Below are 72,089 nucleotides of genomic sequence, written 5' to 3'. Positions count from 1 at the left end.
CACAACATATTTTGAACTTAATAGACTGAGAATTTGTGAAAAAAGTTGATCAAAGAAGAATATGTTTCCGATAGAAAAAAAATTAGTCACTCAATGTCACTGGAAGTCACTCAGTCTGCCATGTTTATGTTCTAATTTGAAAAAAAGAAAAAAAAAAAGAAAAGGAAGAAAAATTAGCACCAATCATCAATAGGAATTGTCTATATTCACATAACAAACACTTTTGCCAACAATATTTCTGTATACACGTAAGGTAACCCCGGATCCAATGGACCCCAGTGCCCCTCTAGTGCCAAATCAGTGCCAGATACAGGAATGACCCCATCACCTCCCTAATCTACCTAAGAAGTCAGGAAAGTAGTTGAGGGTCAGGTCCCTAGAGTTTTATATATATATATATATATATATATATATATATATATATATATATATATATATATATATATATATATATATATATAAAATGTAAGAAAAATTTGACTGGGGTCCAATGGACCGGACCCCCGGGTTATCTGTCCAGGGTAAAAGATGAATAATACCTTAAGATATCTGAAGAAAATAAAGAAACCCATTCTCTCTTTTTTACCAGTAGTAATTAAAATATTCTCTATCGCATTTTACACTATCACCTTAACAATTAGTTTCACAATGGTAATAAATGGGGACTAGCAACTGGGGAAGTTAATTATACCTGATCTTTTCAGAGGGATTTGAGTCATTACATCAGAGTTACACGTGGGGACACTATAGGGTTACTACACACTTACTTACTATGAAGTCTATCACTGAGTTGATTCTACTATCTACATTACCCCACGACCAGGGACAAACACGGCAAAAGTAATATTGCTGGACTCCGAGCAGAAGTCTACTGGCACTTGATGTTACGCTTAGGGCATGTGTGTTTACCTTGCCTTACACTTTCACAGGTCTACCCTAATTTCAGCTACATTTGCTTACGCAGCTTACCAGTTCCGTGTAGCTCATGGTCGTGACTGTCTGCCTTCCTCAGCAGAATAGCTGCGTCTCTTGGACGCAGCTTGCTCATCCTCTCTGGACAAGCTACAATTTTGTCCTAACTCCGTCACCTTTATGATCATCCTTATATACCCATCAAAGAGAAAAAGCTTGTCCCGTGCTTGAGTCATTAATACTAACCACAGTGATAAACTCACATCCTCTCATGAATCACTGATATTAAACTTCATATTCTCTTCTTTGCGACTATTTTTTCTCACCCCACGTCCCACAAAGGATCCTTATTCATCCACGGAGGATAATACAGCAATCTGTTCATCTTGACATGCTAAGTACTCTCGCTTATCTTCTTAAATTATTTCTACCCATCATCTATTCGACCTCCCGCTTTCTCATGTTTTCACCTATTATTATACATCACTTTCTTATTCCTCTGCGATTCTCTTCATCCCCCGCCGTCCACCAGCTCTCTGCCATTTCCCATGGTTCCTGTGCACTTGTTCTAATCTCTGCTGGATGCATATACTGGAGGGTTTTATACACTTCTTTCAGGCGCTTGCAACACTCTCTGTCCATGGCAACTGCGTCCTCTTCTCCATTCCTTCTTTCTTCTTCATTTCTTTCTTCTTCTTCTCTTATATTTCCTCACTGCCCAGGCCTCTGTCCGAGGGGACGAGGCGGATAATAATATGGAGTGGACTGGTTTGCCTATCCTCTTAATGATGACGTAATGCACAACTTCAAAGATGTTGTTGGAGTATTCCACGTCACCTAACATGTGACTGTTGCCGTACCGATATTCCTCCCTTTGCGTTCTTGCCCTACGCCCCGCAGGCCCAGCAAAAAGGTTCTAGGTCCAATGGACAGGACCCCGGGGAGGCGAGAATATAGAGAAGTCCACCCAGGATCGTGAAAGCTCGAATGATCGCGAGGGGAGGCAAGAGCAATGTCTGTATAACCAACACTTATAATCTAAGTAGGAAGCAAGGAACATAACAACAACACGTGACAGAGCATAAACATTAAATTCTAATGCGACTGACTGGATTGATTTGTGTGGGGGTTCAAAGAGGAGTTAGACTAGAAGTGTAGTAACGCATCTAGATATAAAATTATCCATGAATCATTTGGGAAGAAAATCTCAGGGAGTGCTCGTACTGCATCTAATTCTACACGAGAGAGAGACACATTGAAATGTAATGTATAAGGGAGTACCAACACATTGATGTCCTTGATGAGCGTGGCATAAGCCGTGAGTGTGAGTAACTCAATGCGGGCATTGCAACCGTCCCCCAGGAACAAATGACCTATACCATGAACAATTTGAATTGTCGTAGCAGTATAATTTATGGCACTCTTACGATTATATTGCATAGATTTATTTGTAGAGGAATTAGTTGGAGAAGAACAGGGAGGTATAACGAAGGGAGTAGGTTGTGTAGATCAGATATTCATTCTTAGATCTTTAGTGGAAAAGTTTCTAGAGAAGAGAAAGAAGTTGTATGCGGCCTTCATGGATTTGGAGAAAAGATATGACAAAATGGATAGACAAGGATTGTGGAAAGTACTAAGAATATGTGAAGTAAATGGGAAGTTGTTGAATGCCGTGAAGATTATGTATGAGGGTGCTAAGGCTGCAGTGCATGTGGATTGTGAACTGAGTGAATTTTTCTATCTGAAAATTGGATTGAAACAGGGATGTGTCATGTTTCCATGGTTATTCAATCTGCATATGGATGGGGTTATAAAAGAGATACAAGGTAGGGCAGTCGATGTCGGAGCGGCCCTAATGAGAGAGGGCAATGTTTGGAAACTCCCTGTACTGTTGTTTGCAGATGATACTGTTGTGGGGTATATTACACAGTGGTGGGCAGTGCATACCAAGAAGGACCTTGTGCAAGCGCAATGCGCAATCCACAGTTCACTACCTTGCACATGCGCAAGTGCGCAATTTGACAAATATTTAGCTTGCGCAATGTCTCAAAGCGCAAGCGCAAACCATTTGCATATATTTGTGGGAATTACTGTAAAATATTGAGATGCTTAAATAAAATGGCATACTTCTATCTATCTATCTATCTATCTATTGCCAGACGCCTCAATCCCGTTTGGGGTGGCCACAAACAAATCGCCTCCAAGTCGCCCTGTCCCCCGCCATTTCACTGCCCTGCTCCCAACTCACACCACGTGACTCCACAGGCTCCTCTTAAATAACTCATTTCCACTGCTCTCACTCTTGACTTGTGTCCTTCCAACAATGTCCAAGCTTCACTTCCGTACGTTAGAGTTGGTATCACAATACTGTCATGTAGTAACTTTTTCACTTCCATGCTCACTTCCCTGTTTCTTATCACTGCTTTCAAAGAACCAGCAACTTTTCTTCCCTGCTGTACCCTTTCAAGCACTTCACCCTCCAAACCTCCATCCTTACTCATCACACTACTTACTCATCATACTTACTTTTATTTATTTTTATTATTTCCTATTATTTGTAATTTGCGCAACTGCTCAGTCCAGTATTTAGCTTGCGCAATGTCGCTAAGCGCTAGCGCAAATCATTTCCATATATATGTGGGAATTACTGTAAACATTGAGATATTTAAATAAATTAGCATACTTACTTTTATTTATTATTTTTCTGTCTACCTACCTATTGCCAGACGCCTTAATCCCGTAAGGGGTGGCCACTGGCCACAAACAAGCAACAAATCGCCTCCATGTTGCCCTGTCCCCCGCCATTTCACTGCTCTGCTCCCAGCTCACACCCCTCTCTCTCATATACTTCTCCACTCAATCCCTCCATGGCCTCCCCCTCCCTATTCCCCCCTCCACCTCACTCACATACACTCTGCTCGTTAGTCTCTCACTCTCCATCCTTTCCATATGACCAAACCACCTCAGTGTGTTGCTCCTAATGCTTCCTATAACATCCACATCCCCACCACACAACAATCCTTCACTTCCTCACTTGTCAGTGTCTCTCCATGTAATTCCACATGCTCCTCTCAAATAACTCATTTATTCCCACAGCTCTCACTCTTCACTTCTGTCCCTCCAACAGGGTCAAAGCTTCACTTCCATACATTAGAGCTGGTATCACAATACTGTCATGTAGTAACTTTTTCACTCGTGGAAGATCAGAGGGGTGAGCCGGCTGCGAAGTGGAGGGACAGGGAAATGTGATGTTGCCAGTTTTACTTTTATCTGCATTTTCGCAAGACGTTTTATTTAATAATTCAATATAGATATACAATAGCATGTGTAATTCCTTACAAAAATAATTAAAACATATTATTTCAATCAAATTTCCACAGCCTAATGAATTATTAGGCTGTGGATGTTTGGTTTAAATAATGTTTTAATGATTTTTGTAAGGAACTGCATAAGTTACTTTTAATAAATATTTTTGATTTATTATTATTTACTAATAATAATAATCTAAAAATTTATTGAAATACATTATCTCTGTTGAACCATTTTAAGAAGTGCTACTACCCTCCGTCCCTCCCGCCTCCCCCAGAACCCTCGCGACCCGCCCAAGCCTCCCCTAACCCTTGTCCAGACATAAGGGAAGCTCCCAAGACCAGGTGTCTCTTGGATTGCGCAGTACGCAGTCTACAGGACAGGTGCGCAAGGCAGGTGCGCAAGCGCAATATTGTGCATGGTGTTGTGCGGTGCGCAATGCGCAAACGATATTCACCAGGGCGCAGTTGTGCTTTGCGCAAGTGTTTGCACACCTGCCCAGCTCTGATATTACACCATAAAGTATCGCACCTCATATTTCACCCACACATGTGGTTCACTTTCCTCGTGGCTTCTCCTCATTTCACCACACACGTGGTTTCCTTCCCTCGTGGTTATTTTCCTCATTTCACCTACACACGTGGTTTCCTTCCCTCATGGCTTTTTCCACACCTAGTTCTCGGAATCAGCATCGCTATTGGTGCCGCTACCAATAGAATTGAATTTATCTTCCCTCCTCATCTGTAATGGTGCCTAAACCAATAAAATTTGAATACTCAGGCTACCAAGGCCTACTGGTGCTCCGCCTCCTCATTAAGGGGCTTAAAAGCGAGCAGGCGACCTGACTCACGCGCACTTGTCTCCACTCTCCACTTCACCCCGGCTACTACTGCAGGACAGTATTGTGATACCAACTCTAACATATGGAAGTAAAACTTAGACCATATTGGAGGGGCACAAGTCAAGAGTGAGAGCAGTGGAAATGAGTTATTTGAGAGGAGCATGTGGAGTCACATGGAGAGACAGTCTGACAAGTGAGGAAGTGAAAGAGCGTTGTGGTGTGGGTGTGGATGTGGTAGAAACCGTTAGGAAAAACACACTGAGGTGGTTTGGCCATGTGGAGAGGATGGAGAGCGAGAGACTGATGAGGAGAGTGTATGTGGGTGAGGTGGGGGGAAGAGGGAGGGGGAGGCCACGTATGAGATGGAGGGATGGAGTGGAGAAGTATATGAGAGGGGAGTGTGAGCTGGGGGCAGGGCAGTGAAATGGCGGGGAACAGGGCGAGATGGAGGCGACTTGTTTGTGGCCACCCTTTACGGGATTAAGGCGTCTGACAATAGACAGATAGATATTTGTAGAAAAACACCATTGATCATTACCTCTATCAGATACAGGGACAAAATTATTAATAACTCTCTACCTACAAAGCTGAGATGCAATGTCCTTGTTGAGAAACGTATCACTCATTACCGGGCCTTGTGGCTCACACACAAGTAACTTCTGATGAGTACGGCATTGAATGAAATCGTCAAATCGTCCAACAGCATATTGTGTAAACGATTTTCACTTAGTGCAATAAATTTGGCAGAGGGAACTGTCTGTACAAAGACATTTGTCTCATGGACTTATCGGGCAATGAAGTGATTCGGAAAGCATCAGAAATGTCTGCCGGATTACCCTGAACCAGAATCAGCAAGTAGAATCATACTGAGGAGGGGGTCTTGCGAGGCACTACCCTTATGATAACACAACATAAGGCAAAGTAGTCAGGACGGATAGGAAAATGAAGTTCTGGTCTCATCAATGAAATAATATTCAGAAGCTCCAGCAATATCGTATTTGGTACAATTTCTGCACTCAGGCGAGCTTGCATCATGCTCTGAAGGTCTAACTTAATCCTCACATGATCGGCAATGATATCGGACAAAGCTAACTGAAGATTAAGAACAGCTTCAAAGGTGCGAGATTCGCCTTCCAACTGTAAGGTTCTGAAAGAGAAAAGTATAATAACCGCATGTGAAATATTAGCTGCCTTTTGCAATTTAGCAAGTGCAGCGTGCATATGCGATAAATTCCTAATGGTAACATTTAAGACCTGGGAGTGAACATTCATTACTAGACGTTCCTTTGCAGACATTTCTTCAGTTTGGCCCAATCTGGCATGAATTTCATCTACCTCCTCGTGAGCATCAGTATCAAATAAAGCATTAGCAGTATTACCAAAAAGATCAATTGCACCACTGTGTCTAAGACCAATGGTTTATCTGACAACAGATAACCAACAGAATGTTTAAAATTCTGAAATCTAATATCAAATTCATGATGAAACTAGAAAGTACTCGTAGGGCGCATGCCTCCCCAATGCCATTGCCATTAAAAAGGATCCGAATCCGGATCCGTGGAGATAGGATCCAGATCAGGATCCAAATCACCCCAAAATTTAATCACTCCTTCTTTGACCCATGGCCCACCCTTCCACAAAATTTCATTGATATTCATTGAGAAGTTTTGGATATATTGTCTGGACAAGCAGACAGACAAAATAGGTGAATACATAACCTCCTCCAACTTCGTTGGCGGGGGTAATAAAGCCAAATTTTCTTTAGTGATGACACAAGGAAGGACGATTTGTCCATCTGATTTATATTCCATGAAAACAATCAACCAAACTTTGTGCATTAATAAGAGGTGTATATATCTCATCCTGTATTAACAATATACAGTAGGGACCACATAATGATTTCCTGTCTAGATAACTTTGGAGACTGGAGAATAGATGAGGCCTGTTGGAACAGGTTGCTCAAAGTATGAGTCAGTGTATCCAGTGTTTCCTGACACTACGACTGCAAATAGTCTTGTAATTTAAGTTTAGTTATTTTCACAGAATAATAATAATAATAGTAATAATAATAATAATAATAATAATAATAATAATAATAATTATAATAATAATTCTTATGCAGCGTGTTCTGGGTCCCGACTCCTCTGTTCCAGACGCGGTACGGTTCTGGGTTCTTTATTCCCGACCGGGTCAGTGTCAGCAAGGAAGGAAAATACAAACACCATGGGTCAGAAGCACACTTATATATTATCACAAGGCAAGTACACACAAGGTTCTATGATCAAAACAAAGGAACTGCAATGACTCAAAATAACAGATACAATAATTACTCTCTACCTAGTTCAGCAAGTCTTATCCATTACACGGAATTACACCTTCCTGATACACAGTGTTACAAGCAAGGCTGCATAGGGATGTCAGACAATACACAGTGTATCCTCTCTCTAATGCGTATGACAGTGTATCTCAGGTCCTTAACTCTAGGTATCCGTGTCAAAGTTACGAGATCCTAGTTAATACAATGTATCCGCGTGACAGTTACGAGGCCCTAGCTAGACTTAATCCTTACACACTGTCTTTATAGGGGAGAGGGTATATAACCCTGGCGCTAGGTACAACAGATTTGTACCGCCTGAGACGATAATATATCCTGACCCCGAAGTCCAGGTGCCCTCAAGACAGGTTCGAACTCCTAGATAATATAATACATCCGAATGGCCTGGATAGTGTCCTAGCTAACCTTATTCTACACAAGCGGTACAGGGGACGGATATACACACTGCCTTGCACTAACCGTTATGGGAGGGGGGGTGGAGGGTCTGGGGAGGGTGAGTACACTGGGGAGAGCGGGACGGGGTAGGGACGCGGACAGTGGGGAGGATCACACTGGGGACTGCGGTTCCGTGAGGGAGCGAGTAACACTGGGGTGGTGGTCACTGTAGGGAAACTGTCCCATACATGGGCGTTGGGCACTCTGCGCAAATATTAGGGTTCACTGTGGTGTACTGGGGCGAGTCACACTGGGGAGGGTTGAGAGAATATCACTAGGGCTTGGGCACAGGGGGAGGACCTTCGTGAGGGCCAAGACACTGGGGAGGGATTTGGGAGGGGCACCAACAGGAATCTACTACTCACAGTTCTGGCAGAGTGGAGGACAGGCCCATGGGACAGGAAGGCCTATGCGGGAGCTTCAGGTGTCAGCCCAGCGTGGAAGGTGGGGCTCCTGGTGAGTAGTAAAGGGGTGGGTGTTCCGCAGGGTCGCCACAAGTCCTTGGGGAGTAAGTGGGTGGTGCATGGGGCAGCTCCCTAGCTGCAGCAGCCCGGCAGGAGGGCAGGCTCTCGGGGCTAGGGCCGAAGAGGGCCAGGAGGTGCGCTGCTCGGCATCAGCCCTTCGTCATAGTCAGGGGCCTCGGGGAGGACCTCGGGACGCCCAGGGCTGGGATCGGGTGTGGAGAGGGTGGTGCCCGGAGCAAGCTGCTGGGGCATCCTGCTGGGGTGGCCATCCGAGTGGGGCTGTGGCCTTGCCATTGGGAGGAGGCTGTCAGGGGTGAGCTGCGGCCCCTCGTCCTGGAGGAGTCCGACAACACTGGGGCTGCAGGGACAGGACACCGGCTCTCAGGGACGTCACGTCTGCTCTGGCCTCTAGTGGGGTCCCTGAAAAGAGACAGGAGTCGTCCTCTGGTGGAGAGGGATGGGCAGAGGGACACCTCGCGTCGCCACCGGACGGGTGGTCGAGGCAGAAGGTGCCTGTCTCTACCGGAGCCTGGTGATGGACTGGGGGAGAGCGGTCAAGGACTGACTCTCTGGGCTCCACAGGCCCTGACGGCGGGGAGAAGGCACCCAGTGGATAAGCCCGGCTACTGCCACAGCTCCAATGGAGACTGCATCCCAGCCGTTGTTCTGATGGCGGGGAGAGGGCACCCGATGGATATGCCCGGCTTTCGCCACAGCTCCGATGGATATGCCCGGCTTTCGCCACAGCTCCGATGGAGGCTGCTCTCCAGCCAGTGTCCCGAAGGCAGGGAGAATGCACCCGATGGATATGCCCGGCTATTGCCACAGCTTTGATGGAGGCTGCTCTCTGGCCTTTGGGTCTGGGACTCCTGTCCCGGAGGCTGCTCTCCGGCCTTTGGGTCTGGGACCCCTGTCCCGGAGACAGCACTAATAGATGGCGATGGAGCATCCGCTGCTCCTTGTGGGGTAGAGCAGCCCTTGAGGCTCCTCCTGAGTCCTCTATTAAAAAGGAGACCGGTCCAGGGGACTCAGCGTCCGAAGGTCTGCTTGGGAGCTTGTCTCTACAAGTCCCACCCCGATTCTGGCGAGCGTTCCCCCTGCCGGACTGTAGTGTCCTTTTCCTGCATGCTGCCAGGTGGTCTGGCTGCAGGGAAGAGGGGCGTCAGGGCGCATGGGATATAAGACGCTCTTGCCCGGAAGCTGTGACAGGTGAGCCAGCCTCCCTGTCATCTCCTAGTGGGGTGGGTATCACTCCCCCGTACTCTCCTCCTGGGGTAGTGGTGTCCGGCTCACCCTGACGCACGGGTATTTCAATAATAATAATCTATCTATCTATTGCCAGACGCCTCAATCCCGTTCGGGGTGGCCACAAACAAATCGCCTCCACGTCGCCCTGTCCCCTGCCATTTCACTGCCCTGCTCCCAACTCACACCCCCCTCTCTCATATACCTCTCTACCCCATCCCTCCATCTCATCCTCGGCCTCCCCCTCCCTCTCCCCCCTCCACCTCACTCACATACACTCTTCGTCAGTCTTTCACCCTCCATCCCCTCCACATGGCCAAATAATAATAATAATGATAATAATAATAATAATAATAATAATAGTAATGACAATAATGTTTATTTGAATTGGCATATACAATCAAAGTGGCACATTAAACATTGAATTAGTGTTTATAAGTAATAGCCATGCTTGAAACCAACCACGGATAACCCAGTAAGGCCTCTGCGGAGTATTTTCATTGGGTTCCTTCCCTTGGGATCAGGGTTAGCTGGTGGCAAGGAAAAGTAGTTAGTCTTATTCCACGGGTAATTCTAACTTCAGTAAAATTAATTTGCAAACACGCGTATGCAATAAATGAAGACCATTTGGCCTACTTAAAACTAACATTGACTTCGATGTCAAGTAGTACAAAAAAGTCAGCATCTCTTGACAGAGACTGTCTGTTGAAGATATCTTTTCAGATTTTTCTCGAAAGAATAAAGGCTTCTTGTTGCTTTATACTGTGAGGCAAACTGTTCCAGTCTTTGTTTGCTTCATAGAAGAAGGAACACACTTCTTGACCTTTAATACTTGGTACATCAAAATTTAGCATGCTGCCTCTCGTATTATGGCAAACACAAGCCCTAGATTTTACAAAATTTTCCCGTAGATTATCAAGCGCAACATTGTAATAGATTTTATAGGTATTGTGTAGTCTCAGTTGTTTAGCCCTATCTGCTACCCATAACATTCCAAGTTCATTTACAGGAGTTCGTGGCACCCTACATATGACCTAGGTTCTAGATTCAGTATATACCTTGTCACTTTGTTTTGAAGGACCTGGAGATTCTGTTTTGATTTTTTGCTGAGAGCAAAGCACCATACTGATATTGCATATTCTGTGTGACATTGTACAAGCGCCTGACATAAGGTCTTCTTTGTTGCTGTTGGCAAGCTTCCTGCTTGTCTGTAAAGGAATTTAAATCTGTTGGTAGATTTGTTTACTATTGATTCCATTATTTCATCCCCAGACACAGTGGCATCCAGTCTGAGTCCTAAATATCAGTGTTGTAGGTCTCGAGACCAGTTTGATGTGGTCTTGGTGTTGATCTTGGTCTCACTTGACGTAGTCTTGGTCTTGATCTTGGTCTCGAAGCTTCTGGTTTTGGAGTTTTGACACGAGACCAGGTCGAGACCCGCAATACAAAGTGCATCGCGGCGTGGGGAAGGTTGGAATTTATGACCATCTATCTATTCTGTATACCTAGGCTGCTTCCCCCAAGGAAAGGGAGAAAAATACTCGGAGAAAAATCATGGCAGATTCGATTCACGGTGCACGCAGTGTTGTAGGTCTCGAGACCGGGCTTGGTCTCGAGACCAGTTTGATGTAGTCTTGGTCTTGATCTTGGTCTCGCTTGACGTGGTTTTGGTCTTGGCCTTGGTCTTGGAGGGTCTGGTTTTAGTCTTGGTCTTGGTCTCGAGGTGCCTGGTCTTGACTACAACACTGCTAAATATTTCACAACAGGTATTGCCGAAATATTAACCGAATTGAATTATATTTCGACATTCTTTGTTGCTTGTAAATTATTTTTTGAACCAAATACTATGGATTCTGTTTTCCCCAGCTGAGCGATATATTATTGTCTACAAGCCATTTTTGACAGGATTCAAGGTTTTTGGATAAAGTGCCTCATATTACTTTAGGATCCTTTCCAGATACAAGAAGTTCACTGTCATCCGCATATAACGAAACTTTACAGTTGACACTCCAAATCATGTCACTGTCATAGCACAAAAATAGCAGTGGACCAAGAATTCTTCCCTGTGGCACCCCACAAGTTGTATTCATCGATTCTGATCCTACTTCATCAACGTTTACTGTTGCTGAGGTATGATCTGAACCAATCAACAGATCCTATGCCCATGGCTTGTAGTTTGTCACAGATTATACCATGATCAACAGTGTCAAATGCTTTCTGAAGATTTAACAGAACGCTACCTGCGTATTCACCTCGTGACATGTTTGAGTTTATAAAGTCTGTAAGGTGAATGAGTCATGTTTCTGTAGAGTATGTCCCTCTGAAGCCTGACTGAAATTTATACAAAATGTCATTTTCATGTAGGCAGGTTATGATTTGTGTATATACAGCCCTTTCCAGAATTTTCGACACTATACAGAGTATACTAAGCGGTCTGTAGTTACCTACGTCTTGTTTGTCACCCTTTTTATAAAGAAGTGTTACAAGTGCTTCTTTGAACGTATCCGGTACTAAGTGCCCATCGACAGGTTGATCAGATGTGTTAAGAGTCCTTCAATTACCATGGCTCCATCTTTCAGAAACCTAGCTGGCATTTTACCTGGTCCGGTTCTCTAACTTGTTTTTAGATTACGAAGTTCCTGATACGTATAATGAATTGTAACATTGCTTCTGTAGAAATTCTGGAAGGTATTGGTGTCTGTACCGTAATTTCTGAAAGGTTGTACTATAGGAGGGGATTTTGCTAGTGTAGATGCAACTGTCGTTAAAAAAAAAGCTTGTTAAAATGGTTAGCTATTCTGACTTTGTCGTGACATGTTTCCCTTTCAGTGTTCAGTATTATGTTTGGTCATTCTGATGTTTTCTCGCTGTACCCTGTCGATTTTAAACGTTTCCAGATATTTTTTGAGTTGATACCTGTGTTCCTCAGCCTTATTGTAAAGATAGTCTGTTTTAGCTGATTTAATATCTTTGCTTAATTTGTTTCATAATACATTGAACTGACGTCTTAGTTCGTTATCATACTGGAGTTTCGAGAGTCTACGCAAAATTTTGTCTCGGTATCCTGTTTGTTGGAGTAATTCCTTATTGATCTATGGTTCTGTCCGTTTTTTATTCTTATTTCTATCAAAGGGCTACTTCATCAATTATCTTCTCAATGATGCTTTTAAAATTTGCCCAGGCTTCATTTACATTCCTACTCATATATGCTAATGACCAATCTACATTCCTTAGTTTAGCTATGAATGTCCGAGAGTCGTAGTTTCTGGGTATTCTGGTTTTATTTTTGTTTTTGTTTATCAATAAAGCTTTTCTAAGCCTTTCTTGTGCAGTGAGTGATGCTGTGATCACTAAGTCCTGACTATGACCCCAGATTGTGATATCATGTCTTCCCTGTTGCATAATATGTGATGTGTAATGGTGGCCGTGTTTTCTATTATTCTTGTTGGTGATCTGATCATATGTTTGTAACTGTAGATTGCTTGTATTTCATTGTATTTCGTACATAGTCCTATCAGTCTGGTTCTTGTAGCATCTGTTCAAGTTTTCAAGTATCACAACCTCTCTGTTGGGTTCTATGGCCGATAGAACTCTATCGAAGTTTTCAAGGAACGCTGCTTCATCTGGCGGTCAATAATATACTCCTACTAAAAATGGCCTAGTTCTTGGTAAGTGTATCTCCATTTGCTTTCTAGGTTATCATGTTCTAAATCTTCACAGACCTTATAAGACAGTTTGTTATTTTATTACATACATACGGCTCCCGTGTTATGCAGCGTATTCTGTGCTCGACTCCTCGGGTCCAGATACGGTGCGGGCCTTGGGTTCTTTATTCTTGACTGGGCTAGAGTGTGCAGACAAGGAGGTAGGGCTCAAACGCGAACTGACTAAGTTTGCACATGTATTAACAAAGGAGTAAAGTACAACAATACACACTACAGTACATGGACAATCCTAGACAGCACAATATAATATATATCACACTTACACTAAATATACACCACGATACAATACACGTATGACACTTACTGTACACTAGATATATCTCATTAAGACACACGTAGGGGTATGGGCACAATTTAAAGTTAGCACAGCATATCTCCGTATGAGCACATACGAGTGACATGAACGCAATGGTATATCACTCATAATGCACTCGGATGACATGAACACAATGGTATATCACTCATAATGTACTCGCGTGACATGAACGAGAGATAGCCATGAGTGTTGTATAATATAACACAATCACCTACAGGGTATAAACACAGTACTTATACACTAGGTGGGGGATATAGGGTCGGGTCGGTCGTGTATTGCACGAGGAGGGGAACACACATTGGATAGCTGGGAATGATTCCACTGTATCCGGATGTAATACTCTGCATATGTCGGGGGTGGGGTCAGATAGTTTTCCACCTTGAATCACAGTCTAGAACACACTGAGGTCAGGTTCTCATCCGGGGAAGGAAGAGGAGAGGAGGAACGTGACTTAGGGCAACGGGGGAAGGGGCACTTTCACGGGGGCATATACTAACACAATAGGGAGGAGGGAGGTACACAGGTAGAGGGCACACACAAGGGTGTGGCATTTCTGATATGGGGAGGGGGTTTGTAGCACTGTGACTCACGGGTACAGCTGGACGGTAAGTGGCACAAGGGGCGCGCCTGGAGCCGCTATACTGGTAGCCATAGGTGGCGGCTGGGAGTGGGTGGAAGGCTGTCAGGGGTGTGCTCCTGGTAGGATTCTCTGTCGACATCGCCTGGGGTCTGGGAGGAGCTGAAGGGTGGAGTGATGGGCAGCCCTTTCCTGGAGGGGGCCCTTGTAGAGTGGTGGCTCTCAGGGCTAGGGCCGAACAAGGCTAGGAGGCACTCAGCACGGCACCTGCCCTTTGTCATGGTGGGCGTCCTGGGGGCGGACCTGACCTGGTCCTGGCCGAGGGTCGGCCATGGGGCACTCATCACCTCCCTGTGGCTGCGGCCTCACCTGGAGGAGGCAGCTGTCAGGGGATGATTGCGGCCGCCTGCACTGAGGGAAGTCTGGCAGCTGCTGTCGGTGTCGGGGGTGGCTCACTGGCACCTGGGGCTTCAGTCTCGCCTGGAGGAGGGGGCTGTCAGGGGTGATCTACGGCCTCTCACTCTGAGGGAGTCCGTCTGCGGCTGTCGGCAGCGAGGGTGGTGCCACAGCGACAGGATACCTGGCCTTGGGGTGGACTCTCCCCAGATGCTCTCTGGCAGTGTACCTGTGGGGGAGCAGTCTCCACTCTCCGTACATGAGGGGAGGTGAGATGGGCACCTCACTCAGCCACAGGATAGGAGGGTGGGCTATATAAGAGGTGTTGCCCTCATAGGGAGCCTCCAGTGTCACAGAGGGGGAACGACAGGTGGTCTGCTCCCCTGCCTGGCGGGCCTTTCGGTCCCTGCCGCAACTCCGTGCCAGGGCGTGGGAAGGAGGTCCAGAGGACACCCAGTCAGCCAGGCAGATCCAGTGGACACTGCCTAGGCTCCCACCCGGGGTAGTGGTTGAAGGAGATCTGGTGGACACTCCTTCAGGAGACCGCTCGTCCCGGGGATGAACGGATGGGGAGTCCTATAGGGTTTCCTGGCAGATGACGCACGTCCGGTGGACACTGCCTTCCTACTGTCAGGGGATGGTGCAGCTGGGGGACGACTGGTGGTCTGCCCCCCTGTGGTAGATCCGGTGGACACAGGGCCCGCTGCCTTCCTGGGGAGCACTAGCGAAAGTCATTTGGGGGATGTTCCAACTTGCCGGCTCCCGGAGGTGGGTGGCAGAAGGAGAACCGGTAGTCATTTCTCCCACAGTAGATCTGGTGGATGCTACTGTGCCGCTGCTCCCATGGGGTGTAGTAGGTACTGGAGCTCCGGTGGAGTCTCTTCCTCTTTTGGAGGCATCTGATGGACTTTGTGTCTGAGGACCTACTTGGGAATTGGCTACTGCAAGTCCCACCCTGATTCTGGTGAGTGCTTGCTCCGTCGGAGTGTAATGCACTCACACTGAATACTGCCTGGTGGTCCGGCTGCGTGGAAGAGGGACGTCTGGTCACAGGGGATGTATGTCCCTTCCGCTCGGAACATGGAAGTACGTCCCCATTGTCTCCTAGTGGGGTGGGGGTTACCTCCCTATGCCCTCCTCCTGGGATGGTGGTGTCGGGCTCGCTCCACCAGGTGGATATTTCACCACCGTCGAGGGGTTGGAAGACGCGTCCCCCTGACTGAAATTGGTAAACATCGATGGTGGGGGTGCGATGCGAGGGAGTGAGGTGGCGAAGGAGGTTCATCCAGTGGAGTGTTGGCTGATTTGGCTGCTGATGTGGAGAGTGGACTACTGTGAGTGTGGATGGTAGGGGTGTCTGCTTTAGGAGGCGGAGGAGCAGAGTAGTGCCCTTGAGGCACCACTTGCATCCTCTGGCCAGAGTCCAAAAGATGTGTTTAATCTTCATTTTGGGTGGTAGAGATGGAGGGACATGGTGTGTGGTGTCTGGCTGCAGACTGGAGATAGCTGAGGTCGTCTTGGTTTTAAGAGGTCGTTTATGGCTAAGCGGCTTAGTAGGACAGGCCACTGGGATGTCCCACTGGGCATGGTGGATTTTGAGGGTAAGGGGAGCGGTGTTGGGAGGTGGGGTGGAGGGTGAAGAGGGTGTGTGGGTGTATCTGGGTGGAGGGCGGGACAGATGGCCCAACCTGGTACTGATGGTGGTGAGTACTGGTGTAGGGAACGAGGGGTGGGACATTGGTGTGCAGGCGGGAGGTGTGGTGGTGTGGGGAGGTAGTGATGGGGGCAGGCGTGAAGGGGCGGTGGTGGGTGGATGGGCTTCGCCATTAGTTGTTGGTGGTGTTGTTGCTGGGGGGTGGCGTATGGGCAGAATGGGCGGTTGGTGGGTGGCCCGATGAAGCTGTGGATATGGGAGGTGAGGAGGTGGGGGTGGGGGAGGGGGGTATGGGGTGGCTGGTGAGAAAGGTGGATGGGGTGGGGTGGGGAGAGGGGAATGCGGGAGGGCATGAGGGCATTGGGCAGATGCGTGGTGTGAGAGTTGGTGGTGGCAGCGTGGTGGGGGTGGAGTGCAGTGAAGTCGTTAGAGGTGAGCCAGGGGTGAGAGAGGAAGGGGAGGTGTCTGTGGAGTGGTGGAGGTGGTGGTGGTGGCAGGGATGCTAGGCAAGGATAGGGAAAGGGAGAGGTAGAAGGAGTATGAGTTGTCGGGGTCTGGTGGGGAGGTGGGGGAGCGGTAAGCAGGTGAGGGTGATGGCGTGGCGGTGTAGGGGGTGCATGAAAGCAGCACACATGGCAATTCTGGTAGGTAAATGTGGTGTTGTGGTACTGGATGATGACCTGGTATGGGTTGGGAACTTTTGCAATTGTGTAGGGGCCGGTATAGCATGGTGATAGCTTGGTTAGTGTTGGCAGCATGGCAACCATGACAGAGTCACCTGGTTTGTAGGGGTTGGTTGCAGAGGTGTCAGGTGCAGGATCTTGAGTGGCTTGGAGGTGGTGGAGTTTACGTTTGAGGTGGTGAAGGGGGTTGGAGGAGGGAGGGTTGGTGGGTGCTTGCATATGGTGGTGGAGGGGTAGGAGTACGGGTGCCTCGCTAAGCACTCACTTGTGTGGTGTAACGCCATCCTCACGGGGGCAGGAGTTAATGCCCCATTGCACAATCTTGACATGCGCTGGCCAATCATCATTTTGTGTTGCACTTGGTTAAGCAAGGTGCAGTGGCTCCGTTTGCAGACGCCATTGTCTTGGGGCCAGTATGGTGAGGAGTGGGAGATGTCATAGCCAAAAAGAGTGGAGAGTTCAGTCCAGATCTTACTTGTGGATTCTGGGGCATTGTCAGAGTGGAGGGCCTGAGGGATGCCAAAGTATGAGAACATGTGGCGAGTCAGGGCGTTTACGATGGCAAGGGCGTGATGTTCTTTTGCCGGGCAGGCAATGAGGAACTTGAGTAGACGTCCACAAACATGATTATGCATTTGTTGCCTGACTTAGGTGGGAGAGGGCCAGCGACATCTGCCGATAGTAGTTGCCAAGCTTTGCTGGCTAGGATGTGGCCGGACGGGCCCATGGTTCTTGTGGTGTCCTTCCCCAGAGCACAGGCTTGGCATGCTTGGACAACCTGTTTGGCGAGTTTGGAGGAGTTCAGGGTCCAGAAAGTGTCATTGAAAATTTGGAGGAGTTTCTTGGTGCTGAGGTGAATGCCGTTGTCGGAGTGGAGGTGTGTTAGGGTGTCTAGGGTGGTGTCTGGCTCCAGGGCGATATGTCCTGAGTGGGTGCACAGGTGATCACTGTGTCATTGTAACTTAGAAAACACATGGGTGGGCATCCAGTTGGGGCGGTCTTTTGCTTGCCATTGTTGCAGGAGTGTGGAGGCGGCCTGGACAGACTTTATGGGAAGTCAGGAGAGAATGTCGGCGTTGGTATGGAGTTTGCCTGGCTGGTGGGCAATATCAAAATTAAATTCCTCCAGAGTCTCTCTCCAGCAGATGATTTGGGCATTGTTTGTTTCTGATTGTCGTAGCCACTGGAGTGATTGGTGATCTGTGATGATGGTGACGTGGGTGCCTGCTAGATAGGCCCGGAAGTATTCTAGGGCCCAGATGATGCCCAAGCATTTCCACTTGGTGGCGGCGTAGTTTCTTTCCGTCTGATTTAGGGTGCGACTGGTGCAGGCAATGATATGTTCTTTACTGCCCTGTACTTGAGCTAGGATGGCGCCGATCGCCACTAATGAGACATCCGTGTACAAACAGAAGGGGAGGGTATAGTCAGGGAACACCACTATGGGGGGAGTGATGAGTTTGCCCTTGAGGGTACGGAAAGACTGCAGGCAGTCTTCGGTCCATGTGAAAGGTTCCCTCTTCTTAGTTAGGTCATGTAATGGTTTGGTGATGTTCGCAAATCCTTTCACAAAGTGTCTGTAATATGATGCGAGGCCTATGAATGCACAGACCTCGTGCCCATTCCTGGGTAGGGGAAGTTCTGCTACAGCCCGAAGTTTTTCTGGGTCAGGGGCTATGCCTTCATTGGATATGACGTGCCCCAGGAAAGAGACAGAGCGTTGGGCCAGGATGCATTTGGATGGACGAAGCTTGAGCCTGGCTTATCGAATCCTGAGGAAGATTTGTTATAGGCGGTGGGGGTGGTTGGCCCAGGTTTTGCTAAAGATTATCATGTCAGCCAAATAGGCAAGGCATATCTCGCAGGTGAGGCCATTTAATACTGACTCCATTAGTCTGGAGAATGTGGCTGGGGTATTGCAGAGGCCAAAAAGGAGCATGTTAAACTCGTAATGCTTCCCGTTGCTGGTGGAGAATGCAGTTTTGCCTCTGTTGTCAGGGTGGACGGGGACCTGCCAGTATCCTGATTGTAGGTCGAGGGTGGAAAACCAGGATGCCCTGTAAAGGGAGTCAAGGGAGTCGTCAATTCTGGGTAGAGGAGTGGCGTCATTTGTTGTTACATCATTCAGGTGGCGGTAATCTATGCAGAAGCATAGAGTCCTGTCTTCTTTTTCATGAGGATGACAGGGGAAGACCATGGGCTGGTGGATGGTGATATTACACTGGCATCTAGCTTGTCCTGGACCTGCTGGTCTTCTTCAGCCCATTGTGTTCGGTACTTCCTACTTAAGGGTTGGTGAATGGGTGGTCCCATCGTGTGAAATTCGTGGGACAGGTATGTGGTGTGGCCGATGTCCATGGGTCCTGACGAGATGTCTTGGAAGTCCAGGAGGCATTGAAGGCTGTCAGTTTGGTGGGGTGAGAGGTGGTCGGGGATGGGGGATAAGGATGGGGGGTTTAGGCACAGGGCTCAACCTCTTCCACTTCCCTAATGACTAGTCCCTTAGGGAGGGTGAGGGGAGTGGTGGAAAGGTTGTTGATGCACACTGATCCGACGTGGGTAGGGAGGAAGGTGGGGATAACAGCCATGAGGCAGCAGTGCCCATCGATGGGTTTGGGGAGAACACTACGGAGTTTCCGGAGGGGTGATGCAAAAGGAGCCAGGTCTTGTTGTTGGGAGGGATGGTGACAGTGGAGGCGATGGTAGTGGGGAAGGTGAGGGATGAGGGGGGAGGGATCACTGGGATGAGGGGAGGGCTGGGGGGGTAGGGGGGACAGTTGGGTTTGGGGTGGGTGGTGGTGTCATAGTGGTGCACATGCAGAGGGGCTCAAGAGGTGGATTTGGTGGTTTATTGAAGTGTAGTCACCGCTTATGGCAGTCAATGTTGGGATGAAGTTTCTGTAATAGTTCCAGCCCGAGATACCCGTTGTAGGCACGGCAGGTAGAGTCAAATATGATGAATTGGTGTTGGGTGGTCGCTTGCTGGTGAGTTTTGACACGGAGGGCCCATGTCTCCCCATGGATAGGCAGGGGGCCGTCTCCCACATCTACGAGGTGGGCAGAAGAGTGGAGAAGAGAGCTTTGGAGTGGTGAGAGTAAAAACGGTGATAGAGGCATGATCTGGCTGCTCCCGTGTCAACCAGAAGTCTAGCTTTTACCCCATTCAGCCATACTTTGTTGTAGACTGAAGGCGGTATTTGTGTGAGGTGGCCCCCGGCCACCATGAGGAGGCGCGGGGGCGGTCCTAAAAATCCAGTTGCGGTGAGGCGTCCTCCCCCTTGCCACCAAGATCTGTCTCCTCAGCCTTGGGGTAGTCAGTGGGAGGGGCTGTGTCCTCGACTTGGTCGTTCTCGATGGTTGACACTTTGCGGCACCCCTGGTTGGCCACTTTGCAACAGGCAGCCTTCAGCTGTTCCCTGATGTCATGTATGGGACAGCGATGGTTGCATGTGGAGAACTCCAACGGGTTGATAGAGATAAGTTTCGTGGTTTCTCTGGGGTTGGAGTGTCATTTGGTGGGGAGTGCTCTTTGTATAGTGGGAGGGTTTGGGGATGCTGTGTTTCTGGGGGGTGTCTGGGGCTTGGTGGGGGGGGGGGTTCTGGATGGGACCTCGGCTCACTGTCTCGATTTGCTGAGGAGTGGTACGGGCGGCGAGTTGGTGCCTCACCAACTGTATGTCTCTGTCGAGGTCCCCAGTTGGGTCATAGATTGTGAAATGCTCTCTGATGATGCTGGAGAGGATCCTCAGGAGGGTTTTGAATATATGCTGGTCCCAGGTGTTGGCAACAGCCTCCGGGTAGGTGGCGGCGACAAGCCGCTGAGTTTGTATGAGAGTATCATTCAGAGTACCGCTGTAGGTAAGGGCGTCTACCTGGGAGAAGGCAACAACCATTCCAAGTGAGGGTGTGATGGCCTGCATCACGATTTGGCGGAATTGATCCCATTTCAGTTCAGGGAAGATTTTTGTGGCGATGCTTGATACATTTTTTCCGAGATGTGGGAGTGTGACTGTTATTTTCTCCCGATCATTTTTGAAACTCATATCTAATATAGGTTTGACCATGGACATATTCATGTGTATGTCATACTGTTCAGGATTGAACTTAGGTAGTTGGATGTACGATTTGGCAGTCATGTTTGTGAATATCCCTTTTCCTTGTTGCACTCTGCCGGATAGAGAACCACCGCTAGCCACCAGTGTTATGCAGCGTATTCTACAGCCGACTCTTCGGGTCCAGATACAGTGTGGGCCTTGGGTTCTTTATTCTTGACTGGGCTAGAGTGTGCAGACAAGGAGGTAGGGCTCAAACGCGAACTGACTAAGTTTGCACATGTATTAACAAATGAGTAAAGTACAACAATACACACTACAGTACATGGACAATCCTAGACAGCACAATATAATATATATCACACTTACACTATATATACACCACGATACAATACACGTATGACACTTACTGTACACTAGATATATCTCATTAAGACACACGTAGGGGTATGGGCACAATATAACGTTAGCACAGTATATCTCCGTATGAGCACATACAAGTGACATGAACACAATGGTATATCACTCATAATGCACTCGCATGACATGAACACAATGGTATATCACTCATAATGTACGTGACATGAACGGGAGATAGCCATGAGTGTTGTATAATATAACACAATCACCTACAGGGTATAAACACAGTACTTATACACTAGGTGGGGGATATGAGGTCAGGTCGGTCGTGTATTGCACGAGGAGGGGAACACACGTTGGATAGCTGGGAATGATTCCACTGTATCCAGATGTAATACTCTGCATATGTCGGGGGTGGGGTCAGATAGTCTTTCCCCTTGAATCACAGTCTAGAACACACTGAGGTCAGGGTCTCATCTGGGGGAGGAAGAGGAGAGGGGGAACATGACTTAGGGCAATGGGGGGAGGGGCACTTTCACGGGGGCATACACTAACACAATAGGGAGGAGGGGGGGTACACAGGTAGAGGGCATACACAAGGGTGTGGCACTTCTGATATGGGGAGGGGTTGTACACACACAGTTTGTAGCACTATGACTCACGGGTACAGCTGGATGGTGAGTGGCACAAGGGCCGTGCCTGGGGCTGCTATACTGGCAGCCATAGGTGGCGGCCAGGAGTGGGTGGAAGGCTGTCAGGGGTGTGCTCCTGGTAGGATTCTCTGTCAGCGTTGCCTGGGGTCTGGGAGGAGCTGAAGGGTGGAGTGATGGGCAGCCCTTTCCTGGTGGGGGCCCTTGTAGAGTGGTGGCCCTTGGGGCTAGGGCCAAACTGGGCTAGGAGGCGCTCAGCATGGCACCTGCCCTTTTTCGTGGTGGGCGTCCTGGGGGCGGACCTGACCTGGTCCTGGCCGAGGGTCGGCCATGGGGCACTCATTGCCTCCCCGTGGCTGTGGCCTCGCCTGGAGAAGGTGGAGGAGGGGATGATTGCAGCCGCCTGCACTTGGGGGAGTCTGGCAGCTGCTGTTGGTGTCAGAGGTGGCTCACTGGCACCTGGAGCTTCAGTCTAGCCTGGAGGAGCGGGCCATCAGGGGTGATCTGTGGCTGCTCACTCTGGAGGAGTCTGTCAATGGCCGTGGGCAACGAGGGTGGTGCCACAGCGACAGGATACCTGGCCTCGGGGTGTTCTCGTCCCGGATGCTCTCTGGCAGGGTACCTGTGAGGGAACAGTCTCCACTCTCTGTACATGAGGGGAGGCGAGATGGGCACCTCACTCGGCCACAGGATGGGCGGGCTAAGCAAGAGGCAATTCCCTCATAGGGAGCCTCCAGTGTCACAGAGGGGGAACGACCAGTGGTCTGCTCCCCTGCCTGGCAGGCCTGGCAGTCACTGCCGCAACTCCATGCTGGGGCATGGGAAGGAGGTCTGGAGGACATACCTTTAGCCAGGCGGATCCAGTGGACACTGCCTAGGCTCCCGCCCGGGGTTGTGGTCAAAGGAGATCCGGTGGACACCCTTCAGGATATTGCATATCATGGGGACAACCGGAGGTGGAGTCCCGTAGGGCCTCCTGGCAGATGCCGCACATCCGGTGGACACTGCCCTCCTGCTGTCAGAGGATGGTGCAGCTGGGGGACGACCAGTGGTCTACCCCCCTGTGGTAGTTCCGGTGGACACTACTACGGGGCCTGCTGCCTTCCTGGGGAGCACTAATGAGGCTCATTTGGGGGATGTTCCAACATGCCAGCTCCTGGAGGTGGGTGGCAGAAGGAGGAGAGCCGGTGATCACTTCTACAGTAGATCCGGTGGATGCTACTGTGCCGCTGCTCCCATGGGGTGTAGTAGGTACTGGAGCTCTGATGGAGTCTCTTCCTCTTTTGGAGGCATGTCTGATGGACTCTGCGTCTGAGGGCCTACTTGGAACTTGGCTACTGCAAGTCCCATCCCAATTCTGGCGAGTACTTGCTCCGTCGGAGTGTAACGCACTCACACTGAATACTGCCTGGTGGTCCAGCTGCGTGGAAGAGGGGCGTCAGGTCACGGGGGATGTATGTCCCTTCCACTCAGAACATGGAAGTACGTCCCCATTGTCTCCTAGTGGGGTGGGGGTTACCTCCCTATGCCCTCCTCCTGAGGTGGTCGTGTTGGGCTCACTCCGCCAGGTGGATATTTCACTTCCCCTTGCCTGTTATGGTCGTTCCTAACTGTGGAATAATTTTCTATACAAACTTCAGCATTTCCTACTGTAGAGTCAATCTAGGTCTCAGCTACACACAGGACTGCATTACCTTTGGAAGCAAGTAATTTCCGTTCTGACAGTTTTGAGAGGCATGATCTGCCATTTCCGTGAATTTTGAGCCCTTTTTTTCTGGGAGCATTCAAACGGATTAATCTGCTCAGTCTGGCTTGTCTCATTTACATGTGTAATATCTGGTACTGAAATATTTACATAATTTTCAATGTGGTTTGGTAAGACCTTTAAAGAACACACATTACAATATCCTATAATTTCTTTGCCATACTTTTGTTGGTTTATGTTATGTGTACAATGTAGGCTATGTGTGTTGCATGTCCACAGCTTGAGCAATGAATCCTATTTTGGCATGTTGTGATAGGTAAGGAGCAGCTATAACAACTTACTTTGAGTCATCCTTTGATTTCTGTTTTCTATGTCCTGAGGAATGTTCATGGGTGAGAATGTCGTACAGTTATTACACCAGATTTCTCTCTCCAGATCACCATTTTCACACACCTCTCAAGCACAATTTCTTTGCATTTAGAACACTGTTTAACCCGCCACGTGCCAGTGCTGTTTTAAAATGGTCTGACATAATGCCGAGGCCAGTGCCAGTGCTGTTTTAAAAAGGTCTGACATAATGCCGTGGCCAGTGCCAGTGCCGTTTTAAAATGGTTTAAAATAAAAAACTTCACTGTGACTGAATTTTTCAAGATTCGCGGGTAAAAATTGGCAGGCATGTAGGGTAACTGCTCCTCTACCATATCCCAGGCTGACAAGCCCATACACTCGCTCGCTCCCCCCCTCATGCTCGCTCTGCCTCACTCTGCCTGTGTGCCTCACCCAGTGCTGTGCATAGTGTAGGCATTTTGTAAATATTTTCATGTAAGTGTAAGTTGTAAATATTTTCTTGTAAGTGTAAGGACTATATAGTTAAGTCAAGTTGTAAATACCTTCTTGTAAGTGCCAAGACTGTATGTAATGAAGTCAGGTTGTACCTATCTTCAAGTAAGTGTAAGGTAATGCATTCACAGTGAGAAAGACACGCAAATTGTGATAGATGCTGAAGTAATAAGTAATCAGAAAAGTGTACTGAACATTGCAATACCTTCCCAGCATAAATACTTGAGTATACCTTATGCAGAAAACGGCTTTCTCTCACGTACATGGTGAGCATTAGAGAGTGGCTCTACCTGTATGTGAGTATGCCAGACTCAATAAAACCCATTTCCTAGCCTCAGTGAGCATTTTAACCCCTAGGGTACTCAATTCTCCAGCCTCGACTGCCCCCCAGGATACAAAAACAGGCCTATTTTTCGACTTTCTCCAAGGTTAAAAGTTTTAACCCCACCCTCCTAGACCCAATAGTTACCAAGCTATGGCCCGGCAAAGTTTATAATACTTACTCGTCACGGCCCCAGTGAGAAAGAAAATACGCCACTCGCACCTGTTTCTTCACAAAAATACGTACAAAAATCACCAAAATCAATTTTTTTTTGGTATGTATTGATGTTATAAACCATTGTAATGCGCTTAGAAAAAAATAAAATAATGACAACCCCCCCCCCAGTAAATATGATAAATAGTGAAAATTATCCTCCCCTCCTCTCCCCTCCCCATACCTCCAATCCCCTCCCTCCCTTCCCTTCCCTCCACTCCTCTTTCCTCCCCTTCGCTCGCCTAACTTCCCCTCCCCCCTACCCTTCCTGCTGAGTGTCAAATCTAGCTAGGGAAAATGGTCATGAACCCCCCAATAAAAATATGATAAATAGTAAAAATTATCCTCCCCTCCCCATACCTCCAGTCCCCTCCCTTCCCTTCCCTTCCCTTCCCTCCTCATTCCTCCCTTCCCTTCCCTCCCCTCGCCTAATCTCCCCTCCCCCTTTTCCCCTCCCTCCTCCCCTCCCCTCCGAGCTGTCAAATCTAGCTAGTTTTCGTTTCGTTTCTTTTCGTTTTTGAAGGCTCCAACATGTTTGGTTGCGTCGGCATAAAATAAAATGTCTTTCTCGAGTGGGTTTCGAATAAAGACAGCTAAAATAATTGTGGTGTGCATATCTGTATGCAAAGACACGAATAAATTACAGGTAATGATTCAGAAAAACGCGCCATCAAGTGTAAAAAATACACAATATTCGAGGCTGGGGAAGTAAAGATACTGCGTGCTAGGGGGTGTGAGTGAGGGTGGGGGTTGGGGTGGGGGGTTTGGGGTGGTGGTGCGAGGTGGTAAGGCCAGGAGGGGGAGTATGAGGATGAAGGGATGGGAGGAGACCACCACCAGACACAAAGGAAGGGCCTCAGTGGAGTATGGGGACATGGAGGGAGAGTAGAGGGGAAATACCCTCCCACAGTCATAGGGGGATCCACATGGGAGGGGGGGATGCATGAGGAGGGTGTGGGAGTGGTGGCGGTGGTGGTAAGAGCGGTGGGAGATAGGGTAGCAAAAAGGTAGTGGGGTAGAGGGATGTGGCGAGAGGGAGGTGGGGGGTACACCCCCCACCACCTGAGTACCGGCCTGGGTCCCACCTCCGGTGTGTCCAACACTTCGTTCTGATTGATTAGAAGCCATCTGCATCACAGTTGGGGTGATGCCAGCTGCTGCCAGTTTTTTGTGGATGTTGCACGATCAGTGTTGCTCGTCCTTTTAAGAAATTGTGCAAAAAGCCCGATCGATGAGATTAGTACTTTAGGGGTTAACGGCGAAATTCGTTGTTTCCACATCAAAATCTATCATTTTAGCCAAAAAAAAAAAAAGGTCGAAAAATTGCCGGTACTGGGTAACCCATTAGGCTAAAAATAGCCAGCACGTGGCAGGTTAATCCTGCTTCTAGTGCTGAAACCTCTTTGATAGATGGAACATCTTAGCTTTATGGCGCTGCAGATGAATAGCCAAAGTGCTTGGCAGAGGTGTTCAGGCTGAAGGTCACTGTCTTGCCCTGAACCAGTCTGTTTCATTGTTTTTGTCATTGTTGTCCATCTTCCCCATAGGGACAATCAGGATAATTTTTTTCTTGACTGAAATTGTCTCTGATGTCGTTATCACTTTTTCTGATCACTACATGTTCAGAGTGAATTTTGTCTCTGAAGATAGGCCAGGTGTTTTGTTCAGTTGCTACTGAACATAAAAGTATTGTGAAATGGTGACTCTAAGTAGATCCACCCTGCTGGCAGATATGTAAGTACCTGTATATGATTTATTATTTACAGTATGGTTAATTTCTATGTGTAGAGAAGGAAGAAAACAAGATGGATATGATTATAACATATGGTTATTTTATATTTAGATTGGTAACTAGGTTTTTTTGAAAGCTGATTACTCCATAGTTGGCAAAAACATTCATAACGTGCACAAGCATACCATCAAGACTACGGATGTTCGCTGTTGTTACGTTCTTATATTAATAGTTTCTTTGCAGTTGTATTTTTGTTTCATTTTGTATAGTTTTGCCGGTGTAGCTTCTTCATTGTTCAAAAATAACGCCTTTTGTAGGTAGCTTTCACGATCCATTTAAAATACACACCCCCTCAGAGACACCTCCCCTAGGATGGAGCCACGGCCCCACCTCCACCCCAGAAGGAGACCACGGAGGGGCAGGTAGAGAGCGCACCAGGTCTGAACGATACAGGCCCAGGTGTACCACGGCCCTACGGCCCTCTTCACCTCAACACGGCCAATGACAACTAAACAGTACCGGCGCATTACACCACAGCCGGACCAGCACTCACCCGGATCGGGGTGGGACTTGTCTACAGCCAGTCCCAAACAGCACTGCGGTACCGGCCACTGTCCATACCGGGGAAGGATCAGGCACTGTACGTCCTTCAGCTGTTGCCCCCTGTGGCACCGTGGTATCGGCCACTGTCCATACCAGGGAAGGGTCGGCCACTGTTCACCCTTCGTCTGCCTCCTCCTCCTCCGGGAGCAGCACTGCGGTATCGGCCACTGTCCATACTGGGGAAGGGTTGGCCACTGTACACCCTTCTGCTGCTGCCTTCAGAGCCCGTGGAACCACGACGTCGGCCACTGTCCACGTCGGGGAAGGGTTGGTCACTGTACACCCTTCATCCATAGTCTCTAGGGCTCCTTTTTCAGAGGAAGTCCCTGGCTCGGCCCACTTGTCACCCAGAGGCCGAGCGGGATGCTTGTCTCACTCTCCCCACAGTTGTGGTCCCCAGGAGGAGCTGCCCTTTGAGGAGTGGTGGCAGGGCCCGATCTCGGGAGAGGGAATCCACACCCTACAGGCTGCCCCTGGACAACGCCCGGCGCTGACGGATGTCACCTGGAAGGGATGCCGCAGGCAGCCCCTGAATGTGGTCCGACACAGTGGTCACCGCAGGCCCCAGCCACCCAGGGACGTCCCCAGAACCCCGGGGCGGGACCTCCCGAGCCCGTCCCACTGACGACCCTCTGCCAGGAGCAAACAACAGCAGGCACATCTGTTGGCCTTGTTCGGCCCCAGTCCCGAGGGCCACCTACCAGGTCGAGGCCCCACTAAGGAAGGGCCTTCCTGTACGCCAGTTCGCAGCCACACCCAGGCTACCTCATCCCCTGCAGTAATCCCGTGTCCCCTCCGGGAGGGCACGCCCAATGACGAGCCTCCTACGCCAGGGCGCTGCCTATGAACAGCCCAGGTTTCAGCAGCCCAAGAAGCCCAATAGTGTAATACCAGTGTCACCATATAGAAGAAGGACTGACAGTGTCTCTGTATATGTCTTATTCATATCTGTGGTACAGTGAAGACTGCAAGTGTCCATACTCACCATAGTGACACCTCTAGTATACAGTGAGAAACTAACGAGTGGTACACTACGACTGTGTGGGAAGGACTATAATTATAGACTGTGCTTATAACTCCTGTGTACTATTAGTGAATATTGTTGACTGATGGTGATTACACTTGTATATATTTGGGCAGAAATAATTGTATACCAAAGCCTGACATTGTCAACATCACTTGTATTGTATATAATTGTTGTATATTGTAAGGAAATCAAATTAAGGCAATATATGTGTAAGGGTGGTCTGTCGAGTTTTTATGCCCCGTTCCTCTTGTGTGTTCTAGTTCCGGTCTCGAAAGAGGACCCCGCTTAGTAGCTAGTGTTATTAGGACGAGAAGTCGACCTAAAAACACCAAGCATAACACCATTCTTTTTGGCATCAGTTATATTTATAGGTAAACTCTTGGATCAAATTCAGTTCAAAACGATAAGTGTATTGTCCGATATGTTGTACTAAGTAAAATAAAAAAATGTTTTTTTCATTTTACTCTATTTTTTTCCGTGTGTGTGATGATAGGGAGCAAGAGAAGACATAGTAGAAAAAGAAGGAGAGAGAGAGAGAGAGAGGAGTCAGCAATCCACTTGTTCCATCAGTACTGCTCTTCCTATGGCCTCGCTCACCCTTGCCTTGGGTTAAATCTGGTTTAACCCACTTTTAGCCACGTGTCTCTGGCTCAGGTTGTCGTGAGTTTAGCATGGTCCTTGCCACCCGTTCCTTAGCGATTTTGTTTGCAGCACTTCTTCATTAGCGGCTTAATGTCCAATTCCTTAACGGTTTAATATCATACATATGTTCCTTAGCGGTTTAAACTTATCTTCTTTTGCGGTTGAATTACCAGCACCTCTTCTTTAGCTGCGGTATAATGTCTATCATATCTTCCTTGTTGGTTTAATGCCCAGTATTTCTTTCTTTGAGGTATAATTACTAGTGCCTCTTTCTTAGCAGGATAATCTCGCCTCTTCCTTAGCAGGTTAGTCTCATCTCTTCCTTAGCAGTGTCGTCTCATCTCTTCCTTAGCAGGTTAATCTCATCTCTTCCTTATTAGTTCCATCTCTATTTTGGGTCATTCACTTTTCCTTAAGATTCTGGATTGTATATTCGTGAGTTTATGTGCTATGTAAAACCTCGTCCTTAGCACGTGTGAGGCTATGTGGGGGTAAGCAGGCTCCAGCACCTCTTTTTTTTTTTTCTTTCTTTCTTTTTCAAGACCATATTCCCATAACTCCCTCAGGCCGATTATTTTTCCCCCCATTCTAATCAGACCAGCATTATACGATTTTTCTTCAGCTTAATGGAAATCTCTTGCAGTGAATGTGTCAATGAAGACTGTATCAAACCTCGCCAGTGCGATAAGCCACTCACAGGCTGAGTGAAATCGTCTAGTGGTAAAGAAAATACTGTAAAAAAAAATGTTATTGGATGCAAGGGTAAATAACTCTTCCTCGGCGATTTAAGACCTTTTCCTGACCTTTTTGCTCTTTATAGCCTATTCCTGAGCGATGTAGTGTATACAGTATGTTACCTCTTAATCTGAAGATGGATGAGCGTCTCTGACCCAAATAATATCATCTGACCTCAGTGGCAGTAGCTACAGCCCCAGGCTCATTTCAGTGTGAACCCAGTCGACTACAAACTGAGGTTACCATTTTGCTGCAATCCACCATTACCTTTTTTATGGGATAGGGAAGAAACTGAGGAACGTTTGTACAGTATGACTATATCGGTGCCATCAGGTGAAGATCTCTTTCCAGCACCATCACGCCTTCATTCCAGTAAAATTCACAGTTCATTGGTTTCGTCTAAAAGTTTACCTGAGTTCTTATCTTTTGTTACGGCAGGTTGAAGGTAAATAAAATCTTACGTTAGCTGTCATAGTCTGCATAATTGATATAAAAGACATTATTAACCCCCTCATGATCGCGACAGCTCTGGTATTCCCAGTCTACGCTGCTGAGAGTGAGTCATAGGAGTCTGGAAGTGCTAATACAACCACCATTAATCCCCTTATGGCTGGCACAAGTTTAGAATTCTTTAAAGGAAAAGGCCAGACGATTTTATTCAGCTGAGAGTGAGTCATATGAGCCTGAGAGGTTTAATAGTGATACCATTAACTCTCTCATGATAAGGGCGACTGTAGTATTTTCGTCCGCATTTTAAGTGGCTTTGGAGATGTCGTAACACCTCTCTGTCAGCAATTTATTCAGCGCATTACACCTCAGTACCCTCTTCTGTTTTACTGATGCAAACTATGCCAATAATAATACGAAATAGATGACGTGCAAGAGGATGTCAAGGCTCACTAAGCATAATAAATCGCTAAGGAACAGGTGCCGCGAAGCTCCTGTGCCATGTAGAATACAGTTCCTTTTTCCAGACAACGATTTTTATTCAGTTGAGTGAGTCATGGAAGCCTGAGAGTGTTAAACTTGCATATGCCTCCAAAGAATAAACTGCTGAGGGAGAGGTGCTTCGAGCCTTCTAAGTCAGAGATAACACGGTCCTTGGGTTCAGCCTTTTAGCACTGGGAGGCTCGTGTGGCCTGGCTGGGGAGTGGGGTGAGGAGTGACGCGGTGAGGTTATTGAGGTTAAGGTGGTTGGGTGAGGATACTGAGTTAGGGTGAGGAGTAAAAGGAAGTGGGGTGGGGTAATGGTGGGTTAGGGCGAGGAGTGATGGAGTTAGATTTGTGAGAAGAGGGTGGAAGGTGAAGGTTGTGGGCAGAAGGAATTTGTAGGGAATAGGAGAAGAAAGATAAGGGCTGATAGGGGAGGGGGTAAACTGAAGGGTGTGGGTTACAGTGAGGAATAAAATATAGAGGTTTAGGGTGAGGCTAATGAAAGATAGAGGATGATTGGGTGAGGAGTGATGGAGTGAGGAGTTTGTAAGGTGAGGCTTGGCAGGTGAGCGCTAGGGATAGAAGGGAAGAGCGCTTGAATAAAGGGTGCTGGGTGAGGATCAGGGGTGGAAGGATGATGGATGGAAAGGTGTGGGGTGGTAAGTAAGGGTGAAAGATATTGGGGTGAAGGGAGGACGATGGGTGAGGGTGAGGCGTAAAAGGATGAGAGGTACTGTACAGTGAAGGATGCCGGGTGAGGGAGGTAAGGTGGAGAGTGGATCATGAAGGTGAGGGTTAGAAGGAAAGGGATGGGATGCAAGGAGCTTTGTGAGATCGAGGAGTAGAAGGAAGAGAGCTAGAAAGCTGAAGAATACAGAAGTGATGGGATAATGAGGTGAGACAGAGGGGTGGATGGAAGTGGGATGGTGTAAGAAATGGTGGGTTAGGGCGAGGAGTGATGGAGTTAAAAGGATGAGTTGAAGCGTAAGGGGTGAGAGTTAGGGATGGGGGGAAGAGGAGTAGGGTGAGAGATCTGTTGGCGTCAAGTGCGGCTTAGGAGGACGTCATACATGGAGAATACGTCATCAGTGTAGTAGCGACGTCACTGAGAAGCCAGGGAAGATAACCTGTACGTAGTGCCATGGTTTTATGTGTCTATTTTAGTACACAGGAAACAAAGTGTATTAACTTTTTCAGCGGGAGGGAGAGTTACAAGGTCAGTGGTAAGCACAGGAACTGCATGAGGTGAAGAGGATGAGGAATGAAGAGAGGGAGAACTGGGTAGATGGAATGCTTCATCATGTCAAATGCACCACCAACACCACCACCACCACAACCACCACCACCACCACCACCACCACCACTGCTACTACTACTACTACTACTACTACTACTATGTTGGATACAAAGTGTAGTCTATTTCTTTTACCTATGTTTTTATTGCTCACACTGGTGGGAATATGGCTATATAACTCTCAGCTCCACCACTACACTCTTTTCACCCTGACTTGGCCTAAATTTGCCATTCTTCCATCTTGTATGTTAATTCGTAACAGTGACTTAACACAAGACTATGATGATAGTCACGAAGAAGTGCAACGGAAAGGATGTAGAACCGTAACACATTTTCTGCCACTGAACCACGTGAAATAAGCTACAAAAAGAAAAAATCTGGGCCAAGTTGTGTGAAGGGACTATAGCAACAACATATAACGTATCAGTCTATCTATCTATATATCTACTCGTACCTATTTAACTATTGCCAGATGACTTACCGTAATCCTGTAAGGGGTGGCCAGAATCACTAGCCTCCACGTCGCTCTGTCCTCTGCCATTTGACTGCCTTCCCTCCAACTCACACATCCCTCCCTCATATGTCTATCCACTCCAGCCCTCAGTTTCATCCTTGGTCTCTTTCTCCTCTCCCTCTCCACTTGACTCATATACACTCTTCTAGTCAGTCTCTCATTCTCCATTCCCTCAATATTGCCAAACCATCTCAGGGTATTTTTCTTAACACACAATCACCTCCACATCAACACTTCAGCAGTCCTGTACCCGTTGTCTGTTTCATCCATTATAATTTCTCTACAAACCTCCTCTCTTTCCTCAAGCAGCCTACTCACACAACACCATCTCTCTCTCTCTCTCTCTCTCTCTCTCTTTCAGGGCCCCGTCTTCCCTTGTATCATAATCCAGTACATCCGAGACGATTTTATTCAGCTGAGATTGAGTCATAGGAGCTAAGAGAGAGAGAGAGAGAGAGAGAGAGAGAGAGAGAGAGATGAGGTTTTAGGTAACGGAGAATTAGAATGCACAAAAACGCAGAGGCCGGGAGGAAAGAGTGGTATCGGGTTCAGGTCATCCAATAGACAGGTAAATGAAAGACTGACTAGCAAGTGGACCTCCCCCTCCCCCTTCCCCCCAGTGCGCGTCAGCCCTGAGTCAGCCTTTGTGTCGTGTTATGGATTCGCTGGCCCTGTGCTGACAACAACTGCCTGGCTTGCTTGTGAAATGGGGCTTCAGAGTTTTGTCATCGCTTGAGGCAGAAAGCTTGTTGAAGGAAAGGAAAGGAGGGAATGAGGGAAGGTGTGTGTGTGTGTGTGTGTGTGTGTGTGTGTGTGTGTGTGTGTGTGTGTGTGTGTGTGTGTGTGTGTCCTCTAGCCTCAACACAGTCCCCAAACTATGTCTTGACAGTGACGATGATGATGATGATGTGTGTGTGTGTATATGTCACACACACACACACACACACACACACACACACACACACACACACACACACACACACACACACACACACACACACACACACACACACACACACACAGAAAGAGAAAGTCATCACAAAAGTAAACTTATCCTCCCCAGTCCAGGTATGTACTTTTATTACTAGTACTACCATCATAGGGTTTTATTCAACTTTAGGACAGATTTTTGCAAAGGAGTTATTGAAGACCATATCTAACTCCTCCAGCCCGAAAAGTCGTTCCAACGCTGAGCCAAATCGTCTGGTGGCAATCATATGCCATGGGAATGAAGTGGTTATTGGACTTGGCTCTCACAATGACGATTCAGTTGCATCATCACCTGAGGCAGACATCTTCACCCTTCGCAAGAGTAAATTCTGTTGTCTTGGTTTTTTCCCGCTCAGTGCGAAAAGTCCTTACTAATCCTCCTCCCCCAAAAAATAAAAATCATAGAGTGCCCAGAATGAATAGGTGAAAGGACTGGCGGGGAATGTTTGTGAGTCTTCAGTGTGAAAGATTCTTCCTAAGCTAAGTAAAAATTTCTAGGTGTTCCGAATGCTGCAATGAAGTGGACATCATCTTTATTGTTGCTGTTGTTGGATAACTCCGGTCTGTTAGGCTGAGCAAACCCGTCCGCCTTAGGCAAACAACTGCCCCTGCAGGTCCGTCCTATGCAGTGAACCGATATTTCCTTGCGGCAGGTAGCACTTGCCACTTACCCACGGCGAGGCGTGGGAAGGAGTGTAGAGGTTTGATCGCTGAATGGACGCAGCGTCTGAGTCTCCCCACCCAGCTATCTGGGGCACCATAATAGGCTCCACATCACCCTGTTCTCTGGTTATATGGTTGCCACCCAGCGTTGTAAATAGTCTCCTGAGTTACAGGAAACCTTTAGGTTTGTCACTGAGTGTAGAGCAACCTGAAGTGGAAAGAAGAGTAATACTCGTAAAAAGTGACAGGAAGGATGGGAGAAATAGAAAAGAGGAGGTCAGACACAGAAAGAATGATACAGGTGAAGGAAGAATTTGGTAGCACTACATCAGATGGGTGGATGGCCACCTACCTACATCATTGTGAATGGGTTAATGATTTTTTTTTTTTTTTGCCCCGTAACTGTGAGAGCTCCTTCCTAAAAGAAAAAAAAAAGTAAGAATAAACAGAAAATAGATCATGGTAGTGAAAGCATTAAAGAAGATTTTTCTATCTCTTCCATTACGAAAATCTTTACTAATACTTACGGTCTGAAGGTGGCCGGGACAAAAAAAAAAAAAAAAAAAAAATGAATAAATAAAATAAAAATACGCAACTTTAGTAAGATCATTCACCTTTCACTAGGCTGAGGCTTCCCTGAGTTCAATAAATTGGTCTTGAGAAACCTGAAAAAATTTCCTGAACAAGGCCGTACCCTAAAGATCAATCGAAACAGGATCTAATTCTATAAATGGGAGTAAGAAACGACGGGAAGCACGACGATAAAGCAAGGAAGGGTAAGAGCCAAGCAAGCAGGAGGAAGAACTGAAAGGATAAGAGGGGAGAGAAAAATGTGTAAAAGAAAGAGGAGTATAGGAGCTGTGTCGGGGCTAAGCGGCAAGGAATTGGACATGCAGGCAGAAGTGAAAGACAGGGAGAGAAAAACCAAGCAGAAAAGAGAAGAAACATTAAAAAAAAAAGAAGGAAGGATGGAAGAAAGATAAAGTTGACGGAAGAATACAAAGTAGAAGGAAACTACGATAAACGGAAATAAATGAAGTACTGGACGGAGGACGATGAGACACGGATAAAAAACAAGCAAAGAAAAGTGAGAGAAAAGAAAATGTAAGAAGGAAGGAAGAAAGGAAGTGAAGATGAAAGAGAAGGAATACAACAGAGAATAGAACTAAGCAGAAATAAGCGAAGGACAGAAAACACGATGATAAAGCAAGGAAGGACAATAAGTAAGCAAGTAAGAGGAATATATATATATATATATATATATATATATATATATATATATATATATATATATATATATATAAAGAAAAATTGGTAAGAGCGTTAACGTAGAATGGAAGGGAGTGAGAGGAAAACAAGGAATAATTAGGAAGGAGAAAGAAAACACACACACACACACACTAACAAGCAAGTATACTAGGAAGAAATAGAGGTAAACCAGTAAAGACTTGAAGCAGGCAGAAGGTTTATAATGGTAGATGGAAAAATGGATGAGAAAAAAAAAAAAGACGAGAGCCAAGAGAACCAAGCAAAGATGAAGATGAGAAAAAAAAATGTAAGAAAGATGAGGTAAGGTAAGATGGAAGGAAGACAACACAGCAAAGGATAAGGATAAGGAAAAACAGAAGTAACTTGAAAACGCTCAGAAGCGCACACCTCCATCGCCATTAAAATTTATCATTTATTGCTGTAGTTCCTCTCTACCAGCTGATAGTTTTATGATCTTACATAATCAGGTAATTCTACGGTATTAGAATGCCCTATTACACTAATACAGAGAGTGCATACCTTCGCAAGCAATAAAATTTAATATTTATTCTTGCCTCTGGATCAAGATCCATCTTGAAATCTAATAAAGTCTTCCTTGATCCACTGCCCACCTATCCACCAGACTTTACTGAAATCCAGTAATAATATTTCGAAATATCTTGCACACAAACAAGCAGACACAGGTGAATATATAACTTTCATCCAACGTCGTTGGCAGCGGTAACTAACCGGCAGGAAGAAAGATGAGGAAGCAAGGAAGGTCGGAAGCCGAGCAAGGAGGGAGAAAAAGAGAGATTGAGAGAAAAAAAATCGCCTCAGTTCAGCCACCTGGAGGCACTGCAGGGCTTCAGTAAGACCCCTGCCATTTCCGTACTCACCCGGCCTCTCATCCTATTAGCCAGCGGAGGACTATATAACCCGCCCTGGCCTCACTCCAGGCACTCACTCGCTCCACTCGATTCACTCCACCTCTGCGTACTAGCAGCTTCTTCCACTGCATCCCTTCCTCTTTAACAAGTCACCTTCCATTTGGCCAAGATGGTTGTCCAGTTCAAGGTATTCAAGAAGGCCGCACCCAATGGCAAGCTGACCATCTACCTGGGTCGCCGTGACTTCGTGGATCATGTCTCCGCCGTCGATCCTGTTGGTTAGTTTTTGTGCTTTCGTTCTTGGCTGATCCTCACCTGAAACTGCATATAGTCGGTTCATTTTAGCCTGACAAAACTGGGCCACTCCCAGAGCAAGAATAACAAATCGTGGTTACGTGGGATTCAATGAGTTTTAGTTGTGGTTACTATACTTTGTTTACTTTAACTAGGCGTAAAATTAGCATCTCTCAATCTTAAATACTGCGTTATGGCAAGAATTTAAGCACTAGAACACTAGAACACGGTGCTAGTCATGAAGAAGTGCTATGGAAAGGATGTAGTGTCGTAGTATTGTCACTGAACTACGAGAAATGGGCGATAAAAGGGTGATAATCTCTGCAAAGTTCAAATGAATTAAGTATAAGCAAATTGACACTTCAATCTGACTATACCTGGCCATCAACTGAGCTCAGAGGGGTTAGTGATCTTCGTCACATTTGAACAAACGCTCTGGTCTTGGAGCTAGTAAGGAGGGTTTGTTTTATCATGAGCAAAAGTCGCCTACAGTCCCTTGCAGAAATTGTGTCTTGCCTTCCATATTTCTCTTTCCTCCTAGAACTTCAGAGAGTATCCTTTTTCTCTTCCTGTGTGTGTGTGTGTGTGTGTGTGTGTGTGTGTGTGTGTGTGTGTGTGTGTGTGTGTGCTTCATATTGCTATCACATAAAACTTTTCATGTTATACCTTCCATCCATTGCCACAGTCGGCTGGAAATGGCAGCATAGTTTTGTTTATGGTTATACAACTTTGACCTCGTGTGTTGCGTCTGTCACCCACAGGGCAAATGTAAACACCTAACACCTGTGATTTGTATGTTCAGTTTAATCCCTTCAGTACCATGACGTGTTTTATTTTTTATCTTTTAGTGGCTTTTACAGGACAAATATATTCAGGTTGGGAGAGACTTTTCTAGCTTTACTGTGCGTTATAATAGTCTCCATTAACCACTAATTACCATGGTGTTCTTCCATGTTGCGTAAAATCTCCTGTAGGTAATAATGAGAGAAAAAAATTATTGGATGCTGAGGATCAAAGCACAAATTTGTCCTAGAGTCGGTTTACTCGAATGTGACGAAGATCCTTAACCCCTTTCAGTCCAGTTGATGGCAGGATGTAGTTAGATTGGAGGTTAGATCTGACTAGTAACCAAGAAGATTCATCCCTACCTCATATGCAAGGTTCAATGAATTTCATGCAACCACGACGTAGTAGTCAAGTTGTGAGAATGACTCAGTCCTGTTCATACAATTTTGAATATTATCTTTTATCATTATTCACGGTGTTCCAGGCCTATATCGTACCATTACTAGTTCCAGTATTAGTACGGGTAAATACTAAAGTTTGTTTGCCTTTTCTATCTTTATTTCATCTCTGGGCAGTGGTGGGTGGCGTAGTGGACTGATATGAATTTTATTATTCATCTATGGGTGATGATATGCACCTTTATTCGCAACGTCTCCTTCAAGCATCCATGAATCTAGCAGTGAGAAAGAGACAAGGAAGGAGCACAAACTTTTAACTCACTGTATATAAGTTCAGATCAAATCGCGTATTGAATTCTTAGCAGATTTCATAGAAGTCTGCATTTAACCTCTTGTATCAAGAGACAAAATTTTATCTATCAGTCTATTTATCTATCTGTCTATCTGTCTATCTGTCGATATAGTCACTATTTTTTTTTTTAATTCTACTGCCACATGATTTCATTCGCCTTAAGAGAGGTTTTCCTTAGTTAAGAATCATCTGAAGGTATAAGAGTCAACTAAAAACTATTAGCCTACGTCATGGGAGTGATTCAAAGCCGTATTACATGGTCTTTCTTGCCATGCAGTTATTTAATGTTCTTTTTTGTATTATTTACGCCAGCCATGTCGTACTGAAGGGGTTAATTAACAACTAACACCTGCACATTTAGCACAAGTGTGGGATGTGGTTACCTGGGAAGCTGCTCTGCATTTTTGATGACTCATAGTATACCTCCACCACCACTGCTATTGTTTTTGCTATTACTACTACTACTACTGCTACTACTACTACTACTACTACTCTTTTCACTACTTACAGCGACAACAAAAACAAGAATAATAACTACAGCAAAAACAACAGCAACTACTAGAAAAAAAAACCCAGAGGACACATTCCTCCGCCAGCGCCAATATAGGCTAGTTAATGATTTATAAAACAGGCTCTGTCCAACGTCGTTGGCGGAGATTATTGGTTCTACGGACGTGGTCTGCTGGTTCCACATTATATGAGAAGGTATAACTCTGTCGACGTCAATAAAATTTATCATTAATTCCTGTATCTGGATCCGGATCCACCTCAAAATTTGATCAACTTTATCTTGACCCTTTGCCCATCTGTCTACCAGATTTCATTGAAATCCGATAACAGGTTCTTTAAATATCTTGTGTACAAACAAACAAATAAAGAAGGAAGCAAACAGACAAACAAGCAAACAGACAAGGTGAATATTATAACCACTTCTAATTTCGTTGGTGGAGGTAACAAAAATAAAAATGTTGTTTAAACTGAAACCAAGAAATAAACTGAAAATATGTCGTTTTGCTAAAGGCATAAATTTTTCATACATCAACAGACGGTGTGCTGGTGGTGGACACGTCATACCTCCAGGGACGCAAAGTGTTCGGCCAGCTGGTGTGCAGCTTCAGGTATGGCCGCGAGGAGGACGAGGTGATGGGCCTCAACTTCCAAAAGGACCTGTACCTCGCCTCTGAGCAGATCTACCCGCCAAAGGACATGGAACCAACGAAACTGCAGGAGAGACTGATTAAGAAACTGGGCGGGAACGCGTACCCCTTCACCTTCAAGATGCCCGAACAGGCTCCGCCCTCCGTCACCATTCAGCCTGGTACGGAGGACGAGGGTCGCCCGTGTGGTGTGGAATACTACATCAAGGTGTATGTGGGCGAGAACGAGGAGGACCGTAGCCACAAGCGGTGAGCTGGGGGTCTAGAACTTATGGCTTTAATTTTAGGAGGGTGTTTTTATGGATTCAAATGGCTCCGTATCGCCTCGTCTCTATAGGCTTACTTCTGTTTATGGTGCAGTGATTTGCTCTATCCAAATTATCCTCAAAACAAAGAGATATTGGCTAACTATAATACAAGAGACTATTAAGGTGTAATCGGCAAAGTAAATCGCAAGGGAAAAAATGCCAAGAAAAGATCTAAACTTATCAAACTATGATCTTTATAGTTCACTCAAGTAGACAACTATATTTCTGCGTTTTTCGTGTCACTCAAATGAGGCTTAAATAAATGCATAATATCTGTATTACTCTCTCTTCGTAATTATACACTCTTAGTTAGTTTAGCACTGCTAAGTCAATCCGGACTAACTTACTATACCCATTTCAATTCAGCGCAGTGTAGTTATCTTATATGATATAAATCAACCAACAACCTGATCTAAATCAGCCTTACCCAACTTAGCTAATGTATTTCAGTCTAACCTTATGGGATCTGATCAATATTGAAATAAGCCTAACTTAACGTGACCTAACTAGTCTTCCTTAAAAATGACCCTAACCTAGCTCTTAAACTCCATCAGGTCCACAGTGCAGCTTAACGTTCGTCGCATCCAGTTCGCCCCGAGCAAGTCCGGGCGTCAGCCCTGCACTGTTGTAAGGAAGGACTTTATGCTGAGTCCTGGAGAGCTGGAACTAGAGGTGACCCTGGACAAGCAGCTGTACTACCATAATGAGAAGATCGCCATCAACATTACGGTGCGAAACCACAGTAACAAGACGGTGAAGAAGATCAAGGCGGCGGTACAGCAGAGCGTGGATATCTGTCTGTTCACCGGAGGCCAGTACCGCAGCACCGTAGCCAGCGTGGAGACTCAGTAAGTGCTGGCGTGGAATTGGTTTTGGGCACATTATTGTGCTCTCTCTCTCTCTCTCTCTCTCTCTCTCTCTCTCTCTCTCTCTCTCTCTCTCGTAGACTCGATTCCCCGACAAACTCCATTAATCCCTAAACACCGCCATAGAGTTTCTAACAGTACGGTTGAGCCTCAGTAAATTTTGGCGTGTTTTTTTTTTGTTTACTGTTACTAACGTTTTTATTTACTTGTACATACACATTTTTTTTTCGAATTTTATAACACTGGCTTAGCTCCATGGCAATCACTAAGACTCATTATGTTCTGGTAGGTTGGGAGTGGCTTTAGATGTTTTGATTTTGGTGTAACTATTGTAGAGTTTGAGTTCACTGGCTTATTCCCTTAATACTGTCTTAATGCTGCAGCCAGAATCATTGTACCATTAAGATTTAGTCATTCTTGTTTGCAGTTGACTCTTGGGGCTATAATGATGATGATGATAGTAGCAGTAGTAGTAGTGGTAGTAGTAGCAGCAGTAATTTCCAAGTTAGTTCTTTTGATAAGGTATTTGATAAACATAAGCACATCTGTTTAATGCCTTTTTTGAAATACTGGTGTGAAATTTATGTATACTCTCAAGTTTTTAATTTATAGTTTAGTAATTTCCTGGAGATATTAGCGCCTTTGTTAGCGACATTATGGAAGATTTTTCACTATTCTCTTTTAATCTTAAGCTGGCACAGGTTTTCACCTCTCTGCAGCTAATTTTACCTAGCTTATTGGCAAGAAAAAAAAAAAAGACTGTGGCTCTGTATCCTTTCCATAGCACTTCTTCATGACTAGGATCATATTCTAATGCTGATCTTCTGTTACACCTCAGCATCTAAGATGGAGAGTTGGTAGTTTTAGACCAAGCTCAAGTAAAACGGAGAGGTGGCAATTAAGTAAAGTGGAATGGTGACGATGTATGATGGAAATGTGGCAATATAAGTAATATAGAGGGATTCTAGTTTAAGTAAAATGAAGAGATGGCAGTTTAAGTAAAATGGAGGGATGGTAGTTTATGTAAAATGGAGGGACGGCAGTTTATGTAAAATGGAGAGATGATAGTGTGAATAATATGGACGGATGGTAGTTTTAGGCCAAGTTAAAGAAGAACGAGTAAAAATACATCTTGTCTCGGCATTCCACAGAGAGGGTTGTCCAGTGAGCCCCGGGTCTGCCCTCCAGAAGGTGCTGTACCTCACCCCCACCCTCAGCAGCAACATGGATCGCAGGGGCATTGCTCTGGATGGCCACCTCAAGAACATCCACACCAACCTGGCCTCAACCACTCTGTAAGTATTTTCTACCTATTAACATTTTCACCACAATGGCATCCTGTATACGTAATATTTTCTTTTCTTGTTATCTCCTGGCGAGTTTAATCAGCTTCTAAGGCACTCTATCTGGAGGATGACAAAAAAGACTCGTAGTCTCGTCGGTTAAGGAATTTCTCAAACACTCTTCCTTAGCGATTTTTTTTAATGGGTGGTTAATATCTATTTGTAGCCTACGTTTTTATGCAGAGTATACCGGTAAGGGAACGGATTATGTAGCACACACGAGTACAATAAGGTGTAATGAAGAGAATAAATCGCTTTGGAAAAGGTTTTAGGGAGCTTCTTCAACCAACGAGAATACAGACCATAGCCGTATCTCCCAAGTAAATAAAATCGTTTAAAGATAACCTGCCTTTCACTGGTTTCAAAGGGTTAACGCCTTTAATCCAATTGGGTCCTTATTACTTATTCTTGCCCCTCCCAGACTAATATAATGCAACACACACTTTCTGAACCAGGACTTGAAGAGTATTATCATAGTTCTTCGACCTGTGTTTCAAAATGTAGAGGTCAGGGGAAATATTGATCTCTTTATTTATTGATTTATTTGTTTATTTATATTGCATTTCTTACGGTACCTCTCTCTCCTGCAGGCTGGCTAACCCCGAGGCTCGTGACATGTTCGGTATGATCATCTCTTACACTGTCAAGGTGAAGCTGTACCTGGGTGCCATGGGCGGGGAGGTGACAGCCGAGCTGCCTTTCGTACTTATGCACCCCAAGGTAAATATTCCACCTTTGTTTTCACCTAGAGAGAGTTTGTTTCCACCTAACTCTACCGCCTTTGTTTTCACCTAACGATGGTGCCTTTGTCTTCACATATAGTACAGTGCAATTGTTTTTACCTATATGTCGTGCATTTGTTTTCACCCAACTATTAGCAGGTTTGTTTTCTCCTGTCTATAGCAGGTTTGTTTTCTCCTGTCTATAGCAGGTTTGTTTTCTCCTGTCTATAGCACGTTTGTTTTCTCCTGTCTATAGCACGTTTGTTTTCACCTGTCTATAGCACGTTTGTTTTCACCTGTCTATAGCACGTTTGTTTTCTCCTGTCTAGAGCACGTTTGTTTTTCTCCTGTCTATAGCACGTTTGTTTTCTCCTGTCTATAGCACGTTTGTTTTCTCCTGTCTATAGCACGTTTGTTTTCACCTGTCTATAGCACGTTTGTTTTCACCTGTCTATAGCACGTTTGTTTTCACCTGTCTATAGCACGTTTGTTTTCTCCTGTCTATAGCACGTTTGTTTTTACCTGTCTATAGCGCGTTTGTTTTCTCCTCTCAATACCGCCTTTGTTTTCTCCTGTCTATAGCACGTTTGTTTTCACCTGTCTATAGCACGTTTGTTTTCTCTTGTCTATACCACGTTTGTTTTTACCTGTCTATAGCACGTTTGTTTTCACCTGTCTATAGCACGTTTGTTTTCACCTGTCTGTAGCACGTTTGTTTTCTCCTGTTTATAGCACGTTTGTTTTTACCTGTCTATAGCGCGTTTGTTTTCTCCTCTCAATACCGCCTTTGTTTCCATGAAACTATATCATTTTTGTTGTCACCTAACTATACCGCCTTTACACCTTGGTAGCCTGGAGAGCGTTCTAATATGACTTGGGTTCAGTGAGAGGGGGGAGAGGGAAGTTACTACTGAGCTGCAGGTCGTACTTACGCAGCAACACACACACACACACACACACACACACACACACACACACACACACACACACACACAGGTAATACGCCTTTAGCATGTAGGTGTAGTTTGACCATTTTTCAGCACTGAGCATCTTGCAGACGTACAATGAATTCGTGTTTTAAATGATCGTTTTTCAAGCCTCACACTGTTTTTGTTAGTTTTGTCAATCAATCACTTATTGTATTGTGGATCACTGCATTCATTTCAGTGTACTGTATGTTATTTATAGTTGCCTTAGGAGAAGTTTGAGCTACTTTTATTCTGTTCGCTTAACTGGGCGTAAAATTGTCATCTCTCCATCAAGAATGCTGATCTGTCTCTAGAGACTGACACCGGAATGTGGTGCTGATTATTAACAAATTCAGTGGGAAGGTTATTGCGCCGTAATATTGCCTTACTCGGCCACTGAGTTGGGGGAAATAAGCCGTAAAAGGAGGAAAGTCTCTGTCTAGTTAAAATGAATGAATTATAGCAGTTGAAAAGGGGGATAATCACACTCATCGCATCGCATTCAAGCATACATTAAAAACTTCATCGCAGCACAGCAACAAGCACCTTGCGGCTGTGACCTCTGTTGTTACGCTGCAGTTATCTTTTTATTTATCTACTGTATCTGTCTATTGCCAAAAGCCTTAATCCCGTAAGGGGTGGCCATAAACAATTCGTCCCTACGTATCTCTGTCCTCTGCCATTTTGCCTTCCTCCCTCCAACTCACAGCCCCCTCCCTTATATATATCTCTCTCCATTCCATACCTTTCTCATCCTTGGTCTCCCCCTCCTCCACTCCCCCTCTTTTTAATCCTTACTGCTTTTCTCTTCAGCCCGATCTGCGACGCCTGATGCGAGCCGACAGCCAGACCCAGGTGGAGGCCTTCCGCTCTGAGAGTATGGCCCAATCTGTGGACATGGACTAAGCGACTCGACCCATCACAAGACCAGACAGCGAGGCGGCGAATCCACACTGTAACATCTACCGAAAAAAATGCCAAAATAACTTTGTTTATGACGGGTTTCTTGCTTTTAATTCGACTGAAATAAAGATAAGACGTACGAACTAAACGCCTTATACCGCCACACAACTAAACAGGGGCGCGGCAAAACTAAATCATCAAACCTACTCAGAAACCTGTGATCTGACCTCGATTCTGACGGGATGCTTGCTTATGGCTTGTCCAGAAGAAGAATATAGCGAGGTTAGTTATTAAGTGAATATTTTTGCGGCACTTATTCATCGGAAATTAAAACGAAGGCATTTAGCGTTTTTATTTATTTATTTTATTTTTTTGTCGCCCTCCTGTCTGAAGAAACACGCTGGTCGAAGTCACTAAGTAATATTTCTGTATCCAGCCTGACACCAAAAAAAAAAGAGAAAAAAGAAAAAGAAAATATGAAAGACTCATATTTACAAGCCTTTGCTCTCGTCAGTTTTCTCATTGTTATTTTTGTTCTTGTCTGCCCTATTTTCCTGTACTCATCTCTTATGACGAGCAACACCAAAGTGCCATTTTTAATATTTGTCGAAACTAGTATAGACCTAATATATCGAGTAATATTTTGTCCTTTAGTTTCCCAGTTGACTACCTCATTAGTTCCTATACCTCATTCCCACCCAAAATTAGAAAAGTTAGTGTCCATTTAACAGTTTCCATCTTCGTCTTTCCTTGGAGAGAAACGAGTGCAAAATATGATGCAAAAGAAAATAGTTCAACCTCTTCAGACAGGTGACGTCTTCGTTTAGTTTGTTTTGGCTACCACGAATTTATTCAGCGTGGGGAAGACCTCTCGCAGTGAGAAGCTATAGTAACCCTTCCAGTTCGAGGAGTCTCCGGTAAGCTGAAGGAAATCGTGTATGAGCGTGGAGTAGGATTAAAAAAAGAAAAAAAGTGTCATCATATCGAGAGAGTATTCGTAGACTTGACCATAGCCGCAGCCGCTCACCATGACACTGTGCATGTACGGAAACCAACCTGGGACGCGAAAACCTAACTGGAGAGAGGGAAGGGGACCCCCCGTAGTTTATAATTCACCCCACACCGTGCACACTCGATCGTGATTGGAGAAAACTGAGTTCCGAATTCAAACTGCTTCATGTACAAGCTTTTGGCTAATGAGAGTTTTAGAGATCAGGTGGCTGTGGCTATGGGCTTTCGTTTACGTAGTTCATTCCATCGATGTGATGCGAAAAAAGTGCAAAAGTGGACAAAAATTATACCTATTTAGCTGGAACGTAGTGTTTTTTCCTCAAGTCTGTGATATGCGAAGCCATCTGGACTATTGTGTTGTGCGAGGGGGCGCGGGAACGGAACCCTGACCCCCTCTGGAAGAAAGGACCATTGATTTCAAGTAAACAGATGTGGCAAAAAGACCGTTGATGTAAAGAAAATATGGAAAAAAATGTTACTGAAGTATATGAGTATCTCGAAAAATGATCTTTGAATTTCTGAGATGAAGTATTGTGTTTCTTTCTTGGTTTTGGAAATACTGATAAAAAAGGAAGTCTACTTATAGCCAAAATGAAATGTGGTGAAAACATACTGATGTGTTGATTCCTAAAAGTATTCAACTCCCTTGGTAGGTTACTCATAAATTTCATGTTATTTTGCAGCATTATAATAAAAATAAGTTTTGTTTAAATTACTTGTCAGTTTGAATATAATTTAAGTACGTTTAAAATTCTTTGTGTTATTGTTTTTCAGAATACTGAGTTATTGAATAAACAGTAGCAGATCCAACAAGTGCTTTATTTTGTCAGACATTCTTTTATGGTAGATTTAACCCTTCCTCGCGAGAAACATTGATTAGATTAAAGGAGAGAGAGAGAGAGAGAGAGAGAGAGAGAGAGAGAGAGAGAGAGAGAGAGAGAGATTTAAGGTAATGTAAGATTCGGAAAGCCACCCAGGTTATTTCTTTGCAATGTGTCTAGGTAACTCGAATGTCTCTTGATTTTGGTCTTCTTTTGTTAATGCAAAAAAAAGAAAAGAAAGAAAGAAAAGAAACTGAGAGCCTGCATAAGTGTTGAACAAAAGAAAGTAAAGAAAACATGAAGCGGTTCCAAGGCACAGTGAACCCGTCCCGGCAGTCATTTTAGTTCTGTCGTATAAACACAACAGGATATCTAGTCAAAGATATCACATATCAAATTTGGAGTACATCGGGTGAAAATTGACGATTTTAGGCCCATTTGAAATTTTAGGCCTGACCCACCTAACACTGACTCCCTTACCACTAACAGGGGGTGACCTTTCTGATGTAATGAGGCATGTTATAAGATGCAGATTTGAAAGATGGACCTTTAAGTTTTACTTTCGTGTCGATATGACGAATTTGAAAGGAGTTATGGCGAAAAAACGATATTGTTACCTGTATTCTTTTTCTTTTCTTTAATCTTTTTTTTACCTACAGCCTGTGCCTTGATCCAATTTGGCCCAAAATTTAATCAGCTGATCAGAAGGTCATAGCCCATCATCCCTGTAATTTTAGTCAAAATCGCACCAGTAGTTTTCGCGTAAAGTTAAGAGACAGACAGACAGACATATAAACAAACAGACAAACAGAGTGAAAACAATGGCCGTCCCCGAGCTCCTCCGGGACGGGGACAGGTAAAAATGAAAGAAAAGCATTCGGGAGCCGAATGCTAATCGCCCGCCAGAATATGCTGTTGGTCAAGTTACAAGCTACTTACACACCAAACGTGAAGAAAATTGGCAAAACCCTACGGAATTCAGTCACCGCGTTTCACACAAAGACAATCCACATTAAAACTAGTTGACCTTTGACAGCAGCCATTTGGTGACCTTGACCTTGACCTGAATGCCCATTTTCGAAATCGTCCAAGATTTTGGCCATATATTGATACTCTAAAGGTTTCATATTGATAGTTCATTCCATTCATGAGATATAATGGTGCCAAAGGCAGGCGATAAAAACTAGTTGACATTTGGCAGCCACTTTGGTAACCTTGACCTTGACCCCGAGTGTCCATTTTCGAACTCGTCCAAGATTTCGGCCATGTCTTGATACGCTGAAGGTTTCATGTTGATAACTCAAGCCGTTCATGAGATATATGGGAACAAATACACATGCACACACACACACACACACACACACACACACACACACACACACACACACACACACACACACACACACACACACACACAGACGCGGGCAAAAACATTATCGCTCCGCCTTAGTAAAGGCGAGTGATAAAAAGATTTCGTTCATTTCTAGATCCCTTGACACATTGTATTAATAGACCTGAGGCCATAAACAGAGAGAGGCACAGACTTGGGAAGACAGTTCCTGAGCTGAACAGTTCTATCTTTGTGTCTATCTATAGCCAGACGCCTTAATCCCATAATGGGTGGACACAGACAAATCGTCTCCTTGTCACACTGTCCACTGTCATTAGGTTGCCTTGCCTCCAGCTTACATTCTCTCTTTCATGTACAGTATCTATCCACCTCATCCATCCATCTCATCCTTAGACTCCCCCTCCACCTCGCTCACTCTCTCCTAGTCAACCTTACATTCTCGACCCTCTGCACATGGCCAGACCTACATTTCCTATCGCTCTCAATCACATCCACACCAACACCACGACGCTATTTCACTTCCTCATTTATTTCTCTGTCTCTCCATGGTAACTCCATATCACATATATACATGAAAGACTGGGATTACCGGTTAATACACTGAATTAGAGGGCTGAATAGATAAGAAGTGAGAGTGTGTTAAGTGGGTAAACGGATGCTGTGTTCCCTCAGCAATATGCCAGCTAAGGTTCTGGGAAATGTTAGTCCTAAAGTTTACCATGCAGTATTCAACCGCAGCTCAGTCTTCAAATGTTTGCTATGAAGGAAGTAACACAAAGGTAGGAGATTGGCTACAGTGCATTGTGTGCATCTCCTGTCACTGTTATTTTTAGTTTGGCGAGACAGAGGGTTTTTGGTGGCTCTCATTTGACACAAGCATTAATTTCTTGATTGTTCCTTTTTCACTGAGAAATGCTCATTATGATCATACTGATGGAATGGATCACCTTCTATTCATCTAGACGTTTATAATTTATTTCTGTTATACATAATTAAGACAACCTAATATGCTCGTAATTAGCTAGCATCTTCTTTTTTTTTTCTTTTTTTTTTCACTATCTTCACTCTGGTGGAATGCATACAGACCCAGACTTACCATTATGCAAACCTTTTTCAGGGTTACCTTCCTACGGACGTATTAGGATGCCAGGTAAAGGAACACTGCATAGGAATGTCAGCACTATGAAATTTTGAATAGCTAGTTGCCAAAAAAGACGTAAAAAGTAACAGTGATATACAGGTGAGACTTGGGCGATGCAATTAAATGTAGGGAAGTACAAGTGAATCGAAAAGTAAGGCTGATTTTGAAACTACGACTAAAACTGGAACACCAGCAGGCTACAAAACACAGGTAAATCCATGAACACAACTTTAATAAAGCTATAAAAAGATAACTGATTCAAAATAAACAATAATGATTAATCTAAAATGCAGGGGATTATAAGGTCACCATTACGATTCCAGGAACGCAGTTCTGACGATATCAAAGTAGCCTAAAGGCAACTTCCAAGGACATGGTTTTGGCTGGAACAGATCGTAAATAATTCTCTGGTAAAACACAGGTGATTCCAGGTGGACTCAGGTACCTTTGAAGAATCCAAGATGAGACAGAACTCAAGGGAGCTCTAACTTAGCCAGTTTGTGAGTGAACACAGCTCTCCTGAGGTTTGTTTGTGAAATGATCAATATTTTTATCCCACCTGGAGAAGATTGTGAGGGTCGTGTCTAATTCATCCCGGGAAAAATACTTAACATATTTTTAGGGAAAACACAAGTACTCCGATAAGTATAAATGAAATAATCAATGTTTATTCACACCATAGAGGATGCGGCGAGGGCAGTATCTAGTTTGTCCTGGGAGAGAATATGAGGATCCTTAACTTGGCAGATGTACAGAAAACAGGTCATCCTGAGAAAGAATACGAGGGATCCAAATTTATGGGAAGACGCAGTTCTCCTGAGGTGTAGCAATGAAGTAGTCAGTGTCTATACCCCACTTAGAGAATGCGTCGAGAGCGGCATCTAGTTCGTCGTCGGAGAGGGAGGCATCACGGGCCAGGATCCAAGCTTGCTCGTAATGGCCGAAAATTCCGACGTCGAGACAGGAATAGATTGAGGTGTAGGTGGTGTAGTCAGTATCTAGTACGTTGTAGTCACCAACCACTGGTACTGTAAGGGGAAATAGGTAAATAGATGGGTGGAAAAATTGTCTGGCATTAGTCAGAACGGAACACTTGGGTGGTCATTAGAACAGAACTATTATTAACAAAAGAAACCGTACAATTGCAGTTGAAAACAAAACTAACAAAAGCGGCTGAATCCACTAATATATTTATGTATTTTGTCTTTCATTCCTGTTATTACCAAATGAGTAACAGTATTTAGCTTAAGGGACAGATTTTTTAGTGAGGGTGTTACTGTTCCCAAATATAGCCTCAATTTTAACCGGTTCGAGGGGTATCTCAAAAGGTTAATAAAATCGTCTGGTTGTATCTGTAATGATACGCTCCTTATCGTAGTGAAGGGGGTTAACAAAAGTACTATTGCTAATACTTCAACTTCTTAACCGAGACTCAGCTGTCTGAGGCAACTAACAGCAAGACCTTATCTGTATCCTCCTACTTTCTCTATTCTCATTTCAATGCCAAAGGTGGCTATTGTGTATAAGTACGCAACGACTTATCTTGCTCTAGTGATCCTGAACTTAATTCTTCTGAATTCAGTACTCTTTGCTTCGGCTCTCCTTATCATTCTCTGACTAAAAATATGTGCGCTGTTTACGAATCCCCTAATTCTACTGACTATCAAAAATTCTTCAACTATCTTACTTCTACGATGGAACACATTCTATCCATATCTCCTTTCTCTGAAATCTCCATTCTAGATTTCAATGTTCACAACCACCTTTGGCTCTCCTCTCCATTCACTGACCCACCTGGTGAACAAGCCTACATCTTTTCTATCCTTAATGACCTAGAGCAGCTTGTACAACACCCTACCCGTATCCCTAACCGCCTTGGAGAAAGCTCCAACATACTTGACCTCTTCCTTACAATTAATCCTTCTGCTTACACTGTTAATCTTTTCTCTCCGTTGGGCTCCTCCGATCACAACCTTATTACCTGAATCTGTCCTATCATTCCGGTACGGCCTGTGGACCCTCGAAAGAAACGTCAACTGTGGCACTTTCGAGCTGCAGACTGGGAGACCCTCAGGCAGTACTTCTTTGATTTTCCCTGGAATGATTATTGCTTCCATGGCCGGGAGCCATCTGAGTGTGCCTTGCGAATTACGAAGGTTATTCTCGCGGGCATGGAAACATACATTCCTTTCTCATATCCTTTGACTAATGCAAGAAAGACTTGGTTTAACCACGCTTGTTCTAATGCTGTCCGCAACAAGGAGAGGGCCTATAAAAGGTACCAGAGCCAACCCACACCTGAATCACATCTTGTTTACGTTTCTGCCTGGAATCATGCAAAGTCTGTTCTTCGCTCTGCTAAAAATAATTTCATCCGTACTAAATGCTCTCAACTCTCCAACTCGAATTCTTCCCGCTCCTTCTGGCACCTTGCCAGAAACATGTCTAACAACTTTACCTCATCATCCTTCCTTCTTTCATCTTTTCTACTCTGATGACTCTGTAGCTATTTCTTCTACGATAAAGCAAATCTCTTCGCTCAGACTTTCTGCTCCAATTCCACCTTAGACGATTCCGGTGCTGTTCCCCTATTACTTCCCCCCCTCTGACTTCTTCATGGCTGACATTAAAATTTCTTCAGCTGAAGTATTTTCTGCCATCACAGGCCTCGATACTAACAAGGTCTATGAACCTGATGGAGTCCCTCCTGTTGTCCTCAAGAACTGTGCTTCTGTGCTTACACCCTGCTTAGGTAAACTCTTTCGCCATTGTCTGTCAACTTGTACCGTTCCTTCTTGCTGGAAGTTTGTCCTCATTCAGCCAGTCCCAAAGAAGGGTGACCATTCCCAACACTCTGACTATCGTCCAATTGATTTAACATCCTGTGTCTCAAAAGTTTTCGGGTCTATTCTTAACAGAAAAATTTTAAAACATCTTTCCTATCACAACCTTTTTTCTGATTGGCAGTATGGGTTCCGTTAGGGACGCTCCACTGGCGATCTTCTCACCTACCTTTCAGACTCCTGGTCATCCTCCTTTCGGGACTATGGCGAAAGCTTTGCCATTGCACTTGACATCTCAGAGGCTTTCGATCGAGTCTGGTATAAATCTTTATTTTCCAAACTCCCCTTTTACGGTTTCTATCCTTCTATAATATGTGCCTTCATCTACAGCTTCCTTTCTGGTCGTTCCATAGCCGCCGTTGTAAACGGCCATCATTCTTGTCCTAGATCTAGGAACAGTGGTGTTCCTCGGGGCTCTATCCTATCAACAACTTTCTTCGTTTTATTCATCAATGATCTTCTAGGCTGTACACATAACACTATCCACTCGTACGCTGATGATTTCACCCTTCACCTTTACATTTGGTTCCCGCAACGTCTATCTCAGCAGTTACTTCAACAAACAAGGGATGAGGCTATAGCACATCTAATGTCTGACTTGGCTCGTATCTCTGACTGGGGTAATAATAATCTTGTTTTTAATGCATCAAAAACTCAGCTTTTTACACCTATCAACCCGACAAAATCTCCCACAGAAGTATCCATTAATGTTTAATAATATCCTACTCAATCCTGCATCATCCTTGAACATACTTGGGGTTTCATTCACTCGGGATTTATCTTGGAAAGATCATATTGCATCTCCCGTAAAATTTGCTTCCAAGAGATTAGATGTGTTGAGCCGACTCCATACCTTGTTTATCCCTGCACAGTTGTTGACTTTATACACGAGTTTTATTCGCCCCTATGTAGAGTACAACTCTTATGTGTGGGGAGGCTCCCCACATACAGCTCTTCTTAATAGGGTGGAGTCAAAGGCTTTTCGTCTCAATAACTCTCCTCTTCTTACTGGCTCCTTTCAACCTGTGTCTCTTCACCGCACTTTTGCATCTTTATCACTTTTCTATCGCTACCTCAATGGTCACTGCTCCTCTGAACTGTCTGCTTGCAGCCTTCCACCTCTATGACGGGTGCATAGCACCCGTTTAGCAACAAACTCTCATTCCTTTTCTGTCCAACTCTGTATTGCAAGAGTTAACCGTTACTCCCAGTCCTTCATTTATGCAACAGGTCAGCTCTGGAACTGTCTCCCTCTCTCTGTATTTCCTACTTCCTATGAGTGCCAGTCTTTCAAACGCAGTGTGTCCATGTATCTCGAAATGAACGGATCTTGAATTTGGCTCTCTTTTGTATTTTTTTTTTTTTTTTTTTCTTGGAAGGAACTGTTTTGAGGGCTCCTAGCCTTTGGTTCCTTCCTCCTCGCTTAAAAAAAAAAAATTCACTTCGATGTCTTTTTTTATAAGCATGTTTTTTCCATCGTCAGATAATTTTGGTTAGGTTAAGAGAGCGCCCTTGTAACGGAGAGTTGATGAAAGTTCCTCCTAAGCTAAATAAAACATTCTGATGGCAGCAAGAATGAAAGAAAAATAGCCGTCATCTCAGTGAAAAGCTTAGACTTAAAAGTTATGAAATTAAACCCAAAGTGCAGATTAGGGCCAAAATAATTAACCTTTTGCCATACGTGTTTCATTAGGTTTTTTCTGAAGAAGCCTGTTTAATGAAATGCTGAATTCATCTGGACCCTACTCTGCATCTGGTGTTTCTCCTATAGCTATCAGTCATTGCCGAATCTTAACTTAAATGCAAAAACTTTAGCACTATATATGATTGCCATACATCTGACAGTCATACATGTCACAGCAAAACACCTCACAGCATGATACTCCTGCATATCGTCACAGGATTGTGTACCCTCATCTATAACCAAAATGCGTTTCAAAGCAATGTCTTGAAGGAGGTCAGTGCAGCACTCAGAGTCTTCCTCCATAAGCAGTTCCCCGTCACTAGTAACCCAGATACACAGTTAAAACCTCAAAGGGAAGCCTGTATAGTGAATGTCAAGCAGGTTAGTGCAGTGGGGAAGCCTCTCCACTTCCTTCCTTGTCTGTTCTGCTGTGAACCGGACCGAAGTTCAACCCGAGGACAAATGTTCGTCCGACAGTACACTTATACTTCACTCCTCTGCTGGTTAATATTCCTAAGATGGGAGAAGCTTTGTATGCAGAGGCCTATCGATATATTACTTAGCTGAATATTTTACTTCAGCATCTCTGTTTCGTCTGCTGGTAAATAAACCTAGGATGAGGGAGGCATGGCATGTTACCCTGCCCATAGATAAAATAGCTAGCTGAATATTTCGCTTCTACATCTTACTTTCATCTGCTGGTTAACATTCCGAAGCTAGAGAGGCTTGGTATGCTTCGCTGCCCACAGATAGTTCTCCTTGATATGATGCATCAGGGAGGAAAGTGAAGAACATGACGATAAATGGAATAATAAAAACTTCGTCATGCATAACAGGTTAATGAAGTTTTATCCCAACACTTTTGTTGCGAGAGTTTTTCCCTAACTCGCCCAGCAGCAACTGAAATACACTATGAAACACGTCATGGTTCAATAAGGTTCTTAAATACTCATTTCAACGCCTTCATTTCGAAGGGTCTTTCATAATTTTAACGAAATAGATTCACGGTAACAAGAATGCGCTATAAAAACATTGCACTGAAAATACTAATAATCCCCATTACTACAAATACAAACAGATAGGTTTGGAACTGCTTTGGTCGCTGCTGGTTTACTACCAGAAAAAACAACTGTGATCTGGGGTTCATATTATGAGTGTGGAGGAACAGCAACCAGTGCGATTCATTTCATCTATTTTCCTGTGAAGTACGGACTGTGTGTTTAATTCATGTTGACACTGGACGATTCAATTCAGCTCACATAAATTGACTACAGCAAAAAGAAAATAAAAAAAAAATCTGCAATTACATCGTGGACGAGAAATTCGAACCTAGCAGCTTATTACAGCTAAAAGCCAGCGATTTGATTAAATTCAGAGAAACCGATCACAACAGAGAGATTACAGTGACCGTGCATTTAGATCTATGACTCAGACGATAGAATAACTATCTATCTATTCTATCTATTGCCAGACGCCTCAATCCCGTTCGGGGTGGCCACAAACAAGTCGCCTCCACGTCGCCCTGTCCCTCGCCATTTCACTGCCCCGCTCCCAACTCACCCCCCCCTCTCTCATATACCTCTCCACCCCATCCCTCCATCTCATCCTCGGCCTCCTCCTCCCTTTTCCCCCCTCCACCTCACTCACATACACTCTCTTCGTCAGTCTTTCACCCTCCATCCTCTCCACATGGCCAAACCACCTCAGAGTATTCCTCCTATCGCTTCCTATCACATCCACATCCACACAACAACGCTCCTTTATATTCTCATCTGTCAGCCTGTCTCTCCATGTGACTCCACAGGCTCCTCTTAAATAACTAATTTCCACTGCTCTCTCTCTTGACTTGTGTCCTTCCAACAACGTCCAAGCTTCACTTCCATACGTTAGAGTTGTTATCACAATACTGTCATGTAGTAACTTTTTCACTTCCATGCTCACTTCCCTGCTTCTTATCACTGCTTTCAAGGAACCGGCAACCTTTCTTCCCTGCTGTAACTTTTCAAGCACTTCACCCTCCAAACCTCCATCCTTACTCATCACACTACCCAAGTACTTAAACGTACTCACATTTTCCAATTCTTCACCATCCAACCTCGCTGTACATTCACTGACTTCACCTCTCTCAAAGACCATCACTTTACTCTTCCCTACATTCACCTTTAGATTCCGTTTCTTACACTCCCAAACTCATCCACCAAGCCTTGCAGCTCTCCTTCGTCTTCACTCAATAACACAGTATCATCTGCAAACAACAGTACAGGGAGTTTCCAAACACTACCCTCTCTCACCAGGGCCACTCCAACATCCACTACCCTACCTTGTACCTCTTTTATTGCCCCATCCATGTACAGATTGAACTACCATGGAGACATGACACATCCCTGCTTCAGCCCAACTTTCAAAGAGAAAAATTCACTCAGTTCACCATCCACACGCACTGCAGCCTTAGCAACATCATACATACTCTTTACAGCATTCAACAACTTCCCATCTACTCCATATATTCTTAATACTTTCCACAATCCTTGTCTATCCACCCTGTCATATGCTTTCTCCAAATCCATGAAAGCCACATACAACTTCTTTCCTTTCTCTAGAAACTTTTCCACTAAAGATCTAAGAATGAATATCTGATCTACACAACCTCTTCCCTTCCTAAAGCCTCCCTGTTCTTCTCCAACTAATTCCTCTGTTCTTTCTCTAACTCTGTCAATAAGTATCCTACCATACACTTTTCCTATTATACTAAGAAGACAGATGCCCCTATGATTACCACACACTTCTTTTTCCCCTTTTCCTTTGTACAAGGGAATAATTATACCTGACTTCCAATCCTCCGGGCCTCTACCTTCCTCCCACGCCAATCTGCACATCTTCCACATCCATTCTACTACTATCTCTCCCCCATACTTCAGCATTTCACCTCACACTCCATCAATTCCTGGGGCTTTCCCCAATTTCACTTTCTTCATTGCTTCCACAACTTCTATCCTACTGATTTCTTCCTGTCTTCTCACCTCCCTTGTCCTCCCAGCCATTCCCCAGCCACTTATACTCGCATTACTTCCATCCTCTATGTTCAGCAAATCCTTAAAGTGTTCTCTCCATCTGCTCACTTTTTCTCCCTTCTCCACTAGTAATCTACCATTTTTATCTTTCACTCCCCTGCTAACTTCACTTCCACCCTGTCTTACTCTTTTCACCTCTTTCCAGAACATTTTCTTACAGTCCCTCCACTTTACACTCAAGTTCCTTCCAAATTCCTCATCCGCTCTTACTAATCTTTTCACCTCTCTCTTTCTTTCTACATATAACTCTCTCTTCTGCCTCTCAACTTCTTCCACGCCCCTATTTCTCATCCATTCATTGTATGGTTTCTTCTTTTGTGCCACAGCCTGTCTCACCTCTTCAGTACACCACGCTGTTCCTTGCACCCCCCTCCGTCTTCTCTTCCGCCCACACACCACATCACATGCTGCACATATTTCTTCTGTAAATATCCTGCACACACCTTCCACGTCCCCCATCTGCTCCAATTCATATTTGCCCAATCGTTCCTCCACTTCTCTCTTATACTCTGCCTTTTTCTCATCCTCTTGTAACCTTTTCACTATCCTTACAAATACTCCTTCTTCCCATCCCTCCCTTCTTCTGTTTCTCCATCCTAATTGGACCTTGATTCTGGCCACCACCAAGTAGTGGTCAGAAAGTCCACTCCACGAACGTCTTTAAGCTCTTGCATCCATTGCACATTTTCGCATCCTTTCATCCACACACACATGATCAATCATTGCCTTCCTTTCATTCAGTTCACCACCCACCCTTCCCATCACTCGCCATGTATACCTGTGGATCATCTTGTGCCTGAAGAGGGTATTGGCTATCATCAACCCCCTCCTAGCACAAATGTCCACTAACGCATTGCCATTCTCATCTATCTCAGCAGGCACACCCCACTCACCAACTATTCCATCCACCTTCACATTCCCTATTTTACCATTCATATCACCGATCAAAAACACTCTCTCACTCTTTCCAAACTTTTCCATGCACACTTCCACATTTGTCCAGAACTCTTCTCTCACTCTGTTTGCACGATCTTGCGATGGCGCATACACACACACACAATCGCCCACATTTGTATTCCAACTTTCAATCTTACCCACACAATCCTTGACCCAACTGATCCATACTCTCTTATGCTCTTCTTCCATCTTTTACTCACAACTATACATACTCCTTCTTTTGCCCTCTCATTCTCACCTAGTCCTGCACATATACCCCATCCATACTCCCATTCTCTCACGCTCTCACCTCTCCATTTCGTTTCAGTTATTCCGCATACATCAACTTTCGCACCCTCAGGCACCTGGACAATCTCTCTCTCTTTCACCTCATCATTCGCTCCCCTTACATTCCAGGTTCCGATAACCATGTCCTTTGTCCGGTCCTTGGTCGTCATCGTTTGGTCAGTCCTTGTCCGAGGCTTATTGTTTGTCTTTTTGGTTAGTTGTTTTCCGGGGAGGGGCACTAACCCTCCGCTCTCTTATTTTGTATGATGTTTTCTCTCTCTCTTTCTATTCTTGCTAGCATCGGACGGTTGTATCCAGCTTCAGCAGAGAATTAGGTTGTGAAGAAGTTAATGGATACTCTTTGCAAACCCGATTCTAAAACCTGTTTCTTCAAAGTTAACAAAATCGCCCGGAAGTGGCAAGGAAAAAAACGTCTTCGAACTGAAAATGTTGTTGTTGTTGTTGTGGTCCCAGGCTCATCTGGAGCATCAACACAGTGGACTGCAGACTTAAGTAGCCCTTTCCCTCCTACACTCCGCCACCCTCCTACACTCCGCCACCCTCCTTTTGGGGGGACAAGGAAATATTCGAGGGATGTCTGTATACCCAAGCAGTTGATCCTCAAAGTGAATCGGTACAACCACATGAATTCCACTCTGGTATTATTTTGGAATTACACCCAACTAACGGAGACTGAAATTGGTATGTTCATTTAGCTCATGCAGTTCTAAGCAATTTCTCACTTACTTACACCGTCGCAAAAGCACTTTTTAGTACTTAATGAATATGGAGGGGAGAACCGTCCAGTCCCTGGGTCCGTCCATTTTCGCATCTACATTACGTTGGGTTGGGTTTGATTTGGGTTGTTAATGTTATGTAAGGTTAGTTCATTTTAAAGCATATGCAACAAATGACGGAAATAGGAGCTGGAGAATCTCCCCCTCTCCCTCTTTATTTTCTAAGTATGTAAAAAATAATTTGCATCGGATGCTTATACAGAAGAAAGTGCTACGAATTGTATAAATTGACTCATGAGCATGTTAAATTTCAGTGTCCGTTAGTTGGCTGTAATCCGGAAATGTACCGCTACTCTGCTGCACCAATGAAAGGTGAAAGTTTACAGAATTTAAGGTGACTGGTGTCCTCTTTCGCCCTCTGTTCCCGTCATTCCACTTAGTTTCTAAATACAAGGTAAGGTCACTGTTCTTTTTTTTTTTTTTTTTCAGACGTGAACAGAGGATGGAAAAGCAAATTAGGTACAGAAAAAAATCTATACGCCAGACTACGGGTGTGGTGTCCTCCATTCCTAAAAAATCTGTAACAGCTGAACTTTGAGGCAGTGGGATGAAGATTGGGGGGAAACAAATGTGCCCTAAAATCACCGACTAACCATCCAGAATGCTGAGTTGAAACAAGAGATTAAGACTGGAATATGATGCCAGTCACGAAAAAGTTATATGGAAATGGTGTAGAGCCGAAGTGTTGTTTTGTTCTGCCACTGAGCTACATGAAATAAGCTGCAAAAGGATGAAAATCTGAGCCAAGTTAAGGTGAAATGAGTACCGGAATAGATACGTTAATTGGGATTACACTTAAAGGTATTCCATCTATCTATTGCCAGACGCCTCAACCCCCTTCGGGGTGGCCACAAACAAATCGCCTCCACGTCGCCCTGTCCCACGCCATTTCACTGCCCCGCTCCCAACTCACACCCTCTGTCTCATATACCTCTCCACCCCATCCCTCCATCTCATCCTCGGCCTCCCCTTCCCTCTTCCCCCCTCCACCTCACTCACATACACTCTCTTCGTCAGTCTTTCACCCTCCATCCTCTCCATATGGCCAAACCACCTCAGTGTATTCCTCCTAACGCTTCCTATCACATCTACATCCACACCACAACGCTCCTTTATATCCTCATTTGTCAGCCTGTCTCTCCATGTGACTCCACAGGCTCCTCTTAAATAACTCATTTCCACTGCTCTCACTCTTGACTTGTGTCCTTAAAGGTATTATTATCAGTAAATTGCAAAACAGATGTTTCTGCTCAGAGTGGAAATATTGTCACAGACGCACGTTCATATATAATTCTTAAGGTTCTCTCTCTCTCTCTCTCTCTCTCTCTCTCTCTCTCTCTCACACACACACACACACACACACACACACACACACACACACACAATTCTTTCGCCACACTCTTAAATCTCTTAGGCACCTATGAAAACACAACCACAGACACTACCAGTCTCGCTCCTACCCTCCATTCATACCTACCTACCTATCTTTATCTATCTATAAATCTATATATCGGTCTCTGTCTGTCTATATATATCCATCCATTCATCCATACCTCCCTACCTATCCTTATCTATCAATTAATCTATATATCTGTGTCTGGCTACACATATATATATATATATACTGTATATATATATATATATATATATATATATATATATATATATATATATATATATATATATATATATATATATATATAGATAGATAGATAGATAGATAGATAGATAGATGGATAGATAGATAGATCCCATTGGATCCCAGAGCTGCTGGGCGAGGCACTATTCCAGGAAGGCCCTAAGCTTACCGCCCTCCACCTATCGGCTCATAGTCACGAAGCTCATTGGTCCCTACCCGGGGGTTCCCTACTTTATTAAGGTTTGAAAATTCCCAGTTCTGTCCATCGCTGTGGACACTGGGCTTCAATGGGAGATATATATATATATATATATATATATATATATATATATATATATATATATATATATATATATATATATATATATATATATATATATATATATATGAGCCTCTGAGGTACAGTGGTAGAGTGTGTGTTTCGTACACGGGTGGACCAGGGTTCGCCCCCCCCCCAGGGTACTAAACTTTGGGAGTGTTCACCCGGCCACGTACTGCATTGGCGGACACAAGGGGTGCTGTGGTTGAACCAGTGTCGTTTGCTATAAAGTATGCTTGCACCCAGTCGGCTTGCCCAGGCCTATTACACTTGGTTCACAGACTACACACACATGCAAAGCCACTCCAAAACTACAATTACACATACAAGCACTTCTCACCCTACATACAATCTCTACCAGACAGCCTAAGCCAATTGGTAGAGATACATTGGCTGTATCGTCCCGACTTCGGTCGGTAGAGGCCCCGGTCCTGCAGTGGATACTCAAACGGCTGATGATATATATATATATATATATATATATATATATATATATATATATATATATATATATATATATATATATATATATATATATATATATATATATATATATATTGTACAGTATATTAGCCAGTTAATCATAGTCATTTAGTCAGTTAAATCTGTTTATCTATCTGTCTGTATGTCTGTCTCTTTATCTATCTCCATCTCACTCACCGCCATCAAGGTGTAGCAGGAAGGCGCCGGGAACGTCAGTAGGCTCCACGTAACCATAGATGTCAGTGAAGGAACCGTCAGCCTCCAGCCCCGCGTTGTGCACCCCCACTGTACCGTCACCTGAAGGCAGGGTGGGGCTGGACGTTAGGTGGATAGGTGGATAGATGGGTGGGTGGATAAGTGAGGGCTTGGGTGGACAGAGGGGTGGCGAATAGGTGGGAGCTTAGGTGGATAAATGGGGGGTTCAGTGGGTGGGTGGATAGATGGATGGGTGGACAGGTGAAGGATTAGATGGATGGGTGGATAGAGGGGTGGGTGGATAGGTGGGGGTAAGTGAATGGGTGGACAGATGGGTGGTGGATAGGTGGGGAGTTAGGTGGATGGATGGATAGGTGGGAGTTTAAGTTAACAGTTGATTTATGGGTGGAAAGTTAGATGGATAGGTGAGTCCATGGCTGGGGAGTTAGGTGGATGATGGACAGATGGGTTTGTGTATGGAAAAGTAGATGAGTATGTGGATGGGTTGATAGACGGGTGTATGGATGGGTGGATAGAGTGGATGGTTGGATTAGATAAGTGGTGGGTGGTTAGATGGGTTGGTGGATGGTTGACCTGATAGATTAGTCAGGTGAATGGATGAAGAGATGGACAGGTGGGTGGATGGACAGATGGAAAGATGGATGGGTGGGTGGGTAAATAGTTGGGTTGGTGGATAGATGGCTGGATGGGTAGATGTGTGGGTGAGTGGGTGGGTGGTTGGTTAGATGAGTGGATGAGTGGGTGGGTGGGTGGCTCAATGGGTGGGTGTGTGGATGGGTGGTTAGACGACTAAGTAGAAGGATGGGTGGATGAATGGATAAATGGGTGGATGGATGAGTGGGTGGGTGGATGGATGGATAGATGGGTGGGTGGATGAGTGGGCATGTGGATGAATGAGTAGGTGGATTACTGATTAACAGAATGGGTGGGTGAATGAGTGGATGTTGGGTGGTTGGATGGGTGGGTGGATAGATGAGCGGTTTTGATGTACTGGTGAATAGATGAACGTGTGTGGATGGAGGTTAGGTGGACTGGTGGGAAAGATGGGTCATGCGGGCGATAAAAACTAGTTGATCTTTGGCAGCCAATTTGGTGACCTTGACCTTGACCCCGAGTGCCCATTTTCGAACCCCTCCAAGATTTTGGCCATATCTTAATATTCTGAAGGCTTCATGTTGATAGCTCAAGCCGTTCATGAGATACAATGGTGCTGAAGGCGGACGATAAAAATTATTGACCTTTGGCAGCCATTTTAGTGACATTGACCTTGGCCCAGCGTGCCCATTTTCGAACTCGTCCAAGATTCTGGCCATATCTTGATACCCTGAAGGTTTCATGTTGATAGCTCAAGACGTTCATGTGATATAATGGGAACACACACACACACACACACACACACACACACACACACACGAGGCGGGCAAAAACATTATCGCCCCGCCTTGCTAAAAGGCGGGTGGTACCAACAGTAAGAAACTAGCAATGTCCGGTGAAACAGACCACATTTTCATTCCGATATAGTTGTTTCAAGCCTCACATAGAAAGTAAGGGATAAAAAATAAAAGAAAAATGTAAACTGAGAGATATGGTGACAAGAAATGGCAAGTAATAAGGTACACTGAAAAAAAAAAAAAAAAGATTGGCGGTAGATGTGAGCGCCCATTCTCTCTCTCTCTCTCTCTCTCTCTCTCTCGGGTGTTTTAAGCCACACTGAGTGACCAACCAAATGGTTTCTCGTCATCCAGGCTTCCTATAACTCGGGAAACCATTTACTACTCTGGGTGGTAACCATATGCCCAAATGACGACTGGTGGTGTAATGGGTTAAGGCCTTCCGGTCAGATAAATCCTGTGGGATTTCCATGTGAGGGAAGGCTGCAATTTCTTGCTCGTGTTATGCCATTCTGGGACGATTGAAGCTGGTCATACTTGCCTTAAATATCGGGACAAAGTAGCCTAGCCCCGGGCCCCTACAATCATTTTTGTGTGCGGCAAACTGGGATTGGATGATGGTGCTGCTGTTGCTGGTGATCCTGATGGTGATGATGATGATGATAAAGTAATAAAAATATACAGGTACACAGGTTTACTTGACTGCATTTAAGTATGCAGATTTAGACATTAAATTAGATTATAGGGTGTGTCAGGAGAAAGAGAATAAATTTGAGAAGTGATCGACGAGAGAATTCTAAATAAAGAATTTTTTATTAACATGGGTCAAGATCTCAGTCACTAAGGAAGTACAGCTAATGATATTTTATGGGTGAATAACAGGGAAAACCACTTACGTCCATAAGGTCTTCAGTAACTGTAAGGTCGTCAGTAACTTCAGTAACTCTATAACTGTTAAGAGTTGAGCCTTAGTTGAGTTAGGATTTTATACTTCAAGTCAACTGTATACTGTATATAAACGTAGCTACTACAGTGTCTAGTATTTCTGTGCTGCTCAGATTTCTTGCAATGAACATCTTGTATTCTGTAACTTTTGAAACTAACGTCTCTCTCTCTCTCTCTCTCTCTCTCTCTCTCTCTCTCTCTCTCTCTCTCCTTACCATTATCAGAGTATTCGGCATAGTTGCATCTTTGTCCTTCTTCATCCGGGGTTTCGAACCTTGCTATCTCGATCCACTTCCCCAGGTACTGGAGGCAGAGGCAACATTTTACTATTACCATTATTATTATTATTATTATTATTATTATTATTATTATTATTATAATAATGATTATTATTATTATTATTATTATTATTATTATAATGATGATGATTATTATTATTATGAACAGGGGTACCCGGCGTTGCCTATGTAAAACTCTTTGATCGTACACAACGGAATTGCCTGCGACCCTGGATGGCAACTCCTCCCGTGGGCCCAGAAGACCCCTGGGATCCTACTTTACCCACTGAGCCATTGTTCCTCCTTGGGCCCATTTCCTCAGAGAAATGTTCCTTATGGACCTATTCCTACCATGGACCTATTTTCCCACTACTTTCCCACCTACCCCACCTGTCCTGCCCACCCCACCAATCCATCCATCCATCCGACCTGTTGTACTAAGAAATATACGAGTAATAATGGAGTATGGTTTGAGAGGAATGAAGTCACAGAGTGTGCAGTGAGGTTGGATGGTGAGGATATGGAGAATGTGAGTGCATTCAAGTACTTGGGTAGTGTGATGAGTAAGGATGGAACTTTGGGGGATGAAGTACGTGAAAGGGTACAGCAGGGAAGGAAGGTTGTTGGCACACTGAAAGCAGTGATGAGAAATAGGGAGGTGAGTATGGAAGTTAAGAAGTCACTGCATGATGGTACTGTGATCCCTACCCTGACGTATGGAAGCGAGGCGTGGACCTTGCAAGAGGGGAACAAGTCAAGAGTGAGAGCAGTGGAAATGAGTTACTTGAGAGGAGCATGTGGAGTGACATGGAGGGACAGGTTGACGAATGAAGAAGTGAAGGAACGTTGTGGGGTAGATGTGGATGTGGTTGAAAAGATTAGGAGAAATACACTGAGGTGGTTTGGACATGTGGAGAGGATGGAGAATGAAAGACTGACTAAGAGGGTGTATGTAGGTGAGGTGGAGGGGGGGGAGAGGGAGGGGTAGACCGAGGATGAGGTGGAGGGATGGAGTTGAGAGGTATATGAGGGAGGGGGGGGTGAGTTGGGGGGAGGGGAGTCAAATGGTGGGTGACAGAGTGACTTGGAGGCGTTTTGTCTGCGGCCACCCTTTGCGGGATTAGGGCGTCGGGCTATAGATAGATAGATAGATGGTTGTAGAAGTGAAAAAAAAGTCTTCGGTAACCGGCTACCTTGTTTCCGCAATGCTGACAGTATTTCTAATCAGTTCTAATCTTAGCCATCAGGGACGCTACTTTTGCAATGGTAATATACACATTAAATGTGTCGTAAAAAGTTATGACTGTTAGAGCTGCTTCAAGATTTCTACCGTATATGCATCCACCTCGATCTTCATAGAGGACAAACAGACAGACAGATGGACAAATATTCTCATGTGTGTGTGTGTGTGTGTGTGTGTGTGTGTGTATATATATATATATATATATATATATATATATATATATATATATATATATATATATATATATATATGAATTATTAATATCATAATTATTATTGATTAACATTATTTTGGCAAGTGAGGGAACCTACCAGCTACTCACTTGATGAAGTGGCAGATATCAACTACTATTACCTCACAGTTTTCCCCTATATCACTTTCTGCAGCTGTGACTGACAAATGAAGCACCCAGATATTCTCATAGACTCTAATGTATTTGCTCTCACCTGGCAAAGATACGTAGTTAATAAGCAAGTGTATTCAGATAGGTTGGTGTAAGAACTGAAATGAAACTTAACAAATTCATCAATAGTCTGGCCGAGATTCGATCCCTGGCTCACGCACTGTAAATGCATGCACATTACCACCGAGCCAAACAGAGGATCCCCATTTGGCCAGCGGGCAACATGGACATGTACAGACCCCATTACATCCCTCTTTTTTCCCTTTGGTGATTAATTTGGTGAGTTTTGAACACACATGGTAGCATAGCATTGGAGGCCACCACTGGGGATGCTGCGGACCACACCGAACAGCTCATCCCCGGGATGTAAGGATATGAACGCTGTCAGCTAACCAAGAAACAACATCAAATTGCCAACCAAGCCTGGCCTCACATCCCACACTGCTGCTCACCAGTGTAATAGCTGTAATGAAACTTAACAAACTAATCACTAGTCTGACCAAGATTTGATCCCTAGCTCATGCACTCCAAATGCGAGCACGTTACCACTGAGCCAAACATAGGATCCACACTTTGCCTACAGGCAATGCAAGCATTTATAGTAAATGTCCTTTAATCTGAAATGCAGTAGCCCACGGACCTTCCAGATTATCAGATTTTCTGGACTATCAGACAGGTACCTGAAAATGTTCAAAACATACTCATAAAACACCCAAAAAAACACCCTCCCAGAAAAAAAAACATCCGGGACCTCCTGAACGTCAGTGTGGGTGTGGAATTGGATAGTTCGGCACACCACTTTCAGCTATTTCTTTATAATTTTTATTTTTTCCCGATTTTTCTCAAATTTTTACCTAAAAAAGCTAAAAATGACTTTGAGCTGGAAATTCCCAACTGTCGGGTTTTCTGAACCATCGGATGCCGGATTATCGGAAGTTCACTGAATATACCCCATTATATCCCTCTTTTCTCCCTTTTGTGATTAAATTGTGAGTTTCGAACACACATGGTTGCTTAGAATTTGAGGCCACCATTAGGGATGATGCGGACCATGCAGATCAGCTCATTCTGTGATGCAAGGATGCTATCAGCCTACCAAGGAACATCAAAATTGTCAACCAAGCCTCGCCTCACATCCCACACTAAACAGATTAATTACACTGTCCTGGCCGGGATTCGAACTCAGGTCTCCACGCTCCAAAGCGCGCACGTTGCCACTGAGTAAAACAGAAGATCCCCCCCTTTGCCTACGGGCAATGCGGGCAATTATAAACCCCATTACATGGGTAACTTTGACAAGTAACCAAGGAGGTTAATTCCCATGTCAGAAGTAAGGTTCATCTAATTTCTTGCAACCACGACTTAGTATTCATACCGCTGGAGTGGCTCGCTTCCAGAATGGTGGAGAAATTAGAAAAGTAACCAAGGAGGCTCACTCCAACCGCCTACCTAAGGCTCACCTAATTTCCTGCAGCCACATGACTTAGTATTCAAGTTGTGGGAATGGCACAGTTCTGTCAGACGAGAGCAAATCGGCCATACCAGCACGACATGCAACCGCGGGTTAACCATTCAGGTCCCTAAATCAAATACCCCATACTAAATACTTACTGGGGGAATCTCGAAATCCTCCTTGGGCACGAAATGAGGGCACTTTCCCGGCTTTATGTCCTGACCCAGTGCTAGAGTCAGGCCAAGCAGCAGGAGGGGGAGTACTCGCATTGTTGGGGTTTGCATTCGAGGGCTGGCTGTGAAAGTTGAGGGTGGTGGTTGAGGGTATTTATAGGCGGTGGGAGGCTTCTTATCGCTGAAGTGTAGCCTCATATTCTCTCCTTCTCGTCTTGTTTTTTTCTTCCTTTCTTTGTCTCTACCTTCCCTTTATCTCACTATTTCTTCCTCCTCCCTTTCTCCCCCCCTCCCCCCTCTCTCTCTCTGCGTAAACCTATGGCTGAGAACGGAACAGATGTTGGATGGTAGGGTCTGGGAAGAATATGGTAACCTTTTTGTACAAGTTGTGTAAGTGTGTGTGTGTGTGTGTGTGTGTGTGTGTGTGTGTGTGTGTGTGTGTGCAGTCAATAGAAGACGTACTGAGACTTCTACATTGTTTAAAGCTGGAATTGGGTACTAATATTTTTCTCTTTCGATGGGCTCTGTGTGACTGGAAAAGTGAGTGAGTGAGAGAGAGAGAGAGAGAGAGAGAGAGAGAGAGAGAGAGAGAGAGACTTAACTCCGACGATGTATATTACTTATTTTGTGTGGTTGCCGAACAGATTATTTCATGCTAAACAAATACGCTCAAAGAATGCAACACCCGCGTCCACCTGTTGTTCTAAGGTCCAAATGTCTGTCTCTGTCCTGTACCCTTAACCTTAGACCAATTTCACTTGAAATCGATTTACTTTATCTTGGCTGACCCTTGACATTTCCAAGTTCGGTATAAATCACATCAAAGCTTTTTTAGTTGGCCTTGTCTTGCGGTCTTGACCTTTAATCATTCCCTGTGACCTTGACCTTTGACTAATTATTCTCAAACTCCAATTCCCATTCTTTGAACCCTTCCACAGAGCTTGGTGTAAATCAGATAAAAACTGTTTCAACTGATCTTATCTTTTAACCTACTGTTCTCAAAGCAGTAAGTATATCCCTTGGCTGATCTTCAACCTTTCCACAACATTTGGTCCAAATCAGTGAAAACACGTTGTAGTTATTTTGTTCACACACAGACACACGGGTCGAATTCTGACTTTGCCCCGTGACCTTTACTTTTGAATGTTCTAAAAATCGAGCCATTTTGTTCTTGGCTTACTCTCAACCCGTTCAGCATGTTCGCTCGAAATCGGATAAAGAACAATTAAGTTGATATTGCTAGGTCAAATCTGGCCTGGTCTTAAAAGATTATTACAGATCCCTGCAAATCTCCATCAAACTGGGTTAAAATCAGATAAAAACTTTGAGTTATGTTCACACACACACACACACACACACACACACACACACACACACACACACACACACAAAAGCATAACACCCACTCTCGCTTCGGGAGCGCGGGTGTAAGAAGTACATCTCGTAGTGAACAGGCTGATGAATGTAGTTTGTACAGTATGTATGTATGAATGTAAGTAGATTGCTTGTATATTATGTGTGTATGTATACTCGCTGGGTAAATAGGTTCATGTATGTATGTATGTTTTTTTTTTTTTTTTTTTTTTTTTTTTTTATGTGTCCGACTCTGGGCAAAGGCTTCAGGGCCTATATCTCGGGGGCAGTAGCCTATCCCAAGGCCCAGTAGTCCTCCTACACCTCCACATGTCACGTGATGGCAATGGAGTCCAAGATACATCAGTCCACAGCACAGAGATTGATCTGTTTTTGCGTGGATGCTGGATGCCCCACGGATGGCAGTTCGGTTTTGCAACAGATTAACAAATAACTTTCATTTATGTGTGTGTGTGTTTTTTTTTTTTCATACTATGTTAGCTGTGAATGGGTAGGCTATTATTATTTGTCTATTGATAAAGACAAGTTTTCAAGTTTATAACTATCCGCCAGGATTATATGTAGCAACAAAGGAGAGAGAGAGAGAGAGAGAGAGAGAGAGAGAGAGAGAGAGAGGCACGCACACATACCAACCCGTCTTTCCTTCTCTCTCTCTCTCTCTCATCCTCATCTAGTCCTGGCAGACAGTTATAACCTGAATAAAGTATCCAATGGCCAGATAACATATTACCCATTCACTGGTGATATGATGTGAAAGAAAAACATATGGGTTACTTCTTAATTTGTTGGAAACCGAACTATCCATCCGTGAGGCATTCATCGTCAGAGCAAAAATCAATACGAGTATACGGGTATCTGCGCTGGTAATGAATCTACCTCTGACGCAGGGGTATCGCAAGTCCATCGTCAGCCCGTGACATATGGACGGCGTGGGATTCAAGACAGCTGCTGTAGCCCACATTTGTATATTCCCCACATACATATGGTAGGGCTATTTATGTCTATTGTATTTATTTCCTTAAGCCCTTCGCTGTGATTACGTATTTTATTTTATTTTTATTTTCTTGTCATTTACCACCCTCAGAAGTGTTAATTCAACTTAGAAGAGATCTTTTAAAAAATTGGAGAGGTTAGATACAGCTTGCATTAACCTCTTCACTGCTGTAGATCTTCAGCTGAATAAAAATCATTTGGTGGTGGCCGGGCTTAACTGAACAGACGTCAGTGGCATGTAGGTTTACTTATTTACTACACTTTTTCGTTCATATTTATTGTTCCTTTGCACTAGAAACCAAAAATTTTATTCTTAGATGATTGTTGACGTGTATGGATGGAACAACAGCTGGGAGAGAAAAAAAAAAAAAAGCACAGAAACAAAGCAGCAGTCGAGATGGGAGGAGGTACAAAGTTCTATGCTCAGTTACCCATTACGAAACTCATACTGTATTCACAAAGCGTGTGTAGATGGTGCAATGTAATAACGGGTAAAGAATACTGAATCTCCTCCCATCCCAAATGCTTTCCTGTTTTTGTGCTTTTTTCATCTCTTGTTTCTTGCGCTTTTTCCACCTTTATATTTTTAACTTCAATTAAGAATAACATTTGTTTTCTTGATTATCTTTTCATGGAGACTTAATACTACATACACATTATGTACATAATGTATTGGCTTGTAACGATGATAATCGTTACCATGATTGTTGATGGAATATATACCGTATAAAATGCTTGCATGGAATGGAGGAACACGAATCCCTAGAGTTTTATATAATTATTCTGAGAAGAGGTTTGAGTGCCAGTGAATGTTTTCAGGCCATAAATCGTGTACTGTAGCAGGAATGCTGCTCCAAGTATGGAAAGAAACATCTCCAGCTGGACTTTGCTAGTGTCTTAGTGGGCGGGCCTCTTCATATTATACACATGACGTCATTTGAACCTGGACCATCCCGACATAGTAAGCACTACCGAGGATGCTGGTATACTTAATTCTTTACTTTCGATTCTACAGTTAGGGTCAATAATTGTTTAATACGTCAAGGGCTCAGAACTAATGAAGTAAATGACATATTTTTATCATATATAACCCTAATTAAAAGGACTGAGGAGAGAAAAAGACAGTACAAGTTAAAGTTTTATTCAGTCGCTCACTCTGGAACATGTGTACAACAATCAATAAGGCAGTCAGATTATATCGCTCCTCTTCCACTGATTTTCGTGTGTTGTGGGGTCGGCTCAGTCAGCGTTATCAGTGTCTATTCATTTATCCACTTCCTTCTTCCACTGCCACACCCACGCCCACATCAGGAGACTGAACCATCCTCGCGACACATCAGATACCGCGCTGTGTACAGACCACCTTACGTACTAAGTAGCGTTGGTGATGTGCAATAACACTAGCCACGTCCTTCCCAACCCCTTCAAACCGATGACACATTTTTCACGTAATTATCGCTGCTGCCACACAACGTTATTCCGCTTGAGTAAGTTTGTTTCTTTTCTTCTTCTTCTTTTTTTTTTAAATAACTGGAAGGGTTGGGTATGTAGCCTTTATTAACCCCCTTCACCATGAGAGGAACTGACCTACAGTATGTTTAATAAATGCATCCGGTCATCATCATCATCATCATCATCATAATCATCATCAGCAGCAGCAGCAGCATACCAAAGGACAGGGTGAGGTAAAGGTCTAGGGATCAAGGAAAAAAAAAAAAAAGACTAACAGAAAAAGGAACTAACTAAAAGTCTGTACACACAAATAGGCCACACTGTCATTCACTCAGCATATAAACCCCCGGAACCCTGAATCTAACCCACAGGCAGGCACTTCATTTCAAGGATGTATTTTTTCTTTTTTTTAACTTCAGAGGATTATACAGGATGATCCATACGTAACACTCCTCTTCTGCTCCACCGGGCGACTTCTTGTGTGCCTTTGGGATGTTTTTTGGGTACAGTCAGTGCTATCAAAGTCTAACCTACATCATTAATTCATTTACTCCCACTGGCACACACCAGCAGACTGAGCCGTACCCGTTACACAAAAGACACCACCAGGCGAGTTGCTAGTGGAGAGCTATTTACGAACCATCTTACATTCAAGTTAGATATTATTATTTTTTCCTTCAGGGATGGAAATAATACAGCTTTCGTTACCTACAACTGCTTGAGATCTTCCATGGGTGAATAAAATCGTTTGGCTGTGGACTGATCAAAATGGAAGATGAGTCGTTTGAGTGAGAAAGTTAAGGGATAGCTGAGCCTCATAAACCCACAAGCATACGGCCTGTGAGTGTGAAGGGAAGGAGGAGAGAAAGGGGTAAGAAAAGGGAGGGAAGATGCAGGAGAGAGAGAGAGAGAGAGTAGAAGGAGGGAGGGAGAAGAGAAAGGGGAAGAAGAGGACGAGAAGGAAGGAAAGTATAAATATGAGAGGGAAAGAAAGAGGAAGGGGAGGAGAAGAGAAAGGGGAAGAGGAGAAGGAGAAGAAGGGCTGAAAGGAAAGAGGGAGAGAGGGGTAGAAAAACAACAGTGAAAGGGAAGGTGGGTGAGAGCTGTGGTGGAAGTAAGTAGATGGGTGTGGTAGAGGTGACTACATGTAGTGGATGTGGTAGGGATGGGTGGGTGTTGATGTGGTAGGAGGTGGGTGAAGTGGAGGACGAGGGAGAGATTAGAAAAGGGGAGAAGAGGGGAAGAGGAGGAAGAAAAAGGAGACGATGAGAGGAGAGAGAGAAGAGATGCCTGTGAATGTTGGTGTGGATGTGGCCGTGGATGTAGAGAAGGAAAATGAGGAGAGGGGGGAGGGAGGGAGGAAAGAGGATAAAAATAAAGAG

The 72,089-nt window shown here is 44.7% G+C and overlaps 2 protein-coding genes across 2 annotated transcripts; one reads left to right on the top strand and one right to left on the bottom strand.

The window, feature by feature from the left end:
* Nucleotides 1-36,389: 36,389 nt before the first annotated feature.
* Nucleotides 36,390-44,729, top strand: Arr1 (arrestin 1). The gene is made up of 6 exons (XM_080274550.1): nucleotides 36,390-36,583; nucleotides 39,181-39,541; nucleotides 40,155-40,448; nucleotides 41,618-41,761; nucleotides 42,400-42,529; nucleotides 44,313-44,729. Exons 1-6 carry the CDS (start codon nucleotides 36,475-36,477, stop codon nucleotides 44,403-44,405), a joined length of 1,131 nt encoding a protein of 376 aa, XP_080130676.1. The 5' UTR covers nucleotides 36,390-36,474; the 3' UTR covers nucleotides 44,406-44,729.
* A 4,792-nt stretch (nucleotides 44,730-49,521) lies between these two features.
* LOC145402712 (apolipoprotein D-like) lies at nucleotides 49,522-67,086 on the bottom strand. Its single transcript, XM_080274682.1, has 4 exons — nucleotides 66,874-67,086; nucleotides 63,554-63,641; nucleotides 60,964-61,083; nucleotides 49,522-49,754 (listed from the first exon to the last, which is right to left on the bottom strand). Exons 1-4 carry the CDS (start codon nucleotides 67,084-67,086, stop codon nucleotides 49,522-49,524), a joined length of 654 nt encoding a protein of 217 aa, XP_080130808.1.
* Between the last annotated feature and the right edge of the window lie 5,003 nt (nucleotides 67,087-72,089).

This window comes from Coenobita brevimanus, chromosome 58 (genome assembly GCF_032717465.1).
Source record: "Coenobita brevimanus isolate Jiangsu-jjx chromosome 58, ASM3271746v2, whole genome shotgun sequence".
NCBI classification, from domain to species: Eukaryota; Metazoa; Arthropoda; class Malacostraca; order Decapoda; family Coenobitidae; genus Coenobita; species Coenobita brevimanus.
The sequence above is the reverse complement of the archived record's forward strand: the minus strand, read 5'-3'. Positions and strand labels throughout refer to the sequence as shown.

Coding starts and splice junctions, on each gene's coding strand:
- Arr1 (XM_080274550.1), top strand. CDS start 36,475: ATGGTTGTCCAGTTCAAGGTATTCAAGAAGGCCGCACCCAATGGCAAG. Junction 39,542..40,154: donor GAGGACCGTAGCCACAAGCG/GTGAGCTGGGGG, acceptor AAACTCCATCAG/GTCCACAGTGCAGCTTAACG. Junction 40,449..41,617: donor GTAGCCAGCGTGGAGACTCA/GTAAGTGCTGGC, acceptor GGCATTCCACAG/AGAGGGTTGTCCAGTGAGCC.
- LOC145402712 (XM_080274682.1), bottom strand. CDS start 67,086: ATGAGGCTACACTTCAGCGATAAGAAGCCTCCCACCGCCTATAAATAC. Junction 63,642..66,873: donor AGGATTTCGAGATTCCCCCA/GTAAGTATTTAG, acceptor CTCTGCCTCCAG/TACCTGGGGAAGTGGATCGA. Junction 49,755..60,963: donor CCTGCTACACCTTGATGGCG/GTGAGTGAGATG, acceptor TTCCCCTTACAG/TACCAGTGGTTGGTGACTAC.